This window comes from Sceloporus occidentalis, unplaced genomic scaffold (assembly GCF_023333645.1).
Source record: "Sceloporus occidentalis isolate IW3139 unplaced genomic scaffold, rSceOcc1.0.p SCAF_7, whole genome shotgun sequence".
NCBI classification, from domain to species: Eukaryota; Metazoa; Chordata; class Lepidosauria; order Squamata; family Phrynosomatidae; genus Sceloporus; species Sceloporus occidentalis.
In genome coordinates, this window is record NW_028316987.1 from 4972774 (window position 1) to 5034404 (window position 61631).

Consider the following 61631-nt stretch of genomic DNA (forward strand, 5'->3'; position numbering starts at 1 on the left):
AGGCAGAAATGAACTAGAACTGTTCTGTGGATTAGGTAGTTTCACGTTGTTGGGAATTCGTTTTTAACGCACAAGAACATAAAACTACCTGATTTACTCCAGTTTATTCGCCTCGACGTTTATGTCCCTTTGCTTCTTTGCTTTCATTTGTATAGATATAGATATAGATATATATAAACACTTTCTCCCTCCTGTTTCTCTCTTTCTCTCCTCTTCTGTATGTATGTGTTTTGACCGGAGTGGGCCATTCTTATGACTTCTAATTACATCCAGGGCTTACAAAAAGACTCCAAAGTGCTGTACAAATCCTATTTCATTCAGGGCTCCTGGGGGAAGCCATTGGAGAAAGATTGAATTTATAGTTCAGAGGACATCAAGGCAGCAAATCTGGAAGTAACAGGACTGACCAGTTGCAAGCCCTACACACACACACACACACACACACACACACACACACACACACACTCCTCTGCCCTGAGTCTATATTCACACCAGATGAAGTCACAAACTTATTTGCACAACCTAGAGGCTGGGGTCTTTTAGCAAGAGGGAGAGGGCGAGGGGAGTAACTAGAGGGGCCCAGCACATCCTCCCCAGGAACAGAAGCCCTGTGTTCCTCCGGAGCTCATGCTTCCCTGAGTCATAAAGCCCTGCAATACGCTAAAGGCACTAAAGCAAATTGGAGCAGGGACTTTTCCTGCCCCCAAGACTAACTGTGAAGTGCTTGTCTCCCAAACACCTGGGGAAAAGAAAGTTTCCCGGGTGTGTATGTGTACTACAACTCCCGGACCCCCGAACCAGAAGGCTGAAGAACCCGGGGAACCCAAAATTATAAATCCTACTACTAGAGAGTTTGGGGAAACTACCTGTGAGGGGTGGAGGACTACAACTTTCACATCCCCCCAACCATGAAGGCCAATTCTCACCAGAGATTATAAGAACTCAGTCTCACCAGAAATCTTAGGGAAATTGCTAGGGAAGGAACTCCAGCTCTCCCAGTCAGAAAGGCAGAGCAATTTGAAAACTATAATCCCCAAAGTTTAAATTTCCCAAACTCTGGGCTGCTCCCTTTTAGGTTTCTTGTGCAGAAGAACTTCCCACCAGGCTACATTCAGGGGTAGCTGTGTTGGCCATTTAACAAATACAGACAAAAATCCCATCAGTGATACCTTTATCGGCCAACCGAAATGCACAATATACTTGTTGCCGTTTGTAAAGTTGCCTATAGAGTTTTGTTTCAGGCCTCATCATCTTTTTATTTTTTAATGGAAAGCTTGTTTTTTTAATGGATACATTATGTGTAGATATAGCAGAAATTTTCGATGAGTTCCATAATCTGGAATAACTATGTACATCCCTAGATGCATTAGCATGGATTTGGTAGCACGTCTGAAACTCTGCTCAAAACCATAGCACCTCCCTATCCAGACTTTTCCCATCCCCAGAGAACATTTCCCAATTCCTCCCTTCTGCAGATCTGTTTCATGGTGGCTCCCAGACCTTGGGTTGTCATACCTCCCCCACCGGGGCAAAGATATCTAATCCATACATATGTGATACCTTCATAGAGATGCCCACCAAAACCGGCAGGAAAAGCTCTCCAGGACTAGCTGCTTGGTTTATATGGCGTTCTGATCTTTTTGGCAGGCCATGGTCCCATTTCACCAGACGCCGGAAGTCCTCTTTTTAAGGTTATTTGAGTCGTTTCCCTTCAGTTTATGGGAGTCTTTTGTTGGGCCGATTTATCTCCCGCCCGGCGCCCATGGGCACAATCCAGCAGGAAGGCTAAGCCTGATTGAAATGAATGGACAGGGCCAGCGGTCTTCTCCTGGGTTGCACAATAAGGCTGGATGAAAGGAGAACATCCCCCCCTGGATGCTCTGAATGCTTACCTTTTACGAGGCCGGGAGGGGCTGATCTAGAATAGCCCTCTTCACACTACATAAAACCCAGTTTAGCCTCTTCCAGGAGACTTAATGGGTTTGCTTGGACTTCTGGCTGTTCCACCATAAATCACTCCCTCTCCCTCCCATGGTTTCAGTGGAACTTAGCTCCAAGTAAGTAGAGTGTAGTGGAGTCTCCTTCTTTGGAGGTTTTAAATCAGAGGCTGGATGGCCATCTGTCGGGTACGCTTTGATTGAGAGTTCCTGCATGGCAGAATGGGGTTGGATTGGATGGCCCTTGTGGTCTCTTCCAACTGTGATTCTAAGTAATCCATGCCTTAGATTTCAACTCTAACTTCCTCCTCTTCCTCCTCCTCCATTCAACACACAACTTTGAAGTCTCTTCAGTGCCACTAGTTCCGAGGTTGACGGTTTTATTTTAACACTAAAGACATGCACGTGATCCAGGGTGACCAGGTGTCCTCCTTTTTTCCAGCACACGTCCTACATTTCAACCTTCTGTCCAGGAGGAATTCCAAAATGCCCTCCATTTTGAGCCTGACTAAGAAGCACAAGTTTATAATTACATTAGTGTTTTCAGCTGTTATTTCGTAATGCCCTACATCATCCCATGCCTTGCCCTCCTTTGCACTTGGGACATCAGGTCGCCCTGACCTGGTCTGGACTTTGCCAGCCATTGAGTCCAAAGCAACAGAAAAGATTCCAGCGAGATGGAAATAATGAGATCTATTGTAAGGTTAGAGTGTGTGGGTGTGTCTGCTTTTTAAAACAACAACAACAACAAAATAAGGACACAATTAGCCTGGATATTCTCCAGAGTTATACCTCTTTGGAAGGAAGAAGAGGTGACCAAGACCTCTGTTCTCCTGGGCAATAACAGTAACGGAGGTGCAGGAGAATTCCTCTGTGAGTTTTGTCCTCTGTGTTTGTGTATGTATATACTGGTGGGAAAATTAATTTCTCACAGATAGGAAAAGAGATCCATGCTGAAACTTTATATATATATATAAAATGAAGTACTTAGATGCTTTCTTTTAAAAAATAGTTATAATTTGCTGGTGATTTTTAAAGCAAGGATGCCAAATATAACCTTCAGTGGTATAGATTCTGTTTCTTAAGATCGCTTAAAGTGCTGGAGTTATTTGAACGTTGGACTAGGACTCTGGAGACTTAGCTTCAAATCCTGGCTGGACCATGTAAACCCATTGAGTGACCTTGGGCAAGTCACACTCTCTCAGCCTCAGAGAGTGGCAGTGGCAACCCCCCTCTGAAGAAACTTGCCAAGAGAACCCTGTGGTTCGCAGTCGGAAATGACTTGAAGGCACACAACAACACTGATTAAATCCATCCTACTCAAAGAGATGGTGGTCCCTGGACCAGGTCTGGTCCCGAAGCCATTGGCTGCTGGTCTCCGGAGAGTTTTCAGGAAAGGAAGAAACCACTGTAGTCAATGGGCACAAATAATTGCCAGTCCCCCCTCTCATATCTGATAGCCTGCAAAGAATTGCTTCTACAGTAGAAGCAACTACATAACTGGGAATGAGGAAAGCAATCAAGACAGAAAAGCATACTTTTGGGATTGCAAATTGAAAGTACTTTTACTTGAGACTCCCTTCATCGTTCCCATGGAGGGGGGGACATTCCTGCAAGTCTCCTCCAGAAAGATTGGAATACGATTCAAAACCACCCCCCTCTCCTATACACAGACACCGCTTCCTAACTGCAATATTTTCTACTTTGTGTTTGTTGGGCCACTTATTTATTTTCCTTAGGTCCGAAATTCACTCTTGCCATGGGCCATGAAACCCATTGGGTGACTTTGGATAAGTTACACTCTCTCAGCCTCAGGGGAAGGCAATGGAAAGCCTCCTCTGAACAAATCTTGCCAAGAAAACACCATGATAAGTTTGTCTTAGGGTCGCCATAAGTTTTTTTTTTTAAAAGACTTGAATGCACAGAACAGCGACAATACAATAACTTACCCTAGACATAGCTTAATTTTGGTCTAGAGGCCATTCCAAACTAGGTTTACAATGAGCTCAACTGGGAAAAGTTTGGCCATGGAACTGAACTGCATTTATCTACAATTACAGGTACATTTACGTATTTGTACCCCAGGACACACATGAACATATACACACACCTGGAAGGAAGGATCATTAAACACGGTCCCTTTGCACACATGTCACCACAACTATTCCCTACACAACTCTCTTCTGAGGGTCCCAGTTCTGGTTCAGAGCCAGCATAATTGTGAATGGTCAGTTTACCCTAACCCTTTTAACTGGAATTAAGTCCTGTTCTGAAAGGTTTGAGTGTGCTTTTGATTAAGGAAAGGTCTCTTACTCATCCCTCTAATAACTACGATGGGGCTTGTGTAAGACAATGTTCTGGTGAACTGAGAATTCAGGGAATCGGAACTAAGAGGTGCCGAAGTATAGCTTTCTCTGAAGCAAGTTCCATTGAAATAAACAGCACTTAATTCTAAAAACTGGGTTCCTAGGTTGTGAAGGTCTAAGAGTTACACCACCAGAAGGGAAGAGCCATGGACTGAGGAACTTGCTCATGACTGTCTTGTTCAACTAAATTTATCCAGGCAAAATGAGATCCATCCTTAGGTGTGACACATCTCTCTTTTAAACTGCTTTGAATTCTAAGACGGTTAGGGTCAGCTGTGGTTATAGATCATGGACATATTGATAGAGGTGAAGCTACAAATATCCCTCACATCGATACAGAATTAGGTGTCTCAGGAACTGCGACTCTGCTTTACATAGTGTCTAAACGATAGGAACAGATTCCAACATACCTCTGCATTTCAGAGATGTACCAATCAATGTCGAGGGATGATGGGAGTTGCAGTACAACATCTGGAGGGTCACATGTTGCCCAGCCGTGTTTTAAAGTACATGAAGGGCTTTTTGATACCTGACACTAAGGCAGCCTGGAATGTGTCTTTTGAGGTTCTGTTGGTTGACCCCCCAAATGGGTCTACAGTGCCAGAGTAAGGTCTGTATTAACTTAGGTCAAATGTCTTCAGTTCCTCTTCCAGTTAACTTCATTCATGCCTCCAAGGTTGGGTGTGAAAGAGCTCCAAAAGGGTATCTTGCATGACAGCATAGGTGCATCTATTGGCAGGTCTATTGGTGATCTGCCAGAATGTCCCGTTTCCCAGTTGTTTTAACAATAGCGACAAAAGGTAAGAGCGAGGCCCTAAATTAGACCACAAGAAGTGAGCAATGATTTTTCCATAGAAAAGCCTGCCACTAAAAACAAATTCCTAGCCACATCTGCTGCTGAACTTTTCATGCATGGCTGCTCCATACCCATCCCTACTCTGGGCCAGGGCTTTGGCTGTACTTCGGGGAAACAAAAATCAGGGGAAATCCCACAAAGCCTTGCATTCATTAGGATCCCAGCTTCTGGTGCTGTATCTTTTGAGGCCTTTTCTTTGCGCAGTGCCTCCAGCCAAAAGAAGAGATTTTGCAGAGGGAAACACACACCCCTGGAATTGCTTCCCCACTCTTCTTTTCACTTTTCCAAGGAAAGAAGTCCCATCTGATACCATAACTTTTACCAGGCGTCTTGTAAAACCCAGTTAACATGTATATCATCGCAGAAGGTTGTTGCAGTTGGGGCTTTATTGCTAATACAGTTGCTGACAAGATGCAAGAGGTGACTAGGGTTTTCAGAGGAAGAAAATAAGAAGGGTTTTACCCTCCCCTTGGAGGCTATATATCACCATCTCACCTGCTTGTAAGATCCACATTGGCGTCTAACTGACCACTGTGTTGGAGACAGAGGACTGGTAGGGACACCATTTAAATGTTCATGGAAGGTGGCCACACAAAGGAACTTTATGGTGGAGTAATATATATGGAGACGCACTATCCATGACGCTGCAGCCTTCTTCGAAAGCTCATGCTGAACGAGCCTCGAAGAGAAACGACAAAGCAGAAAGAACCGCAACCTGGAAACATCACCCAAGGAGACTTTCTAATGTGCTTTCTGCAACTGGACCTGTTTATCCCGAATTGGCCTTTTTAGTCACCAACGCGCTTGTACAAAGCTCGGGAGCAAAGCCAGATATATATATATATATATATATATATATATATATATATATATATATATATATGTATGTATGTATATATATATGTATGTATATGTATATGGAGTGTGTGTGTGTGTATATATATATATATTTGTGTGTGTGTGTTTTTAAAAGTTCTTAACCCTTCCTTCTGATATGTTCAAAATAAATGTTTACATTTTTAAGTAGCATTAACCCAAGACTGACTGTTTTAAGGGTGTTTATTGCAGTTATCTTTATATATCACTTAATAAATAATTAATATTAATATTAATATATAATATAATATAAATAAATAAACAATATTATTAATTGATTAATTAAAGTTTCTCTGCCTCTCTCTCTTATGTGTGCCTTCAAGTCACCTACCAACTTATCGGGACCCTGTGAATTTCATAGGGTTTTTTTTTTTATAAGCAAAGAATATTCAGAGTTGGTTTTCCATTACCTTCTTCTGAAATGTAGCCTATATCACCTGGTACTCCTTAGTGGAATCCCATCCAAGTACTAACCAGACCTGACCCTGGTATCTGATGCTGTAAGAGTATTTGGGGAAAAAATCACATTATTGAAGGAGAACCCCCCTCTTCCTTCTCAACAAGGGACTCCTGAGAGCTGGGCAGGTTTGCTTTGCTCTGATTCAATATAGCACTTCTTAAGTTTTTCACTAAATGCATAGGGCTGGGTTCAGTTTCATATTAACCATGCTTACAATACACCTGTTGGAATCAATTAAACAAGTTAGTCCTGACTTGCTTTTTCCATTGATTTCAGTGGTGGCATGATTAAGTCGGGTTTCAGCCCATTTATGTGAATGTTAATTCCATGGAGGTGTAATCTTATATCCGTTTCTCTGGAAATATGCTCCCTTATATTCCATGGGACTTATTTTTTTTAGTAAACAGACAAGGGAAAGTGCTGCCCACAACTTATTTGGAAGTCCATCCCATTCCAAATGCGTGAGGTTATCTTCCCTCCTAAATCTGTTATAGGTTAAGGAATACCTGCGTTTAATCAGGGCTTAGCTACAGAGAGGACAAAATGATGGCATGCTGCCCCTATTTAACTTTGCCTTCAGTTCCCAATTTCTAGAGTACTGGAATAACTTAAAACTTCAGTGTAGCAGTTAAAATTAAAAGTTTAAACACAGTAAGAAAAGGGGACAGGCAAAGCCTCCTAGGAAATGTGAGCAACCAAATATCAGAGTTCCAGATGTGAATGATTTTCAATGTCTCCCATTCTTTGCAAGATACTTGAAATTTGGGGACTGAAAGAAAATTTCTTAGGAAGGAGGGCAGAATTTTAATTTGCTCCCTCTTCTGTAGCTACACTTTTGCTTAGGCACCAAAAAGTAGAACTCTGTCTCTTAACTCTCTCTCTCTCTCATACACACACACACACACAAAAGACTACTTCTATATGACCCTTAACCACACAGTGACTTTCCCCATTCTGTATTTCTGAGCCTTATAATAAATGTATGTATGTTTTGCCAAAAAGAAGGGGGAAAAAGCAGTGAAGTGTGCCAAACACATATACTTTGGCAGCTGTTCCAGAATTAGAAGAAGGGAGGGGTGTTGAAAAGCAGGAATGTGCAAAATAAATATTTAAAACATTAACCCAAGCTTGCCTGTTTTGAGGGTGTTGAAATGTGTTGCTATTACCTTTATATGTCGCTTAATAACCGAAGATATAAGGTGCTCCTGAGAAATAGTCGCGTTCGCCTCCTTCTCCCTCAAGACCTGAGAGAAGCTTTGTCCTGATCCCATATAGCTGCTTTTAGGTTTCTTGCTGACACATTTGCGAGAAATTGTTATGCCTGATGCTGTTTCTTATAATAGGATCCGGAATACATGTCCTCCACCTCTTTTTATCTCAGTGATGAAATCTCCAAATCAAAACTTGGAGAGAAGTTACAGTAAAACAGGGCTATTCATTTGAAACTTAGTTAAAAAAAAGGACCTCCGGGCTATATAAGTAAGGAATAGTAGGAAGCTGAACATCAGTGGGATTCATTCCCCCCAAAACCCCTTCATGCTTAATATTGGGGTTATAAATCTATGAATGTGTATTGGCCGCAATTAACGTTTGACTCCGGAAGAGTCCAATTAGCTCCAGCAGGACTTTAAGGGAGAAGAGGACTCTGGATTGCCGCATTGACATTTGAATAACAACAGCAAACCTGCACATATCCCCTTTGCAGAGAGAGGAGTAAATAAACCCACCAGGTTTGGCACAGAGCAGGGTTCACCACAACTCAGTGGAACCAGGCCAGGTCGATTTGGGCAATTTGAATGCACTCTCATTTCCTAGCCACTTGGACACCACTGGTCCCAGTCCTTGGCTTCAGGGAAACTTGTTGTTTTCAAGTGGTGTAAGTAATCATGGTCACCAAAACTGGAGCTATATTATTATTTCAAAATAAGGGGGAAAGATGGTGGTGTTTTTTTTTAAAGGCCCATTAAGAGAGCTGGAAAGAAATCAAACCTGCCTTCGGAAAGGAGTAGTAATTTGCTGGTGGGAATTGTTGGACTGTCTTCTGTCCAATCTTTGGTTTCGGGCTGTCCCAGAATAAGAAAATGAGACGGGTCTTACCTGGAGCCGAGTCCTCCTTCGTCTTGGCCAATCGCAACAGAAAGGCAAAATGGAAATCAAGTAAGGAAAAGCAAAATACTGACACTTCGCACACCTCTTAGGTCTGAGGATCCCCACTTCTGTCGTTCTCCCTCCATAGGAATACATACCCCACACGAAAGACAATGAATAGCAACTTGGGCAAATCCAGTCTCTGAAATTCCCCCTTCCTTTCCCTTCCCCCCTCCTCCCTTTCCTCTACCTCTTCACTTTCTTTCTTTCTTTGGGGCTCGATGTTTCCATTCCTTCCCAACAAGGAGCTTACTTTTTCCTACCAACACGGAAAAGAACAGTCTGTCCCTCTTTTCCGTCCCCTTTGAAATAGTCAGATTTCCTTCCGCTGATTACAATGAAGCAATATTGCAGAAATCTAAATAGACACTATATGTGTCTTACCTCTATCTGTCTTTTGGGGTCACTTCGTGGAAGGCCTTTCTTCTTGGCTGGAAAAAAGGCTCTATTTCTCCCCAAATTCTGCCTCTTTCCTTGACAGTAGATTTCACGGATTTCTAATACTTTACTCTTACTGTGCGTATGGGGTGGAGTAGGGACAGAGGTCTAACTAGGGGGAGAATGAAGGCATTGCCCCCCAAATGTACCCCATGACATTTTCCTTCGGTTCCCCAAATTTCTAACACTTCAGAGAATATGAGACATTGACAATTTTTCACACTTAGAGCATTGGCCATATCCACATTTCTTTGGGAACTTTGCCTGATCTTTTTTACTTACATTATATTTCCAGTTGCTCAAGTGAAGTTTTAAATTAGACAAAGATATATATATAGAAGAGAGAGAGAAAGAGAACTGGGGAATGGAGGGCTGTTGATCCGACTCCTTACACAACAAGGCTAGAATTGTGTTGGTCCATCCTAGTGAAGAGTGTAGCGGAGAGTCAACACCTAGGTAAATCCCACTGATTTAATGAGATTACTTTAGTCAGGATCAACTTTAGGATTTAGCTCAAAGTTTGGAAAGCAATTCCTAGTTGATTACAGTTACGTTTTTATTCCAGTCTATTTCGCATTCCCCACAGCCATGTGCATTTCTGCTCCTCCAGTCTATCAGCTTACAGCTCTTGCCTTAGGTCACTAACCAAACTTTGCTTTCAAGTTACCTTCTCTTACTGTGCAACCTTATACTGTGAGATAGGTCACATTTGAGGTCTATGAATCTTACTTCCAGGTAAGCTTTATAGGGCTGCAGTCTTCAGATCTTCTGCCTACATGACTTTCCATTGACTTAAGGTACTCAAGCTACTTTGAATTAAACTAGCTGATTAAATAATAAGCATGGTTACTTTTTCTCCTCTATTAGTACTTTTTTTATTATCGCTGCTTCTGTTCTACAAATAATAGAGCTATTGATTAGAGATATTGGACACCTTTCCCCAGCTCATTAACGGGGGGAGGGGGAGTCTCACCTCCGGTTTGGGCAGAAGTTACATTAACTTTATGGACAGAGTTCCCCTGAGGTTTGCACAGGAGCAGCTTCTGCTGGTTTGCACTTTTAAATCAGGGTATGTACATGAACGGTTTAAGTAGGGCTATCTTGAAAGTAGGGCTATTTTGTTGGAGTCAGGGGCGTCTACCTGTAAGTAAATATGGGTAAAGTTACCCTGTGAGTGCTCTGGGGAGCAAAAATAAGAATTTATTAACTCTTAGGTAGACACAGAATTAGAGGAACCTTGTTATCAGTATCGGGTTTGTAGGTAGGTTTACTTTCCTTACTACTTTGTGGAAAGTAGCTCTCCATGACTGAATAATCCCCATTCTCCCACAACTTCTGTGGATTTCCTGGACAGTAGGTTTCAGGGGTTTCCAATAGTTTACTCCTAATGTGTGGAGGAACAGAAGTGTAACTTTAAAAAAATGAGGATTTTATCCCCTCTCCAAATTTGCTCCCTAATGAGTTATTCTTCCATTGCCCAAATTTCTAGCATTTCAAAGGGACACTGAAAAAAGGTTCACACCTAACAGTCTTACATTTTGTGTGTTCACTTTCCCTTGGTAACTTTGCCTTCCTCTTTTCTTTGGATACCTAAAGTATGTTTCTAAACACTTCACTGAAGTTGGAAATTACTGCAAAGGTAGACATTTGAAGAATGGAGAGTTTCATGAGTAAGTAGAATTCTTACTGGAGGGGGCAATATCCTCATTTTTGAGGACAGAAGGAGGACAGGCTCTTTGGAGGACAGAAAGACTAAAGTAGCATCCTATGGAATCCTTTTGGGACTCTATCCAAAATACTATATTCTCTCTAGCAACCTTTTTATAGGGGGTACCACCAATCTAGTGGTGTGAATATTTAAAGAGCTGGTTTGTAATACATCTCAGTTTCTGATCTGGAGAATGTTCAGTTGTCTTGTGGCTCAGCCCTGCTACTCAGAAGCAGGTTTCTTTGCTTACAAGGGGACTTATTTCCAGGTTGCTGTATACATATAGACTTGCAACTTAACCCTAAACATGAACACACAACCAAAATTGACCAAAAGCCCATGCAGGCTTACTCAGGAGTAAATTCCACTGAATCAATGGAGATTACTGCAATATCAGTATGTCTAGCCTCACATCTTAAATATGTGTCCCCCTCCTCCTCCAACCATTCCTTGGATTTTGGTTACTCAGTTTTGCCTCTGGAAACTCACCCAGGCCTCTGACTTTACAAGGGATCTCTAACTGCTTTATTAACTGCTAAGACGATAAAACCTCACTTGGAACAGTGTTTTGAAAACGCAGGTCTAGTTTCAGCTCCTGGAGCATTGCCCACATGTGTAAATTGCTTTGCTTCCTTTCAGAGAAGGAATTTTCTCCTTTTCTCGTGTTTCTCTCCCCTTCCCTCCACTTACTTAAACAAAAAAACAAAACTCCCAACAACACTACTTAAACACAAACACACAAAGAGTAGCACTGAAAATCCCCAACTAACACAGGAAATGGAGAAAGGTAGTTTTCATCTTTACTGACTTTTAACTTTTTTTAAAAAAGTAGATTACCCAAACGTACTTTATTTCAAATAAAAATAGTATTGCATGACTTCCCTTCTTCCTCAGAAGTGGAGTTCTTTTCATGACCCAAAGCACCAAGGATTAGCTTCTGACTCCAGATCTCTCCATCATCCCCAACCAACCCTCATCTGTTTCATTTGGGGGTCTGTTTCCTGACACATTTCTTTTTTTAAAAAAATTAATAAAGAGAGAAAGTGTGGGGGAAGCTTAACCTTAAAATGAACAACAGCAAATGGTCGGAGCTGGAGGGATCCTGAAGGACAGATCTGAGGCTACGGCAGGGCAGACTCCTGTTAAGTTTATGACATCCCTTTAAACCTTTTAATGGTCCAGACCCATAACCCAGTTCCACAAATCTAATTGGACTTAATGCAAGGACCCTAACTTATGCACCTTTTTTTCTGTTGTAAGTGAAGAGAACACACTCTACTCAAGTAAAATGTCTGTAGGAAGTGCCTTGATAGTTTCAGATCCTGTTCTCTAACCTCCTTGGAAAGAAGCCACAGGCATTTCGGTGGTGCTTTAATAGAAAAACAGTAATCGCATTTACATTTCTATACCGCTTTAAAGTATAGCTGAGCACTGGCTAAAGCGCAGCTGGAAATCGACATCCACACTGGAGAAATAGCCCGCTTTAATTGGCCTGACTCTTTGCTATGGAATTCTGGGAGTTAGAGTTTATTGTGGGGCCCAGAGCGGAGCTCCCAGAATTCCATAGCCTTGAGCAGGCCAGTTAAAGCGGTGCCAAACCGGGTTATTTCTCCAATGTGGATGCAGCCTATATAGCCTGGAGTTCCAAAAGAGGCCTTAGCTAACCAATGTGCTTACTTCATTTAACATGAAATTCAAACCTATTGCAAACAAAGGGTCTTAGCTTCTAGTCAGAGGTATATATACAAAATTGTTGGTTTCACTTAAAGCCGTGTGAAGTTAATCCCGGATCCGATTTCAGATTTCAGCCGGGTGTGCAACACTGGAATATCCTGAAAGCAATTTAAAGTCCCATTGTGGACTCTGCAGTAAAAGCCTGAAGGTGCAAAAGCCCCCAGCCACCTCCCAAAATTAGAGCTGGACAACTTACAAAGAAGTCAATGGGTCTGTTCTAGAGCAAGAGCCTTGAAGCCTCTTTGAGAGGTGGAAAGAATGGGACAGAAGGCGAGAAATGCCTTTGAAGGGGGTACCTTGATCAGCGAAGCTGGATTTCTGCAATAAATGAAAATAGGGGGCTGAGGAAGGTGAGAAAGCCTCTATGTATATTAGGGAGGCCTTACTCAGTCTCTCTCAATCTCTCTCTCCTCATTCTTTTCTCTGTTGTTTCCTATAGCTTGCATTCTTTGAAACATAAAATAGCACTTGTTGTTTGTCTGCTATGAAGGAAACAATGGAGTGTAGGGTGTGGACCCCACAGACACACACTTTGTAGGGATCCTGAGAAATAATGTCTGGATGTGAAAACTGAAAACTCACACCCAAGTTTTGCCCTACAGATTATAAAGCAATACTTGCAAAATAAGGAGGGGGGGTAGAGAAATACTTTTAGGAGGAGTTGCTTTACTTTAATTAAAGCTACTGGACATTTTAAAAGAGCTGTTTTCTACATGAACAAATCCTCCCCCCTCCAAAAAAAAAATAAAATCCCAGAAAGCAAGTATGTGAAGGGGAAAAATTAAGTTGTAAATTTCTGTTTTAGAAAACCCTCTTTGAACATTTTCCCCAAATGTCAAAAACAATAGGGGAATGTGATGGTTTTTTTAAAAACAGTGCACTGTTGTTGTTGTTTTTGTGGAAATATTTCAAAATCGCTATATTCAGGGGAGAAAACACACTACTTTCTTGGCTGCAGAAGTTCCGCTTGTATTGTAGTCATGCCCCAGATTTTAAAAGCTATATAAGAGAAGAATCAGAATGTCTGGTTCTGTCCTTGAAATCTAATATGATTTCTTCGAAGGTGCCAGCCAGAGATGCTGGCAAACCAGTAAAAGTAAACTGCCCTTAAAAATATTTAGGGTCCGATGGAAATCTTTCCCTTTTGTATGTATTGGGAAAAGCTTGGATTTTCATCTACCAAAGGGAAAACTGCCCTCCAAGCATGGATAATATATTGAAAACTCTTTTAATCGTGTAATATATTTAATTCTTTTTTAAAGGGGGTGGGTGGGTTGTCATTTAATGTACAATATTGTATATGGATGTTTTAGTTGGTAGCCGCTTTGATTGTCTTGCTACAGAAAAGCGGGATAGAAATAAAAGTTTAATTAATTAATTAATTAATTATAAGAGAGAGAGAGAGGGAGGGAAAAAAGAGATTATAATCTGTAAAAACCGAGGTCTACTCTCTTTAAGGAACCCCATCCCTAAACTGAACACACATAAAAAAGGATTTCCTCCTGGAAGATAAAATGCGCAAGTAATATTGAGTAATACGAGTCTTCCGTAAAGGATACAGAGGATGACCCGCATGGCAGTACACTTTTCTTTTTCCAAAGGAGAAGGAATGAAAATTAATACATCCCTGGATAAATCTCCAGCGCAGAGAAGGCAAATGGCTTTTGCAGGTCTTCATGTGTGGCTCTTCGCTGGGGAATCCCTCAAAGCCCTGGGTTCTACTTCAGGGTTATTCTCCCGAAGTCATTTCGCTATGAATTTATACACTCCAGAAAATTATATACTCTGGCTGCTGACATGCCTCATAATTATTTATAGGGGGATGCCTGAGGATTTTCCGGGGATATATTTATTACAGGTAAAACACGGACAGTTTATCTTGCAAAACACCGAACAGGTGTTTCCTTTCAATTAATGTTCAGTACATTTCATAGCTACTTAATTTTTTAAAACTCCCCTCCACAACAACCACACCAAATGCCTATTTATCCATCACTTATCTCAAAACCCTGCCAATCAACAAGCTTGTTCTTTCCTTTTCTACCAGGCTTTTAAATCATCTCTCTTATATTTTTTGACATCAGAGACCAGGTGGATGCATCCCTATCAGAGGGATTTTCTTTTCAAAGACATCAGTGATTTCTAGAATGCCACAAAAACAAGGCACATGCTGTATTTTCGGTTTCGATTCCCTAAGAAAGTCATTCTAATTTTTTGGTATCTCTTATTTTAGAAGAGGGGAAGGTCAGCACACTGATTTCAGTGGCACATGGTTCAGGGGGGGAAATGTGTGCTATACTGACCCTATTTTAAACACTGCTATTATTTAAAATGAGTTCTTCTTCTTCTTCTTTAAAGATTACTCTAGAAGTAAATCAGTCAGGTCAGCTTAATACTACAGGGCCCTGAAAGTTCAAGCAGGAGAGGTTTAACTTTCTAAATGTGTGGCTATAAAGAAGCTGGGAGATTCTCGAAGTCTGAAACAATTCTGCAACAGACCTCAAATTATTTTGCATAGCAAGCTTCTATTTTTCTTGAGAAGGCATTGATTCAGCCAATTTAATTTAAACACATTTCGACTGCAGTGTTATTTATACTTACCTGAGAACTGCCACCAAACTCAGTTTTGAGTGGATACACCAGCTCCCAGGGTTATAATCTTACATCCCAGGGCCGATTTAACTCAATGGGTCTTACTTTTAAGTAAATATCTATAAGGCCTGAACCGTAAATCTTTTAAGTTCAGTGTGGAAGTTGGACATTAGCTTAACTTGCCCGTTGACAGAAGCTCTTACTCAGAGGTAAACTTCATTTACCTTCCTACTTGGGCTCATTGTAGAACCAACAAACAGGGCATATTTTATGCCCAGGGTATTTTAAGGGCGGTAAAATATGCTAGGAATAAATTGACTTTCCTTCCTTTTGTAGTGACACTGTTGAAAGAAAACATATCTGGAGGGAAGGAGGCAGGTTTTAGGGATTGTTTGCAGGTGATACTTGGATTCACCAACTTCAGTTTGTCTGATCATCTGTCAGTACTTGCACCAATTCCAAGTAGATTTTGACTTCTTCTTCCCTCCCCAGCCTTCAGACCCAATCTACTGAATTTTTAGCAATGGCCGGAACCTTGTTTACTATTTACCACCTTATTTACTATTCACCAAACAAAACGTAGTCCTTTTCAAGTAACATATGGTTGGAGGTAGAAACCTCAAATGTCCCAGTCCCTTTAAAATTTCTTATAGCTGCAGTTTCTCTTATTAGTTTATTGGCGGTTGCCAGAAAAATAATGTAAACTTCCTCCCCTCCTATATTGGTTTATCAGTCTGTATTTTCTAGTTGCCTAGTTCCCTTTTTCATCCATCGATATATTCACATACATACATAATGTACATCCCTTTATCTGATTTCTTCCTTACTAACCACTTCCATGCCTTTGTCTGCAATGAAGAGGGAGAAAGAGGCACATCAGGTCCTGAGGCATAGGAGAAAAATACTTGGGGGAGAGAGTAATTTTCTTTTCCATGGGGTGCATTGGGCTTAATCTCTTCCTGCTTGTAGAATTACAACAAGCATGAGTAGAGTGTACTCAAAAAGATGAATTGGCCAGTAGAAATCTGGCTATGGAAAGTTTTTGCACTGCCATACATAGGATTTTCAGAGGATTTACATAGCATACCTTTCCAGGAGCGTTAGAGTACCGAAAGCTTTGGACAGCCCTTATTGGGGGCATTGGAGGTCTCTCTCCTCTTCTTTCCCCAATACTGGAAAAGTTGAAGGCTGCCTCCAGTCTAAACCTCCTTCAAACTCTTCCCTGGACAAAAAATGGAACCCACCTCCAGGTTGCAAAAGACGAGTTTGCAACCTGGTATTATTGACAGAAGCAGGCAATTCTCTTTAAAAGAAGGTTAAGCCGAAGCACAAGGCCAGGAATCAGTTTTGCCCCTTTTCCTCGGGGTCCTAGACAGATTTACTCGGAGGTAAACCCCAGTAAAAGTTGGGAGGCAGGACATAAACTTACATACACACGCATTTAGGATCTGGGCTGTCAAGTCCGTACTTCACAGCCGTTGAGTTGAATGGGACTCCTCTGGAGCAAATGCTCGGTGAGGGTTTTATTATTATGTTTTACTTAACTGGATCGGATCTGGTTTAACAAAAAAGAGGAAGGAGGAGGGAGAAGGGACCCGGGAGTCAGATGTACTCCGAAGTGTTCAAGGCACCCCCTGGCTGCTGGTGTTGCTGCCGCTGCTTTTTCCCCTCTGAAAACCACCCTCCTTTTCCACAGGCAGTAAATTCAAGGCTATAAAAATCAAAGAAAGCTAATGTAAGTTTTATTCAACTCTTTAACCGTCTCAAGTCTAACGCCTTCTGTAAGAAAACAAAGAGGATCAGTACCGGATTGGACATTTTACAAGGGTAGTAAAATTAAAGTGCGTGTATATGGCGGGGAGGGGAAGAAGGAAGGAGAGAGAGAGACAGAGAGAGAGAGAGAGAATGAGGGTTTTAGTATTGCACCCCCACCATCTCCATGGCTTTCAAAACAAACTGGGCTATGGAAGGAGGAAACCCAGCAGACGGACGATCTATATCTAAAAATCGGCCGGCAATATACCCTTGTTGTCGAGGAAAAGGAACAATATTGTACGCTGAAACCTACTGAGTTTTTAAAAATATAAGCATCTATGTATAGACACACACCTATATGCATTCGTACATATGGAAGGACAATGCATGCATACATGTATACAGGGGTTTGTGTGTACAGACGCACACATACACACAAGGAGGACCATAGCTTGTAATTAATTATATGTTTATCCTGGTTTTCACTAGAGGCGGTAGCTATATCACCCAGGGATACATAATGCCAGTTGGCACACACTCCCACACAAAACATATAGAAAAAGGAATGCGATGGTGTTGGATATATTAATATCCAGACAGGTATTACTATATATACCGACCCCTAACAGATCATGTTTAAGGAACGGAAGGAAGGAGACAAGATCAGGAAATCTTCCTATACTACTAAGAAGAGTCCATTTACGATCCGTGGCTTCCCCATCCTCCGTGGGTAACAATCATCCTATTCTTATATGGACATTAAATATATAGTATATGCATGCCCACACATGCACTCCTTGGTTAACAATCTACCCATACATATATATATATATATATATTAAATATATAGTATATGAATGCCCACAAACATTAAGAACATACAATTAAAACCCGAAGGCTTTCATGGCCGACATACATAGTTTTTTGTGGTTTTTTCTGGGCTATGTTAATCTAGAAGAAAGTCAGGAAGAAACTCTTCTAGAACATGGCCACTTAGCCCGAAAAACCCACCAAAACCCCCTATACACCTAAAAGCCGTCCCTTGTAACCCCTGCGAGATATTCATTCCCCCCACCCCTTCCAGCCACCCTCTTTCAGAAAACTTTAGAGGAAACCAAGGGCAATTTATATATTGCGTTTTCTCTCAGCTAAGTAGCCTTGGCAGACTGGGGAGGAAGAGCTAGAGAGAGTCTAGGGTTGCACTTTATAGATCGGGTGGCGAGATGGCGGGGGATGAGGAATCCCCAGCAGAGAGCATTAGTGGTGGCAAAGAGAGGGCAAAACTCAGCATTTCTCTTTTATGTTTCAGCAGCTAAAAAAGAGGAGCAAAGAAATCTATAAAGACACACACAGGGGGCGGCTTCAGCCCCCTCCCTCGACGTAACCTCTCCTCCTCCTTGGTCTCTCTCCCCCCGTTTGAACTGTACGTTTCGCGCTTTTCTGAACCCTCTCTCCGTTTTGCAACATCGCATCGACACATAACCCAATCCATCCTTGATATGGAATGCAGAGGGCGGTTTGACAGCCCCGCGCGGCCCCCCCTTCCCTCCCCTCCGCCCGGATTGATTTACGCCGGCCCTGACGCTTTATCAGCCTCACGAAAAAAGTTTGACCAATCATTTTGCTGGAAGCTCCCAACCCGGCAGTCCCGACTGTACTTTTTCTTGGCTAGGAAGTTGACGCTGGAGGAGGAGGAGGAGGAGGAGGAGGAGGAGGAAGAGAAGGGGGTTAAGCCAGAGTGTCGCCTGTGTTGATTTTCTTGTTTTTTCCAAAACCTCTTTTCCCCCACCATCATCCACCCGTCCCCACTTATATACCTTAATACCTATACAGCCAGCTTAACTAGAGATCTACTCCTTTTTTATTCATTTTATTTTTTATTGCTTTCTTTCCTGCTCGCTTGCTCGCTCGCTTTCCCCTTCATTGAACCGTGGGGCTCTCGTATGATGTCCAAGAATGTCCATTACTGGAACTCTTAGCAATTATTATGTCGACTCCATTATAAGTCATGACAGCGAAGAATCGCCTGCCGCCAAATTCTCCTCCGGGCAGTACTCAAACTCCAGGCAAAGTAGCCACACTGAGCACCTCGAGTTCCCCTCTTGTAGCTTTCAGCCCAAATCGTCCGTTTTCAGCGCCTCCTGGACGCCTCTGACGCCACACAGTGCTGCTAGCCTTCCTTCGGTCTACCATCCCTACATCCAGCACCAAAACCTCCCTGCCTCCGATAGCAGCAGGTACCTACGGAGCTGGCTGGACCCAGTGCCCAGAACAGAAAACATAGCCGGGCAGGGACCCGTTAAAACAGAACCGCTGCTGGGACCTCACCCGGGGGAGATCCGTAAGCAGGGAGCGCAGGAGTACCATGTAGACGCTGCTGCGGCTGGAAGGGAAGGGATCGCTAGTTCCAACCAAAGGCCCAGCTTCGAGGACAATAAAGTTTGTGAAGGAAGCGAGGACAAAAGCAGGCCAGATCAAAGTAAGTTATAAAAAGTGAGGAAGTAAACAGCATTTCAGGAAGAAGGGGGAGAGAGAGAGAGAGAAAAGAAAAAGAAGAAGCAACAACCCAACATTCCTCCTCCCCCCCTCAAAAAAAAGCCTAAGAGAGGGGGGTCATAAAATGGCACAATGGGCGAGGAGGGAAGGGGGTCTTCTGTTTTGTAAAGCTGGTCTTCTTAAAAGAGAATTCTCCCTCCTCCTTGTCTTCATTCTCCCTTTCCCCAAAAGGAAAGCCCACTTGTGATAGTAATCTCAGGGTTGTGAGGTGTGCGAGGGGGAGATAGCATCCTTCGCTTTGTTGATTTAGACTTTTTAAGTATATATACACACAATGTAATGTGAACGGGTTTGGGACTCGACTTTCCTCCTTAGCTTGAAAAAAAAAAGACCTACTTAATTATTTTAACTCCGTTTGCCTTTATCCTTTTGACAGGGAAAGGGAGAGGGAAGCATCCAAATGGGATTGTGTTTCTCAATGTGTGTCCGGGTTGGGTTGTGGGGAAGAAGGGTTGCGACGTGGGGAAAGTATTTGTGTTGTTGTTGCTGTTGCTGCTGTTGTTGATATTTTTCAAAGGACGGGAAGAAGTTCACGTGGAGAAGGAAAGTAAAGAGGTGTGTGTGTGTGTGTTTATTTGTGTGTGTGTGTGTGTGTGTGTGTTTGTGGCTCCCCGTGTCTTTGTTTACCTTGAAAGGACCCCCGGTTTCCTCCGCTGCGCTTTCCCTGTCACTCTGCCTTCTGGGTTGATGATCGTTGTTTGTTTATGAAATGCACCCGACGTGCCTATGAATATTTCAGAGCCAAAGCCGCCCTCCTACACACACACACACACACACACACACACAAGCTTTATTATTTAAAAAAAGGGGGAAACGATCTTAATTGGTTCGTTATATTTTATTTTATTTGCTACGGGGAACATCAGCCTGGCAAACTCTTAAAACTTAATCGTGTGCTTCTTCCTGCAACCTGGCGGTGGGTGGTTGCTATCGCCTCTCCTTCCCACCCCCCTTTAGAGGAAAAATAGATAGGAGAAAAGGATTTAGTGGCGGGGAGGGGTGGGGGAGTTGGGTGGAGGGGCAATAAAATATACTAATAATCTTTGCCTCTTAAATATTTTGCTCCGCGAAGGCGAAACGGGGCTCGATGCCTTTCTCTCCATGGCCTTTGCCTAACCGAGGAGGTTTCAGACTACTTGGGTTCAGTATTTTGGTTGTGTGTGTGTGTTGGTGTGTGCGTGTGTGTGTTAAAAAAATGGTTTCATGCCAGTTTGATGCTGTCGCAGTGCCTCTGCTTTGACCAAGGCGACCAAGGTTCCCTAAGCCATGGAAGAAGAAAAAAATCTTCACAGTTTCTATCAATGGGTTTATTGGAAGTATTGCATCGATGTATATATTCATGGCTAGCCTTCCCTTAATCTCAGGTCCGAAACGATAGAGTGGAAAGGGCCACTCTGACTGAGCATGTTGTCCCTGTCTGCAATTCAAAAAGCGAATGGGGGGCGGTTGCGGGAGGCGGAAAGGAGCGTTTTGTGTTGGGGTCTTGGCAGGAATCAGCGACTGAGGAGACCCACTGAGAAGAAGTGAAAGATTTACCATTTTGTCAAACAAAGTTAAAAAGCTTATCTGCCCCCCCCCCTTCTACTCTCCTCCCCCTCATCTTTCTCCCCAGCCCCGGATTTGAAGATAGATAAAAATCTTGCCCAAGAAAACCGCTCGGTTCCAGAGGGACAGGGTGCCGGTGGGCGTCCTGTACATTCTAGCTTAGAAGGTATGTTTGGTCGGGGATGGAGAGAATGGGGAAAGGAAGAAAAAGAGGTGGGGGAGAGGGAGGGGAAAGGCTGCCCAAAGGCAGAGAGGTTGGGCGCCGGTGCTTTCCGTCCCGTTTCTAAGCCTCTTTGTAGATTCAGAAGCCCTCATCCCCCTCCGAAAACTGTTTTACTTGTACATAGAAATGTACTTGGGGTGGTCATGGCGGTTTGGCTCCTAAGAGTAGCGTGCTAGTAGCTGACTATTCCTCAAAAAAAAAATTGACTTCCTGTTTGGGGAATAGTGTGTGAAATGAGAGATAAACGTGTTTTCCTGTGGCGGACGTCATGTTTCCTTGAAATGCCAAGAAATCACACACACATAAACACAAACACACACACACACACAACCGAAAAGAGGGTCATTGGTGGAGATCTCATCCAAACGCCATTAAAAGATAGGTAGCTGTATTAATTATTAACAGCCATGCGTCTTCTTTAATATTTAATTCCTCGTATTAGAGCGAGTCACTTCTGTTGAGGAAAAGGGCTGGGAGGATTTGTAGGCGAAAAAGGAGAGCTAAATTAATTTCAAATACACACACAGATGAAAATGGGGGGGGGGGGGGGGGAGAAGAGATGCATTTACTCAGAGGAAAATGCTTCCTGAATCCTTTCCTTCTCAATAAGAACTCAGTTTGTAGGGTCTGCTTTTTTAAACTCCGGAACCCTCTGGGAAGTCAGACAGTTTAGCTCTCTTTCTCCAACACTTCCGTTTTATGCCTTTTGAGAAGTCTTCCCTGTTGTGAGAGAAACAAGACGACAAAAGAAACCCACTGGATTCCTCTGAGTGGATTTGTGTGTTTTAGACCGGTGTCACTCAAAATGGTGACCCACAGCACAAACAGTCCTTTGTGAAAGATCACATCGCAAGGATTCCCTACTAAGTAGATCCCATGCCTGTGACTATCACAGGATCGCAACCACAACCTTGTCTCTCCTTCGCCCCAACACATTCCACCACGAAGCCTTCATACATCCAAATGTTTCTTAAATTACTATCAGGACCAACAGAGTAACTGTGGTCCATTGGGTCACCAGCTTGCGCAGGAGAACCTCCAGAGGAAAAGTTCTCCCGCGACATTTTACCTTCCCCCCTTTTTTTTCTCTCCTGTAAGACGTGGCAATGTTAGGCGAACCTCCATGTAGTTGCCTCCCCCCCACCACTACACTAACAAACTACAGCAGGCAATTTGTTTCACAGTAGGTAGGCGTATAGGAGTGTTCCTCAGGATTTTTAGAAGAAGAAAAAACGAGGGGGGGAGATGACAAAACAGTACAGACAAGAGAAGGAGTGCTCAATAATTCATAGTTTTGTATGAATTTGTCTCTATGTATGACACTGGACTAAGTAGGCAGTAAGCACAGCCATCCTTTAAAGATGTCTGTGGAAGATATATATTCCTGTAATAATACTGTGGAAAGAAAACCTACCTACCTTCTTTCCTCCCTTTCTGCATAAACTGCTTTTTCTCCCTCATATATCTAAATCTGAATATCTTCCTTCCTTCCTTCCTTCCTTCCTTCCTTCCTTCCTTCCTTTCTTCCTTCCTCCCTCCCTTCCCTTCCCTTCTTCTCTCCCTCCCTCCTACATCTAAAACTGAATATATCCTTTCCTTCCTTCCTTCCTTCCTTCCTTCCTTCCTTCCTTCCTTTCCCTTCCCTTCCTCTTTCAAAGTTCCTTACCCCTATTCTGTCATCTATATCTCAAATTGAACCTACTCCTTTCTTCTTTCCTTCCAGCCTTCCCTCCTTCAGCTGCATAAACTTGCAAGAGTTCCTACCCAGCTCCCAGTTAAGGCAGGGAAAAGGCCTGCATTAACTTGTCCTCCTAGTATCAGCCTCATAAAGGTCTGCGTAGTTACATCCAAGTACCACCCGAAGAGTAGGTGTGCTTTCTTTGCGAAGCTTTCCCCTTACACTCCGTAGAATCTCTCTTGGCATGTGGCTCTACCAGTTCAAAACCCCAACACTGAGGGACCCAAGGGCTATGGCTGTCTCTCTCTCTCTTTCTCTCTCTTTCTCACAAAGGTCTCTCTCTGCTGTTCTCCTTGCAGGTAACCCCGCAGCCAACTGGTTGCATGCTCGCTCTTCCAGGAAGAAACGATGCCCTTACACCAAGTACCAGACCTTGGAACTGGAGAAGGAGTTTCTGTTCAATATGTACCTCACCAGGGACCGTAGACACGAAGTGGCCAGGCTGCTCAACCTGAGCGAAAGACAAGTCAAAATCTGGTTTCAGAACCGAAGGATGAAGATGAAGAAAATGAATAAGGAGCAGGGCAAAGAATGAAGATGCCCCGTCCTTTCCCCGCAGCCACCATCGCCACTAGCCGCCCCACTCCCTCTCTCCCTCCCTCTCCTCTCTCCCAATTTTGGTCCTGTCTCCAAGCTAATGTTATATTTATGGGCAGCGGCTTCCCCAGCGGTGCTCCAAAACTACAGCAAAAACCAAGCCAGAACTCTTGGTCGGCATGCCAGGAATATATAATGAATGCACCTGCTTGTTTGCATTTCGGGTCCTCCGACGAACCCCTCAATGTCTAAAGACAGTGAAGAAATAAGGCCGATTTGGAGCACCTTTGGCTTTTGATCCCCTCCTTCCCACCCCAAATTAACTTATAGCAAGATCATTGATGGCAGTGCTATGTCATCTTTGCATGGCTTTCATTAAGCCACTCCATTGCCCTGTCCCATTGGAAGGACATCACTCCACCTGGAACTTCATCCTCTGAGACAACTGCTTGGAAATCAACCCAGTGGAGGCTTCCAGGTGGATTGTGGCCCAGATCTTTCCCCACCAGCTTACTTTCCTCTCCTCTAATGGAAAGGACCAGGCCATTTGAGGGATCTAGAGAAGAGGCGATGTTGGTGGAAGCATACTTGGAAAAGCATGCATCCCACCAAGTTCTGGGGTGGGTGGGTCTCACTTTCTTGAACATTTAAATCCTCCTCCAACTGTGTTGAACTACAGCCCTCATAATCCTCAACCAGTGATGGGAATTGTAATCCAGTGTAAGTACACCTGCTTGAGAAAAGCTACATGAAACAGGCTTGCTTGTTCTGGATAATTCTCTTTTCTAACACAATTCACACACACACACACACACACACAAGCAAAGAGAGTAATGGCACAATCTGTTGGCCAGCTCCCTAATCTTTCCAAAGGGGCATGAAAAGGAAATCTTCCCAGCAGGCCTGATATTCTGATCCGTTCCCACCAAATTGATCCCAACCTTTAAGGGACAAGAGATGGGTTCGAGAAGGTTGATAATTTAAAATAAAATTGTGGGGCAATGATGGGGAACAACTTGGCTTTGCAAAAGTGCTTTTGTGTCCCGGCTATTCATAATTTATTGTGAACATGGAGACTGAGAAAACCACTCAAGGGCCAAGGCTGGTGTAAGGCTGGTGGGCATGGGGTGAGTTTCCTTCCTTTTCCTTCATCCAAGTTTGTGCTGAGAAGTCTTAATACTTGAATGTCCTGGGAGACTTTGTCCTCTGCTCCTGGAGGACAAACCCATCTCTCATCTTCACATGAAAACCAACTTTTGAGTGGCATTGAATTGACGTGGTGGCTTTCTGGGATGGGAGGTGTTCTCTTTCTTTTGAGTTACTTTTTCATTGTTTACACAAAATAATAATAATAATAATAATTGCCATTTCATACTTTTTTAAAAAAGGGAGGGAGGGGAGTCTCTCATTCCTAAAAGTCTGACCCTCCTAGCCTTGGTGGGAATCTAAGGAAAAGGGGAAGGAGGGGACAAGGACCCTTGTGGCACCTTTAAGACTGGTTCAGTTTTAAATCCGTTATAGCAGTAGTAAGCCTTAAAGGGGCCACTAGAGTCCTCTCTCTGCCTCCTCCTCCTCCTCCCTACTTTCCTCTTTTCTACTCAAACAGACTAACACTGCTTTACTTTTTGAAAAGTTACACGGGACTCTGGTTCCCTTACAACTAACTAAATTAGTTTCTCTCTCCAATCCCCCTCAATTTGGTGGGGCTTAGGGAGGGCGAAGTAGGTAGGTAGGTAAGTAACTTTAGTACAAGATGGTTATATATGGTGTGTGAGGATTTGAGGGATTAATATTATTATTATTATTTGGTCTTTTGTTTTTATAAAAGGGGGAAGGGGGGGAAATGTGTTCGTGACTGTGATTTTGTGAATGTTCGGCTTGTTTTTCCCTGTGGCTTTTAGGAGTATAAAATGGAGTCTGTACATAGTAGTTTCAGAACTGGAGAGGAATTTACATATGCAAACACACTCTTTCTGCTCTTCTTCTTCTTCATCATCCTTTCATTCGGATTTACCACTTTTTTCTCTTTTAAGGAATAATAATAGTGCCATTGGGTGGCAGAAAGTTGAAGGGTGGGAGGAACCGATGTCTATCTTTCAGGATCGTTCCAGACAAAACAGTTGCAGCGGAGAAATCTAATTTCGTAGAGCGTTGTATAGGATTTTTTATACCGTTTTTGCCTGCTGACCAGCGGCTGTCCTTTAGAAATTTGATAGGGATATTTTAATCTTTCCAAGGAGCATGGCCTGGTTTGGAGGATTTTCTTGAAAATTGGAAGAAAATACGTCTTTTAAGGGGGCTTAGATTGGTATTTTTTAAAAAGCTGCATATTAAAAAAGAAAGGGTTCGTGGGATTTTAAAACGCATTCCCCTCCAAAACCCTTGAAATAGGTCCTAAATAGCTGTGTTTGTTTTCTATACAAGGAGGGGAGTTAACAGGGGTAACCTCTTTTAAGGTAAAAGACAAGCGCAATCCTTTTTATAGCTTAAAAAACCCCCGAACTTTATGAAATGTTCCCTCTCTTTGTTTTTTTCCTCCTAGTAAAAATAATATTGGAGTTTAGTTTGAAATTAGATTATTATTGTTAGGATGTCTGTTGGGCTTAGGAAGGTTTGACAGCATTCTCTGGTTTGTCCATGTTTTTTCCCCTGGTGTTTCAAATGGCCCTCAAAAGAAAAAGAGAGATGGACACATGGACCATCTTTGGGGGGGGGGGGAAATATCACCCTGAATCACTTTCAGGGTTAATATTAGCATTTTATAAAGAGAGCCATCTCCACGTATCTATTAGCATATTCATCCCTAGACCTTATTAGTGAAGAACAAGATTTTTTTTGTTGTTTTTAATGCATTTTTTTGCAAAAGCATGGGTTAAATATTAAAAGGAACTAGCTGCTTTCGTTAGAGAAACTTCTGTCTTAAGAGGGAGGAAATGGTCGGAAAAGCATTGCTTCCTCTGTTCCGTATTTTTTTCCACACTTGTTTAATGCCTCGGAATAAAAATCGATATTTTGGGGGGGAGGGAAGGTGGGGGGACTTCCTATATCTCATTGTGTTATACGGCTTCTTCTAGAAACTTAATATTTGCAACTGTGTTGGCTTTGTTTTTCCTTCTTCGCCATGTATTCTGAAAACCTGGTGTTTTGTTTTTGTTTGGTCAGATAGTTCTTCTATGTTTTGTTTTGTTTTCCATGATCGCTTTAGGAAAGCTGATATGAATTCATTTTCAATGTATTCGCGTTTCCTTCCGTGTTTAAGCGGGCTGCATCTCTAAACCCGTTGTTCAGCGAAACAAAAATAAAGGGGTTCTTTTTCTTTCCATTCGTGGCGAAAAGTGTCATTATTATTACTTTTCAGCTAAGAAGAAGCAAGGAGGAATGAATGAATGAATCAATGAATGAATGAACCAGGAGTGAATATACAGTACTCACATATGGAATAATGGTGTATCCAGGATAGTAAAGCAAAGGTCCCTTGTTTCAGTATAATTGTGTGTGTGTGTGTGTTTTTGTGTGTCCAAAATGGCTTCATCAAGTTTCCTTTTTTAAAAATAACAAACACAATAGAAACCTGAAGGCATATTTTGCTTAAAAAGGCCTCCCAATAGGAAGCTTTTTGTTTTGTGATATCACTCCCCAAAAGTCATTTCAAGCAGCACTTTCAGACAGAACCACAGGAAGGATATTTGTGTCTTGTTTTGTCTTCGTTTTTTCCAATTACGGTCTCCCCAAACTCAAGCAAACACGGTTTTCTTTAACCTCATCTTTGCATCAATACTGTATGCACTTGTTAAAAGGGAAACATACAATCGTCATCACATTCTGTTTTCATTATATATATATATATATATCTCGAGTGTGTGTATAGTTAAAATACATATACAGTATATATGTGTGCATGTGTTTGTCTGTATATATGTGTCTATTTCCTTTGCAAACTCTGGGAAGAGAGGGAAAAGATCGCTGGATCTTCCTGGGTTTAGAAGCCAGAGAAACTTGTCATAAAAGAGAGAGGAAAACTCCGCTGCGCAGTAGGCTGCCATAAAAGAATATGACCGCCATAAAACTTTATAGGGTATAAATTTCTGAAGGTTAAGGAACTAAGCAACTGTAAAGCAAACAAGAGTAGAAAACTTTCAGAAGCTCCTAAATTACTAGAAGGTCTTGAGAAAGTGGGGGGGGGGGGGGACAGAGAGAGAGAGAGAGAGAGAGAGAGAGAGGAGGGAGGGGGAAACTGAAAAGGAACAAAAAAGGCACCCAGTTTTGTCTAGTTCAGGGGGGAGGGAAATAAGAAAGGATTTGAAATGAAAGAGTTGCGGGGGGGGGGGAGGGAGAGAAAGAGAGTGAGAAAGAAAGAAAGAAAGAAAGAAAGAAAGAAAGAGGAAGACAACCTTTGTGACTTTTATTTCCCTCTTGTGGATTCTGCGCCACTCCAGCTTTCTGGATTGCTTCACCCTTTTGTCTAGTGCTTCTTATCACTTCCAAGCTGCCAGCATCCTGGATCATAAACCCCCAGCCACAACCACCATCCCTTCAAACACACCATCCCCAATATATAAAGACACATCCCAGAAGTTCTGGCCAGACGTCTGCGTTTGGGAAGGCTTTCTTTGCCCTTAAAAGAAAGAAAAGAAGAAGAAGAAGACCCTCTCTACAACTAAATCCTCTCTACAACCCCCCCTCCTTTTCCAGAGCAGAATACGTCCATTGTTTAGTCTCGGGGCTTTGAAACAACGGTATGTGGTTGTTGTTGTTTTTCAAATGCTAAGTCTCAACCTCCTGCTTTTATTGCTTTGAAAACGACCGGATGGACCCTATAGAGCTATATATGACCAAGCCAGAGACATCTGAAAAGGCCTTCCTTTCCAGGCTCACATTCATATGCCAGATCTTATAATTTCACAAAGGATTTGTCGTATGCAACAATGCTTGGAAAAGCACACAAAGGAGAAAAAAAGAAGGGGAGTGCTATAAAAGCACACACACACACTACACACACAAGCAAATCTTTCTCTCTAACCCATCTTTGTTGATTGGCCCTATGTTTTTTAAAGGATGTCTTACTCCCAACGGCCGTTAGATGGTGCTGTTGCTCCACGTTTAGAAAGAAGCGATCCTCTTCTGCTTCTTGGGTTTCTTCCCCTCTAGAGTCCACACAACACCTTGATTTCATTAGGAACAATAAACTGAATGGTTGCTCAAAACCAGGGTGAATAATTCCTCCTCCACCCCCTGCATAAAATATAGAAATAATAATGGCGACGACGTCTTTTCCACTTTTGGAGGTACAGGCATTAAGGCATTTAGATGAGCATCCAAAATAAAGAGGTAAAAAATTGGAGGCAAAAAAAGGAGTCAGGAGATTCTCCTGCACAAGCCCCTCTTTGCAAGGAAAAGGCATCGAGGAAGAGCTCCAGCACAACTCTCATTTATTTTCATCCAACTTGAGCAGGCAATTTTCCTGCTGTGTTTGTGTCCGAGGTATCCAAGGCCTGGAATGTGTGTGTTGTGCATGTGTAAACAAACCCTCGTTTGATAGTGTAGCCTTATAGAGTCTTTGATTTGTTACTGTGCTCCCTCCCTTTCTTTTGTGGTGTCAAAAGGTTATGACGTCTATATTACAGTCTTCAAAATCTAGGACTTAGATGGAGAAAAGAGGACAAGTTAGAAATTTGGGGAGAGGGCATTGATGTCCCCACTATACTTTGACCCTACATAGACCTTGTCAAAGAACAGCCCTAAGTGTCTCTAAACAGCTTCCAGCATTGTCCAACTTCTGCTTTTCTCTAATGTTCTTTTCTCTAATGTTTTGACCTGCTTTGAAAAGCAACCGTCATATAATGTCCTCACACTCCCATGTGTTTCTCTCTGTATGGCCTGTTTGCAAACATACAAATGGAAAAGTGGGGAGAAACAGTCAAACTGAATCGAAAACAGAGACAAATTTTCCTTCTCCCACCTGGAGATGTTTGACAATAGTCCTTTAGGTCCAAAAGGCAATGACTACCAGCAAGTTTACCTTCCAGATTATCCTTTAAAAACAGCAGCAACAACAACGGCCTTTTCTTGTTACTCTCTTCAAACCATGGCAAATGAGAGGAGAAAAATAAATAAATAACAGGACCAGAAAAATAAAAGAGGTTTAGAAATGGATTCTTTGTTTAATGAAGATGCTCTCTTGAAAGCTTACAGGTTCTTGGAAGCAAGTATGTAAGAAACCGGTGACATTCAATGCTCGATTTGGTTCAGTGGCACAGAACCGATTTTACAGGAGTACAAAAACCAGAAATAGGTCGTGGGTTGGGAAAGGAGGAAGAGATTATAAGAACGTGAAAGAAAAAGGAAAGAAAACCTTCCCCCAGAGATACATTTCTGAGCTGCAAAATCCCCAATTCCGCTCTGAAAGGCCAATTTCAGCAACTCTTAAACGGTATAAAAGAGGCAATCTTTTAAGCAGAAGTACCTTGTGCAAATTCATAGCAAGTCCTAGCCTCCTTTTTTGAATATATATATATATATATACACACACACACACACACAAAGCAGCAGTAGCAACAACAATTCATGAGGCTATAAAGTAATAAGAAGTTACAGTTTACCAAGTGATGTATTTGGGGGGAGGAGGGAAAGGGAGATTTCCTGATAAATCTTTCCTCCTCTGGGTATTTGTAAATTATAGTCCCACTTTCTCTAGTGGTTTCTCTCCCTTCTCCCCCCCTTTCCCAGCTTAATAACAGAAACATTTTCCTTTCATCAGAGGGCCCCCAGTACAGTATGCCAATGATTTAAAGCCAGCGGCTGGTTCTTGATCCGCGGTGGACTCTTTCTTTCTTTGTCGGGCGTTGATCCTGCGTTGATCTGATGGTAAAAAATGTTAAACTTTCAAGACAACTTAGTCCTTCTCTGTTGGTCCCCTTAACCTCAGGAAACATGTGCTCCCAAATCCCCACCTCCATCTGGAGAAGTAGCTCTTTTCCGAGAGAATTGACTTGTCTGTGGACCAAATGCTTATGCGACTTCAATGTGCCTCCCATTTATTTCAATGAAACCAAAAAAAGAAAATCCCATCCCTAGCAAATATTATGCAACCGAGAAATGGTTGCAGATGTGTACAAACACATTCATCCGTCAGCAAGGCTAGGGAAGGAAATGGTTCTCTGAAAATGGATAAGTAAGTACTGGAAACTTTGGGGCAGGAGTCCGAAAGGCGATGCTTAAACAGCCTCCTTGGGTTGGGTTTTAAGTCAGCCTTGTTGAAACTGGCGAAGTAAATCGTTTAGACCTGTGAAGACCTGCAAGGGGGAAAGGATCTTGTTCCGTTATTTGGTAAATTTATAGGCAATCATATGTTTTTGGGCTTCCTTCCTTCCTTCCTTCCTTCCTTCCTTCCTTCCTTCCTTCCTTCCTTCCTTCAAGCAAAGCAACCCGCTTGGTCTTTTCTTTTTTTAATGCTGCCTAGCGGATTGTAAAAAGGGAACATAAAAATACAAGTTTAGCGCTTTTCCCCCTTTTAAAACAGAAAAGCTCTCATTTAAGGCATCTCGAGTAGTAAAAACGTGTTTAATTGCAGGGGATTAAGGATTTAGATTTTAAAAATCATCTCTTGCAAAATAAAAACCAGAATGGCTTTTACTTTTCAAAGAAGTTAGCCTCCATAACCTTATAGGGTTGCTTTCCTCCTTCCTTCCTCACTGTCTCTCTCCCCCCTCTCTTTTCCTTCTTTCTCTCCTTTCCCTCCTTCCTTAGTTCCTTCTCTTCTTTCTTCCTTCTTTTCCAGCTAGGTAGGTACCCTAGCAGAAAATGTTCTTTTAAATGAGAGCTCTTGATCTTTGGGGTCATGGAGGGCGGTGGGGGGGAGGGAAGAAAGTCTGCTTTTGGGCACTTTTCATTTCGAGGGGGTCCTTTGGTTTCACAGTTGAGTTTTGCAGCCCCCAAAGTGGGTTTCTGTTGGGATGATAAGGGAAAGCTAAGTGTCTGTCTAAATGGACCCATTAAAGAATCCCACTGAAAAAAAGGGGGGATCAAAGGCTCCAAGAAGTGTCTTTTCAGTCTAATGGTGTTGCAGAAAAGGCACATAAAAGGGAGATATGGGGGGGGGGGGAGGGAAAGAGAGATAAGAAGAAGCTTATGGAGACCCTCATATTTGTCGGATTGATCGTGGTTAAGACTGTGATATTTTTTCCCAAGCCTTTTTGGGGGGTGGGGGTGGAGGAAGGCAGAAAGCTCCAAAGTCTCATGATTTGAGGACGCCGTCTTCATAATAGTTGCTGACTGCGTTAAAGGGCTGCTAGGATTCACCCCCTGTGTGCTTAAATCGAGGAAAATTGTCGAGTTGGCATGTTAAAAGCCGAACGCAACTCCGACAAACGTCGGTAAAATAGAGAGAAGGGGTGAGTGAGAGTAGCCCCCATCGACTCCCCCCTTCATTCCTGCCCCCCTTCCCCCCCAAATATCCCCTCTCTCCCAGCATTAAAAGCACCTTGTGGTTGGGAGTTTTCTGGGGTGGCGAGGATGGGGCTGAGAATGGGTGGGTTTTGAATGCTCAGTTAATAATAGCCATAAATGTGGCGTTTTGGAGGTGATAAAAGAGAGGCGGCATCGCATCTTCTTCTCCTATAAGGTTGTGGGGGGGGGGGGTTGAGGAGGGGGAGAGAACAGGAGAGAGATCCGAAAAGTCAATGTTATATATGAAAAACTATAATCATTTTAATTCAGTATTGACACCCCCAACATCTTGCAATAATGGAGTTTAGGCGTCAATCGAAGCCTGGGGTTTTTATAGCAGGAGGGGAAAAAAAAGGAACTCGTAAAAACCCTTTAACAGCTTTTTATGTAGTGCGATATAACCAGCAAGAACATCTCTTGGTGTGTGTTTTTATTTATTTAATTATTTATTTAGTTGCGGAGGCGGTGTTTATTGTTTTTTAAATTTTTATTTTTTATTTTATTGCGCTTTATAGTTTGTTAAACAGTTTATGGTCCTCCTCTTTTTTTGGGGGGGGGGGCTGCCATGAGTGGGAGCCCATTACAAATGGGCCATTTCTTTTCTTCTTTTCCTTCTTTCCCCTCTTCTCCTCGCTGATAGTTAAACCTTTATCAATAATAAGGGAAATTGATCATTAAAATGTTAAATCTGACTACCTCGTTTGTTTTAAAATATGTTGAGGCTACAGGACGCCGTAGGATTTGATAACTTGGTATTAAAATACCAATTACATTTATAGGAGGCTTTTAGGAAAGAAGGGGAAGGGAGGAAAAAAAACGGGTAGCAATTAAACCCGGCCTCTCTCTCTCTCTCTTTTTTTACAGTTTTCCAAAGCAACTCTGACATTTTCCAAAGGCTAAAACTGCCTCGTTAAAATATAAGAGAGAGAGAGAGAGGGAGAGAGAGAGGGAGAGAGAGAAAATAATTTAAAAAATGGAAATTAACGACGAGAGCAAAAAGCCTCTCTTTAATTTTTGCAGCCCTCCCCCAAATATCAATCTTTGGGGTGGGCTTAGGTGATGATTTGTCGAGAGGCGAGAGATATCTCATTAACGTAGATAGTTTAGCATATTTAATCTCTATATTTACCCCTCCCCAACCCCCCTCCCCTTCTCCCTCGCTCGCTCTCCTTCTCTCTCTCTCTCTCTCTCTCTTGCTCTCTCTCTCTCTCCCCCAATCTCTCTCTCTCTCTCTCTCTTTCCTCCTCTGTCTCACACTCACTCTCCTTTCTGCTCGCAGGCTGCTCAGAGTCCGTGTGGAGTACGTGGAAACCAATAGGATGAGGGTTCCGTAATAGATGCAAATGATCCAGAAAAGACACTGCGAAATATGAACAAACTCATTTGCTCCGAAGTAAATCACGGAAAACTGTTTATGAACTGGCACCTCTCCTTGGAAATGTAAAGCGAGGAACTCTTTTCTTCTTCTTCTTCTTCTTTTTCTTCTTCTTCTTTTTTCTTTCTTTTTTCTTTTTTTTAAAAAAAGCGCCGATGTTTTCTTTTTTAAGGGGGGGCTGAAGAAGAAGGAGGGAGGGGGGGAGAGAAAAGAAGAAAAAGGAGAAGAGAGAGACAGACAGACAGAGAGGGCGAGAGAAAGGAATAATAATCACAACAACAACAATCACAACAACAACAATTTAAACAACAACAACAACAACAACAACAACAACCGAGGAATCCGATACCATGTATTGTGGCAAAGTGTTTTGACTCAGTCCTCTGGAATTTTTCTTTTTTCTTTTTAATCTATGTATATCTGTATATATTCCTGGAAATCTCCAAGACTGGTGGTTTAGCTTCTCAGCGCTTTCATCTCCTTTCGTGGCTAATTGCCGGTGGGCTTTGGATAGATCTACCCTACCTTCCATCTCTCTCTCTCTCTCTCTCTCTCTCTCTCTCTCTCTCTTATTCTCTCTTGAAACCTCTCTCTTGAAACCTCTCTCTGTGTCTGTCTCTTGAAATCTCTCGCTCTCTCTTGAAATTTCTCTCTGTCTCTTGAAATCTCTCTCTCTCTTATTCTCTCTTGAAACCCCTCTCTCTTGAAATCTCCCTCTCTTATTCTCTCTTGAAATCTCTCTCTTGAAATCTCCATCTCTACCTCTTGAAATCTCTCTCTGTCTCTCTCTTAAAATCTCTCCCCCTCTCTCTTATTCCCTCTCCCTCCCTCTCTCTCTCTGTCCATCTCCTTCTCCCGGCTCTTCCTATGACCATGAGCTCCTACTTCGTCAACTCCCTCTTCTCCAAGTACAAAGCCGGGGACTCCTTGCGCCCCAACTTCTACGACTGCGGCTTCGCCCAAGAGCTGGGGGGCAGACCCACGGTGGTGTACGGCCCGAGCACGGGGGGCACCTTTCAGCACCCGACCTCAGATCCAGGACTTCTACCACGGCGCCTCCTCGCTCTCCAGCGCCCCTTACCAGCAGAACCCCTGCGCCGTCGCCTGTCACGGAGACCCGGGCAACTTCTACGGCTATGACCCCTTGCAGCGGCAAAGCCTCTTCAGCGCCCAGGAGTCCGACCTGGTCCAGTACCCCGACTGCAAGCTGGCCTCCAGCGGCCTGGGCGAAGACGCCGACAACTCGGAGCAGAGCCCTTCTCCCACGCAGCTCTTCCCTTGGATGAGGCCGCAAGGTGAGGACGGAGGGACCGCGCTCCCTTCCTTCCAGGAGGGCAGAGGATAACTTGGGGGGGGGAGGCCAGCCTGGCCGAGCCACCGCCACCGCATTTCCTGAACCCATAAAACAAACTCGCCCTCCTTTTCTCCCACCTCTTCTTCCACTATCTTTCTTCTCTCCCCCCCTCACCCACCACCTCCTCCTCCGACCCTCCGTTACTTCTCCCTTTCTCTCTCTTTTTGTTTTACGAGCCTAAACTTTTGCACCTCTCCATGCCTTTATCGCTTAATTACCCTGAAAGGGACCCTTTTTCCTCCTGAATGGGGGGAAAGAACTGGACTTCTCTTTCTCTTCCCGCCCCCCCCCACCGACACCCACCCCTCTTTTCAATGCCAGAAGCTTCCCCCTAAAGTTTATGGTACTTTTACAACCTCCGAGACCCCCTTTTTGTGTGTATGTCTTTCCTTCGCCTCCTCCTCCTCCTCCTCTTCCCTCCTCCCCTGTTTTAGGTATTATCTTTTAACCCTGTGGAGATGGGACGGTGGACGGAGCCTGGAGTTGGTGGTGGTTTGCGGGGGGGGGGGGGACAGAGAAGATCAAGAGGTGGAGGAGGCTTTTTTAGGGTCTTGGGAAAGAAGGGAGGTGGGTGGCTTCTCTCAAGACACCGGGAGGGGGCATACTTTGTTATTTTCTTTCTCCCAGCCCAAAAGAGGAGTAAGGGTTTGTGGAGTAGGGACTGTAGGGGGTGGGATGGGGGTTCATTTCAAGAAAGTAGGGTGGGATTGAAAGGCAGAAATGGGGGGTGCTGTGATGTGCATAAGTCTTCCTCTTCGCTTCTCTCTCCCTTCAGACATTATAAAACACACACTCCGGTTTGAAAACGTTATGGAAGGGCCATTTTGCCCCTGGCTCTGTGTGAGAGTGTGTATTTGTGAGGCTGTGCATGTAGGCATGGTGTGTGGTGTGTCACACTCTCTCTATTTCCCCTTCTTGCTCCTGAAGCTGTTTGATGCGTCTTCTCAACCTCCTTTCTTTCTCTCTCTCTCTCTCTCTCTCACCCTTCCTGTCTCCCTCCTTCCTTCCTCCCTTCCCTCCCACCTTCCCCTCCCTGCAACACCCCAGCAGCCGCCGGACGGAGGAGAGGCAGGCAGACGGTACAGCCGCTACCAGACCCTGGAGCTGGAGAAAGAGTTCCTTTTTAATCCTTCACTTGACCCGCAAGCGGCGGATCGAGGTCTCGCACGCCCTGGGACTGACCGAAAGGCAAGTGAAAATCTGGTTTCAGAACAGGAGGATGAAGTGGAAAAAGGAGAACAACAAAGATAAGTTCCGAGCAGCAAATGCGAACAGGAAGAGCTGGAGAAACAGAAAATGGAAAGGGCTCAGGAGGTGGAAGAGGGCGGAGAGGCACAGGCCGGGGACAAGAAGTAGGAGCTGGAAGACTGGACAAGAAGGCAAGCCCGCCCCGGCAAAGCCTCCCTCGCCCTTCCCTTCTTCGGGCCACTTCGCGGGAGAGGTGGCTTGGTGGCGTGGTTGCTGGTTGGTACTGGTGGTGGTGGTAGGGGGATCGACACTACTTAGGGGATTTGGGGGGGGGGGGATACACACCCTCCCCTTTTATTGCTGTAAAACAATATAGCTGTGAGCGTCTTCTTCTCCTGATTGTCCTTTGATACATATGATGAACTATATCTATATTTAAAATGGGGGGGACGGGGGGGGGAAAGAAGAGAGATCTTGGGGTCTTTTTAGCCTTGTTGTTCTTTTTTTTATTTCCTCGCCAGTAAAAATAAATAAATAAATAGTAATAGTGTAATGCAATAGCTTCTGTTAACCATGACTGTGAAAAATTCTCCCTCTCTCTCAATCCCTCTTTCCCTCTTCCTCCTTCTTTGGTCCTTCCCCCCCTTGGCACTCTTCTCCCTCCCCTCCCTTTAATCTGGGATGAGGCTCTCAGTGCTGTAGAAATTATGTAAAAATAACATTTCTGCACTTTGTAGGGATCCCCTCCCCTTCTTTTCTCCTCTCTTTCTCATATAAATATATATAGACAAGATGTGAAGATGATACCTAGTGCACTTTTGAAACCCACCGCCCCCCTCCTCTTTCCTCTCTTTCCTTGTTGTGGTTAAACTCTTCCGGAGGTAGCTCTGAAAACAAAAAAACACACACCCGACAACATGAAACTGCCTATTTATGCTGTAGTTGTCTCCACTTTTTTTGGGTTGTTGTTGCTGTTGTTAAGTTCCTTCCCACCTTGTGCGGGGTTCCGTTTTGATTTCCTTAATGCTTTTGTCTTTCTGTGTGTATCTCTATCTTTAAAAAGCAAGGGAGAAAATAAAAAAGAAAAGGGTTCTCTCTCCCTCTTTTCTCTTTCTCTACTTTAGATTAGCATGCGCACAGTGGAAGAAGTTGTAAAAATAAAAGTGTTTCTTTCCTTCAGCCCCCCTTCCTGGGTTTTTGGGTTCTTTTCCCCCTCCCCCTTTAGGTTTACTGTGAAAACAATAATAAAAGAGAATGTATACTGTATACGTGAATTACTTTATGGGGCAGGCGGGGAAACTAACGCTATATTTTGTTCTTTCTTCACTTTGTTCTATTGTCGAAGCTGGAAGCGGTGGAAGAAAGGAGTTACAATAAAGTTTACAAGCCACAATTCCCCCCCCCCCCCCCCACACACACACACTGTCCTTTCTTCACCCAGCTCCACATCTTGGAAAGAAGACCCCCTCCAAAAACAAAACAAAACCCCCTTCCCCAGCTAAGCATCCCTATAGTAACCCAAGGGAAGTTTTGCAAAGATCCCAAAGAAGCCTTTGGGTTTGGGTGCAAAGTGTTAAGGGAGAACAAGAACCGGGGTGAGAGAGTATGTTGTGTGTATGTGTGTGTGCGAAAGTGTTGCAAGCATTTACTTCTGGTCCCACATTAGGAGACTGGATGAGTGTCCTTCATTTCAAGAAAAAGGGAAGAAGTCCTGGTTCTGCCTGTGTACATAGTTATGGGTTTGTGTCACTGACAAATTCCAAGCTCCTTCTTCTCCTCCTCCCAAATCTCCCCGTCTGTGGAAGATTGTCAATTTTGCTCCCTCTCCCAGTTTAACTATGATGTATCCACTCTCCCTATCCCCCCCCCCCCGTGGGTTTTTCTTTTTCCTTTTGGCGACTTAACCTTGAAAAGAGGGACTTCTGCCAATATCTTTACTGCAAGGCCATCTTTATTCTTATATGTCATAAGCGAGCTTTGATAAGTTTCAATGAAACGTGTGCCTTTCCATTTCTCCCTCCCTCCGCCTTCTCTCTCTCTCTCTTTCACTCTCTCCCTCCTTCTCCTTCAATTCCAATTCCTTTTCTTCTTTTTTTTTGAAACCTTCCTTGCTTCCCCAGCAGAAAGCGGAGGAACCAGCTGGTCACATTTTCCTTCTCAGTGTAATTGAGTCCAGCAGAAGAGCTGACACGCTTAAATAGAGATCTGTTGTAATCTTTTCCTCCTCCTCCTCCTCTCCCCCTTTCTCCCCCTTCCGCCAGTCTTTTTAAAAAAAGGAAAAGCAAAGCCAGCTCTCAGACCCAACGCCTGTGGCAGTGGAATAAATTACACATAGAACTGAATGGCCTATAGAAGGGGAGATATTGAAGCGGGGCGAGGAGGCTGAAAGTGAAATATTAACTACCGGCTAGGGCAGATTGTGTGTGTGTGTGTGTGTGTGTGTGTTTGGGGGGGAGCCGGAAGATATGACTCCCTTTTTCAGGGGAGAGGGGAGGCAGCCAGTGCCCGAGGAATGTCAGTACAGACACTCGCCCCAGGCCCAAGGATAGGGCGGGTTTAGATAGGACATGCTGCCTTCTTCCCACTCGTTTGGGGAACAAAAATATTCTAGGGGTTCAGAGTCTGATCCTGAGAGCCCATGAAGCGTTGCCTCCCCTACTTTTTCCTATGTGTTTCTGGAAGGCAGCCAAAGCCAAAGTGGCCACCACCCAGCTGGAAATTGTTCGCAGGGATTTTTTGCACCCACCGATTTGACCCAGTGGTTTGAGTGTTGGACTAGGACTGTAGAGACCAGGATTCGAATCCCTGCTCCTCCATGAAACCCACTGGTTGGGTAAGCCGCACACTCTCAGCCTCTGAGGAAAGAAAGCAAAGCCCCTCTGAAGATACTTGCCAGGAAAACCCCATGATGGGTTGGTCGCCTTAGGGTCCCCATAAGTAGCAAACGACTTGAAGGCATACAACAACAACGAAGTGGGTCTTTCCTTCCCACCCACTTCTTCTCTGTTTGATTCCCATTTTCCTTCTTTATTTGCTGCCTCCTTCTCTTTTCTTCTCCATCCGCCTTAAGCCAGGATCATGACCGCTAGTCCCCCTCCCTTCTTTTTTGATTTCCCTTGTCCTCCTCCCGGCCACTTTCCTTGCTTCTCTTGCTGGGGAGAAACTAATACCACCGGTGGGCTTATTGACTAGCCTGCACATTTCGGCTCCTTCCCGCTTCTTGCCTTTGGGAGGGTTGGCATCCTTATCATCAATAATGCATCCCTCTTGTCTAAATCCCAAGCAGGACTCCATACATACACATACACACACACACACACAGAGCATCTTTCCCCCCTTTTCCGTATTACAAGGGGGACAGCTTGGGAGGTGGGGGGAGAGAGAGTTGGGAGGGGGAGGGAGGAAGCCAGGCTGTGATTGGCGGCGCCAGAGTCACGTGGGCCGGAGTCACATGGCCAGGGAGGAAAAAGGGGGTCCTTTTTGGTGTAAATCTGGAGTCTAATTCCGTAATATATCACGGTACCTCGTAAAACCGACAGTAAAACGTCCCGGCCTACAAATCACCCGGCCAGATTATGAGTTCATTGTATTATGCGAATGCTTTATTTTCTAAATATCAGGCAGCAAATTCGGTTTTCCCCTCCGGAGTGTTTCCTGAGCAAACTTCTTGCGCCTTCGCTTCCAATGCCCAGCGCACCGGCTATGGCTCCGGCGCCTCGGCCTCCTTCGCCGCCTCCATGCCGGGCTTGTACCCCAACGCGGGAGGCATGCACCCCCAAACCCCTGGCATGTACCCCGGCAGCTACGGCCTGGAGGCCGGCTCCTTCAACATGCACTGTTCCCCTTTCGAGCAAAACCTCTCCATGATGTGTCCCGCCGGCGGAGACGCCTCCAAGCCCAACGGCAACAAAAGCGAGCAGAGGGACGCGGAGCTGAGGCACGAGAGCAACTTGCGGATATATCCCTGGATGCGGAGCACAGGTGAGGTGGAGGAGGAGGAGGAGGAGGAGGAGAGGAGGCAAGTGGGGCCAGAAGCAGAGGGGAATGAGGGGGAAGGGAGGGGAAGATGTGTTGTTTGGAGCGGGGGGAGGAGGAGGAGTGGGGGGAGGATGGTCCTCAACTCCTTTTATGACGTTTGCCTCAAAATGAATCTCTCTCCCCCCCTCTCTTGTTTCTTCCCCCCTCCCCCGACTCTGAGACCCCTCTAGAAAGTAAAGCTTAAACAAAGTAACTGTGTTTTTAAAATATTTATTAGTTCGGGTCTTCTTGTAGTGTGTGTCTTGGGAAAGGAGAGGGGAGCACAGGGGAGGAAGGACTCCCTCAGCAGCAGCAACAGCAGCAGCAGCAACAGCAGCAGCAGCAGCAGCAGCAGCCCCATCTCTCTCTGCGTCTCTATAACTAGAGTTGGGAGCAAGTTTGCTCCGGGTGTTGAAAAAACGCTTTGTTTTTCACATCGCTAGGGATATTTACTATTTCTAGAATGACACCGGGGAGAGAAATACCAGAGGAAGGGACAGTTGGGGGGGGATGCGAGAAGAGGGCAGGACCAAACAAGGAGTATATCTTTTGTCGTAATAATAGCCGCTTTTGATTCCTTGGACTCCCCGCCGCAAAGGCATTCCTTGGGAATTGGGAGTTTCATGCAGTCCCAAAGTCCTGTTTCTCTTTCTGTGTCTCCCCTCCTAAGCCGCAATTTTCGTCAGGAGTCGCAGATTCCACATGCAATTCCAATCCCTAACTGGAGAGGAAGTCGGAAGGTAGCAGAAGGAATATATATATATATATATACTAGCCTTCTGCTCCCTACCGACTTCCTCTTCCAATTATATATAATATAATTCCCGCCAATCTATTCAACGTGTTGTTTAAGAAAAATGCATAGCAACTGCGGTTGAGGCGCCTCAGGATTATGTAACAATGGGGCAGATCCAGCGAGCTTGTTCATTTCAGCCTCTTGCCTTGTCCCAATTTCGTGTGAGCCTGGTGTGTGTTAGCAAGGCACCCCTGTTTTATCTGCTGATCCGTCAGATTTTGCCTGCAGTTGCTTTAAAGACAGCGTAAGATATTTGCTTCCCCTCTAACTTTGCCAGGACATCTGTCAAAACAGAAAGGAGAGACAGAGGAACCCACCAAAGATTGACCTTTCATGTCACGAATCACCCTGGCCCCTTCTATTATATGCCCATAAACCTATCCAATGCCACTGTCCTCTTGTAGGAGCCACGGACACGTCGGGATCTTCTTAGTGGGGCTTTCTTTATCCAACCCCCTCCCCACAAAACAGACCCATTACAACAGGGCCAGTTGAAGAAGGCATATTGTTGGGACCAACGACTTCTAGCCATGATGTGTGAGAGCTTTCAAATTTGATAGAAGGCTTCATCGGACCTGGTGATCACAGGAAGTGGAAAATCACTGCAGGTTGTAACGCAATGCATACTTACCTTAAGAGGAAGTTCCACAGAAGTCCATTTTTGAATAGGCAGGCATATGAAGCCACTGCAAAAGTCCTGTGTTCATGCATATGTATGTGTTTGTGTGGGCCAGCCTGAAGTTTCCTATACCCTTCTCTGTAGACTTCTCAGGAAATAATAGGTGAGGGTATGCTGGGGTAAAACCAAGAAAGATATGAGTGCCCTGGATATGTATATGCTCCTTTCTCTTTCCCCACAGATTGACTTGGGCAGAATTATAGCAGTATGGTCTCTGCAACTGTAATTTTTCACATTATTTCTCTGTGTATGGGATACCCAACAGGCACCAGATCCAGTATGATATTGGAAGCTAAGTAGGGTCAACCCTACTTCATGGGATGGGAGACCGCCAACAAATACCAGGTGCTGTAGGCTATATTTCAGAGGAAGGAACTGGCCAAACCACCTCTGAGTATTCTTTGCCTAAGAAAACCCTATGGAATTCATGTGGTCACCATAAGCTGACAGAAGACTTGAACATACATACACACACAAACACAAGATGGGTGCTGTTCTGGTCATGGAAGCACCTTGGTGCTGGAAGACTTCTTGGCTACCAAGTCCTTCATGGCATTTGTTCCCCTTGCCCTCAAGTTGACAACACAGGGTTATATCAGGTGGTGATGAGAAAACACTGAGAGGGATGGCTCATGGAAATACCCCACCACTCCCACCCAGACATTATTATCTGCTTATCAAAAGGCTTTTATGGGGAGCACTTTCATTCCAGTTAGTCCTGGATTAATCCTGGCGAAGTCCAGTCTGTTGACAACCCACACCAAGAGGTAAATAGGTGAGAGGATAGACTGACACACTGATACACTGATCTCTCACTGCCAATAAAACTTAGGCCTAGGCTATTGGAAGGCAAAAAGTATCATTTTAGGAATCTTCAACCCAAGGACCCCCCCCCTTTTTTTAAAGGCATATCTTCTGCAGCATAGATCTTCCTCTTGGGGGGTCGGCAGAGAGGAAGAGTGAGAACAGAATCCTAGGCCTAGATCTCTATGCAAATAGCAGAAAAGCAGACCTGGGGAATTTGGGGAGGGGGGGGGGAGAACAAGAAGCAGGGAAGCATGGCAAAGAGGTGAGAGGCACCAGACCCCAGTTCTTAAAAACCTCAGTTCTCATAGGTCTTCCTTCTGACTGCACTTTACTGATAATATATACCCAAGTCTTATTTGTGTGCGTTGTCAGGAGTCCCCCCCCCCTCACTTCTTTTGAAGCAACAGCTACTGTTTTTTGGGAGGGGGTCTGGGGTGAGGATGGAGTCAAAATGCTAGCTTCTGGAAGAGATTCCGACATTTAGACTGGAAACGACCCCCCCCCCCCTCTCTCATTTTCTATGTGACTTCTTTGCCAGTTCTCAGAACTTCAAATCAACCTTCAATCCATTTAAGGATTTTCTTTTGCTTCTTTCTTTCTTTCTTTCTCCCCCCCCCCCCTCCAGTCTTCCACACATTGACGTCTTTCTTGTCTGCTCTTTGGGCTGGATGTGGGAGATTCCGTTGACTGTGTCTTGGTTGCCCCATTCAAGAGAACTTTATGGCGCTCCCTTCAACCAGATTTTACAACCCACATTCCACAGACATCTCACCCAACTCCCCCCTATATACTCCCCCCTATATACGGACACACACCCTTTACAGCCTGCCCGGCTATTCCTTTCTTGAAGAGAAAGACCATGGCTTCCCTAACCCCACCACTCCATTTATTTATTTATTGGTAAACAGCAAACACCCTAAAATCTCCCAGGAGGTTTCAGATGAACAGTGCAGAAATAGTTTAGCTGGTGCAGGAGATGAAGGGAAGACTTAAAAAACACACACACAAACATCCCAACCAGGAACATCGCCTCCACTTTAAGGGACCGTTCCCACAAGCGGACTTAAGCAATGACAGGAAAATTGATCCCTGGTTTTGAATCCAGATTCTTTGGACGCCAGAGTAAATAGTTGTGGTCAGCAAGAGGGCTCTTGCTTTGAGGAATTCCCATGTCGACTAACTTTGTCGACCAGCTTCCGAATTCCTCAGTAAGGGGAGGGGAAGAGAGAAAGAGAAGCAAACCCAAATATCAATTTTTCTAGACTCGGAGATGGAGGGAATAACAACACATTATGTGGAATAGGAAGGAAGTAACATTACCCGCACATTAACATCACACCGGCCTGGAGAAGCAGTTCGCCAGATGTGGCAATTCGTACAAGTTGGTATTTGGAATTAACACCATTCCGAGTTTTATTTTTGCAAGACGGGACTACATGGCTAAGCCTTACGCAGGCAGGAAAGGAGAAGCAACTCACCCTGCCGTAAAATTAGATCTAGACATTTAGGTTTTTTTAAAAAAAATAAGATCCATTTGAAACTCCTTGGACAAAACTGGAAGCACCTTGTTTTAAATCCTTCCAACTGCTAATAGTAAGCCTATGAAACAACCTCATGAAACTTACTTCCGAGAGGCACAGGCCATACATTTAATTCGCTGGGACATATTTTGAGGCTGAAAATTAAATTACTGGAGAAAGCAGATGAAAATGTCACTCAAGTAGGAGAATAAATTCAAGCTACATACAGCTTCCATCCTTCCTTCCTTCCTTCCTTCCTTCCTTCCTTCCTTCCTTCCCTCCGTTACACAATCCTATAGCTATCTATCCAGAAATAAGTCCTACTAAGTTAAGTGGTGCTTACTCCCAAGTAAGTGTATATACGATTACAGCCTCTATTTATTTATTTTACATTTATATCTGTGTATTCCCCGAACCCAAACACAGTAAATGTAAACCAATACTGGGATGAGTGTGTTGGTGTGGCCCACTTTTTATTAAAACAGGATACATTTGGTTTAATTTGAGGCGCAATAGAAGAGCCAGGGAATGGAGTGGTAACTCTAATGAGGAGGAAAGACCTAAAAGAAAAGGGGGGCAAAGCTGAAGGGAACTTACGGGCTTCTCGTTTATTGATTTTTCAGGGACTGACAGAAAACGAGGCCGCCAGACTTACACCAGGTACCAAACTCTGGAACTGGAGAAGGAATTCCATTACAACCGTTACTTGACCAGAAGGCGACGCATCGAGATAGCCCACGCTTTGTGTCTTACGGAGAGACAGATCAAAATCTGGTTCCAGAACAGGCGCATGAAGTGGAAAAAAGAGAACAAACCCGCAGGCCCGGGTTCAAACGGCCAGGAAAAACCAGAGGCGGAGGAAGACGAGGAAGAGTGAAGGAGGGAAGAGTGGGAGAAGGTGGGGAAAGGGAGGGAAAGGATGAAAGTGAAGGGAAGAGAGAGAACGAGAGAATGTGTGAGAGATGGCCGTCTTGAGCGGGAGGGAGAAAACCTGACCATACTGTCCAGAAAATGAAAGAAAGAACCAGAAATTGATAACACAAATACCAATAAAGACTATACATTAAACAAGGAAGGAAATGTCTCAGCCAGCTGAAAAGATGGTTTCTTCTTTTTTTTTTCTCTCGACACTTGGAAAACTACCTATAGATTAACATTTCTCTCCTCTTTTTGTTTTTGTACAACAACAAAAAAACGGATATTAAACCTACCTATTAAATCTCTACCTATTAGATCTCTTTAGAATAAAATAGATGTTTTGTTTCCTTATGTGGGTCTTCATATATATATATATATATATATAGTCAAGTATTTGTACATTTTCTTGTTTTTTAAAAAAGGGAGTCCTTTTTTTCTTTGCGTAATTTAAAAATAAATGAATAAATGAAGTGAAAAATGTGGACGTGGTTAGCACTTTTGCTTAGGAAAACGTGGGGTCCAAATGTATGAAGGGAACACAAGGCTTAGCTGAGATTAATGTTGTACATAATTCTGTGAGATTCCTATCTTTCTCTTCTCCTCCCCTCTTCGTCTGTTTATTGGTGCTGTATTTTTTGTTGTTGTTGTTAATTTTTGCTCGTTTATTTTTTCCCTTTTTGTTGGTGTATATTTTTAGATGTTCGACAATGGACCACTTCCTTTATTGCTGTCACTAGAGCATCTGAAATTAATATTGTATTGAGTAAACAAAAAAAACAAAAACAAACAACGTTGTATATGATAGATAGCAAATAATTTAATCCTTCTGCCGAGCCTTTTTTTATTTGTAATTTCTGTGATTATTATGCGTAGAGAGAGGGAAAAGAACAATTAAAAATAATCTTACTGAATAATCTGAAATCGTGTCCAGTCCTTGATTTTTTCTTTGGTTTACCTTTTGATTTTCTAGTTGTCTGGTTTATTGATGTTCTAGTTCTCTATTGTGGGCAAGATGCATCGAAAAGTCTCCTTTCAGAAGTCCTTTCTGTGGAGTAGACCTTCATTTTGTTAGCCTGGAGAATATAAAAAGAGTTGGGCCTTGATCATGTAGGTTTAATTTTAAAAATATTAATATTAATAATAATAATAATAATAATAATAACAACATTTATTTATTTATACCCGCTCTTCAGCCAAAAGGCCAACAGAGCAGCATACAAATTGTTAATTGACTATTTTAAAATATCTTCCAATCTCTGGCTTCATTTTCCATTCACTACTCTACTAAAAAAATAAAATAAATAAATAAAAAAGGACTAGTAAGGGGGGGAAAAACAACACCTAGTTTGATGGAAACCTATCCTAATAATGTATAACTTGAGTTGGCGATATAAAGTTAAAATAGCTGAAGGAATGGGGTGGGAAAAAACCCGACTTGGCTAAGAAAATTGAGTTATATTTGCATTTTACAACCAACCGGAGATCCTTCCTGCTTTGGTCATTCCACTTCCCGCAAGAAGATACAATGAGTTGAAATAGTAATAATAATAATAATAATAATAATAATAATAATAATAATAATAATAATACACACTCCTCAATTTGGAGGGTTAATCTTATCTTATATTTGGGTCTCTAAAACCCCACTTCAGTGGTTTTATGGCAGAAACTCTCTTTCCCGTTAGTGACCACAAAAGCTGGACATTAAAACAAATGTAATATTAATGGGAACAACTGAATACGGAAAAATAAACCACCTTAAACCAGTTTCGATATATTCTCTGATATATGCTTCTATTTAATGCTTTTCACTCCCTCTGATCTGAATAATATAATTTTCCAGAATTTAGGTCCTGAGGGGGAGATTTTGGGCAAAGCTCTATTTAATACTGATTCTTTTAATTTGATTTTTTGAATATATATATTCTGCTTTTGTAGCCATAACACTCCGGGGGGCTAACAACCAGAATACAAGAACGTAAGAAAATGTACACGGGGTTCCTACATATCGATAGAAGAGCTGATAAGAGACTGCCCTCTACAAAAACAATTCAAAATACAAATAGAGGCAAAACGGATTGGGTTCGCTGCCTTCTTTCTGCCTTTCTCCACAAATTAAAATCTGAAGTCTTGAATTAAACGGTCGCCTTTGAAATAAAATCTTCCCTCAAAAATAAAATAATAATCAGGACTCCATTACCGTTTCAAATGATAAGGAAAGCTTCTGCTTTCAAAAAAACCCAATGGTTTCTAATGATATGTCCAGAAACGAATATATTCAGTTCCAAATTAACTTGGGGAGATTAGAAATGTAATGCAGGGAAATTGTATGTAACACACATACATGAAAGAACATGCTGCTTACACAAAGACACACACGACTTGTTTCTATATGTCTGCATGTTTAATATACACGCAGATAGAAACACACACATACAGGGAATTAATAGTTAAGGTACACCATGCACATAAAGAATTTCGTGATAACACACGAAACCAACAATTGGTGTACGCCATGGATGGATAAATGCAAAGACTGGATTTGGGCCATCCTACACAAAGGTGTGTTTCTCTGTGTGTAACTAGATGTGCTTTTTGATGTACCCATCCACCCACAACGTGATCATGGTGGCGGTTGCTGTATGGAAAAGCCGCCCTTTAAAGAAAAGGGTTAGGTCCGAAAGACCCAATGAGCGGAAAGGCATATTTGCTTGCCTTTGGAATATCTATCTATGTGAGTATATATAAATATGAGAGACTGCCCTATATATTCCCTTAGGAATACACACACACACACACACACTGTATATATTCCCTTAGGGAAAATACATACACAAACACACAAACACACAATAGAGACTGCCTACATATTCCTTTAGGATCATATATACATGAGAGACTGCTCTATATATTCCCTTAGGAATATATACATATATACATACACACACTGTATACACACACACATACATGATAGAGACTGTCCTACATATACCTTTAGGAATATATATATATATATATATGTGTGTGTGTGTGTGTGTGAGAGAGAGAGAGACTGTTCTATATATTCCCTTATATATGAGAGAGACTGCCCATACATACACACACACACACATACACACAAGACTGCCCTACATATTCCTTTAGGGGTGTGTGTGTGTGTGTGTATATATATATATATATATGAGAGACTTCTCTATATATTCCCTTAGGATGTGTATGTGATTATATATGCACAGAGATACCTACATTGTGTATAATAGTAATAATAACTATACACAATAAAATTTTCATAGACACCCTTTAGGAGGCGGAAACTGAATTCCAGAACAGTCCTACCGCTGCTCACCTAGCCCAGTTTTGCTGCATTGGACCACTACTATTGTTTCCGTGGCATGTACCACTGCGGTAGTAGTGTACGCTTGGAAAGCCCTAGTGCGCCTGTGCGGTAGGTATATATGTCTGCCTTGGTCCTTCTGTCTGTCCTTCCTTCTTTCCATCTTCCTTCCTATGTATATCTTTGTGCATACATGTATGTACAGGCACCGCCCAAGCCCACAAATCCATAAAATACATGCGGTAGGTGTGTGCTTGGAAAGTGTTGCACTTGTTCTCATGCAGGTCTGTATCTTCCGAAAACCTTACTCTTTAATGGCATTGAAATGGGGAGGAAAAGGGGGTGCGGATGGGGAGAAAATTCATTTGGGGGCGAATTTCCGAAATGAAACCCGCCTTTCCTTAGAGAAACCAATATATGATATTAGAAAAAAAATTAGATAAAACAATAGACTTTCACATTTCGCCTTAACAAAACACACACCCTAAAAAGAAAACCTTTTACGAAATAATATGGCGTCCCACCCGCAACACACTCGTGGCAATTAACGATTCCAGGTATAAAAACGCATCCGCGAATGGTGAGCCGCAAAATGTCCTTGCAAATCTTTCCCTTTATAAAAGTAGGCTCTTTTAACCTTTAAGCAGATAAGAGGGGGCTGATCAAGGCCCCCCATTGGGAAGAAATAGAAAAGAGGGGTGGGGATGGAAGTGGGGGGGGGCTGCGCAGGATCTTTGCATATTCTTCTTCTCTTTGGGTTTTCTGAAAGAAAAAAAAAGAAAAGAAAAAGATGGCGGCGGAGAAAAAGACTGCTGTTAAAGCAGTCATGAAGAAATGCAATAAATTCCTTGTTGTTTTATGAAAATTTACAACTTTGTGATAGAACTTTATGAGTGGCTGGGTTCTGCGATTGGCCAGACCTGGTCATGTGGACTGCTAACCGTGAACATGAACTTTTTATGATTTCCCATGTGGTTATTCTACCATTCTTTTGGCCGCTGTACCTTGGGTCGGATCACTGTCCTCTGTAGGACTGTCGCCTCTTTTAACCAATTTTTTTTAAGTTCCATGTATAGGGCTAAAAATAGAGGAGGAGAAGGGCAATCTCTCTCTCACACACACTTACACACACACGCAGGCACACACACACACACACACACACACACACACAGAGAGAGATCTAGGAGTGAGTTTTAGATTGCTAATCTACCGATTTCCCCGCCCTTTCCTTTCTTAATTCTCTAGATTCAATTTCCACATTTGATTTTGGGGTCCTCTGTCTAATGATGGAGAGGGAGGATCTGCACCGGAGGCTTTTGCCATTTTTCAAAAGAGGGAAGTTACTCCATTTTCTGTGCAAAAGGACTCGGCAAAAAGAGGAGGAAAAAAAATCTCCCAGAAGTCGCAATGGACGGCTATCAGGTTGGGACAATATTTGTCAGCTTATACATAATAGCAAACGCAATTCGACACCCCCCTCCTCCTCTACCACCTCCTCTTCTTCTTCCTCCTCCACCGCTAATCCTCAGAGCTTCCAAAGGTAAGGAAACCTATTTATATTTTATTTGAGTCAGCCTTTTTTAATTTTAATTTTAGAAGCCTATTTTCCATTTCTTAAAAGGTATAGAAAAATAAAGAGATGTGTGGGGGGGGGGGAGGAGGAGAGGAGCCTACTGTATTGAAAAATATCTTGGTAAATATGTATTTCGATAAGTAAAGAGAAATCTAAGGAAGGAAGGAAGGAAGGAAGGAGGATGAAAGGAAGGGGTGTGTACCACAAAATCTTACAATATTCCTATCACCTGGCCATAGATTCTAAAGAGAATTCCTTCAGCATCGAATTGAAGGTAGCTGTATATATATATATAATTATATATAATATATATAATATATATAATATCAGCTTTCGTGGGTTCCTTTTGAATCTTTCCGTCCCACCCCAAACCTCTTCCCCACCCCAGGAAAAACCGATCTGGCCAGCTTTGCTTGGCATCGGGGGAATCCAGTCATTTTGGGAAGTTTTGTACCATAGACAGTTGGATTTGGATGCTTTTTCCTCCAAGGTCCTGAAGGGATGAGTCGAGTCTTCCGAAAAGCTCTTCGCCTTGTAAGGATGCCTAGATGGTGGGAAGAAGGGGGGAAAGAAGGAGAAGAAAAATTAACAAAGGAAAATAATAATAATAATAATAATAATAACAATAATGCATGGAATAATGCGTCCCCGGTTTTAAAAGCAAGCGTCGGTAGATCTGAAAATGATCCCATGAATTATGGCAAGGGAAAGAGGACTCATTAAAATGGCAGATGGATTGCGATCCATTGACTGTAAAAAGCCTTTGTAAAAAGGGAAGGTGTAGGCAATTCTTTAAAATATACGTATTTGCTTCTATGTGTAGACACATTTCATTTGGTGTTTGAATCTCTTCCTTTTGTGTGTGTGTGTGTTTTAGGGGAGAACGTGTTAGGGTTAAAACAATAAGTATTTCCCCATAGATTTCTGCTTTTTAAGGGTGGGGCAGGGCAAGGAGATCTTTCAAATGTTTTATATTTTTAAACTCTTTCATGGCTGACTTGCTTACTGCTCTGCGATTGCTGCTAGCGCGTTTCCCTCGTGTGCTTTAAAAAGAATGGACTGATATTTGAAAAAATGAATTTACCGGTAAATTGAGTTTGTTTGTTTGTTATAAAAATAAAATCCTATAGGTTTCCTGTTTTTTTGTTTAAACCTTGTTTTCTTGTTTCTGCAAATTCTCTGAAAGTATATAGTGGAGGAAGGGGGAGTGGGAGAAGATTGGGAAACTTGGTAAAAAATTGTCCTGCATTTTCATGTGTAATTTTTGACTGCTCCTTATTCATTTGCCATGGCCTTTCTTTCAAGCTTTCGGTGCTCTTTCTTTCTATTTACGGAAAAGATGAGAAAAACACAAATCAAACTGCTTTTTTTGCTGTTGAAAAAAAAAAGCTATCTATCTCTCTATCTCTCTATATATTCACCTCTAAATCATCTGCCTATTTTCTAAGTTAATTCAAAATTCAATGGCTGTTTCATAGGGCTAGATATTGTGTGTCTGTTTTGTACAAAAGGAGCTTGTTGGTTGGTTGTGCTCTTTTAAATGAGGGGATTAATTAAAGAATTCATATCAGTTAAACACTACCAAGTTGTTTGTCTCTCTCCCCCCCCCCCCCCCCATTTCTCTCTGTTTTGCAAGGACTTCTTTGCCTTTACAATTTCTCCACTTGTTCATTCTATGCTGTTTGCTGCCATCTACTGTCGAAAAGAGGAACTCTCCGGTTTTGTTGCTTCCAGACTTTACATTGTAAAGTTTACAGTGATTAATTTCCCATGAAAACAAGTTTAACCAGATCAAGATTTTTCATTTTCTACACATAATATATATATTTTGGTCATGTAATGGATTCAGCATGGCTTACATGTTCTGGAAACGGAGCTAAAGGGAATTTCCATCCATCTGTCTTTTCGGGTTTAGAGTTTTGCTTTGCTTTATTTTATTTCATTTTAAAAACACAACAACAACAGTACAGTCACCAAAGTAGAGCCTTGTTTCCATTTTCTAGTCCGTGAAATATTCGCACAGCTCTCCGGTTTTTGCATTAACGTTGGGAGCTGAGTTGTTGGAGTTGTCTCCCATGTGTTAAAAGGAGACCTTTGTGTGAAAAGAAGATATGGGTGTTTAATTTGGTAAGTGGCTAATGCCAGGCACTATCCATCCCCCCTTCAATGTGTGAAACTGTATCCTCATGTCGAAGTTGTTGTCTGGGACCATTTCTTGGTTGGAATATGATATCTATCTGTCTTTACTTTACTTTACTGGCGTGATAAAAACTCTAATGGCATGAAGCTGTGAATGGAGAAAGTGTCCTTTATAATATGAGTTCGTGAATCATGAGAAATTACAGTGGATTTAGAAGAAGAAAAATGCAATTACTCTCCTTCTCTCCCTCCCTTACAGATACACAAACCAAACTTATACGATCAGAAAAACCAAGCAAACCTGATTTCAGGCCTTCAGTAACTGCTCATCTCCTCTTACATGGGATGGATGCACAGTCCCATTAAAATTGTAGGAAAGGCATAGGGTTTTTGAGGAAAGGAGGAAAACTTCCTATGGGATCGTGCCCTTGTTCCTTTAATTCAAAAACATCTCTATTCCAGCCCAGCCAACGAAATTCCCACATCCCTGTTTTGCTTTGTTGCCTTTAAACCCCCCCCCCCCCCAAATCTGTGCTTAAAAACCCATTCATATTATAAAGACTCTTTTCCCATATCCTTCTGTACTTTCCTTTCCGGCCACACAAATAAAGCAATATAGAGACAGTTAAAAGAAAGAAAGTAAGAAAAGCAGCCTTACCCCTAAAGGCTCATTTCCCCCTTTTTGGTTAATTATTAGCTAAACCCTTTGATAAAATAATAAAAGGGTGGTTTTCCTCCCTGTTTTCCTTTCCCTCCTGTAACCCCATTAACGGGATTATTATACACTGCAGGGGAAGCCAGGTAAATTAAAACGCAAATGGCTGGAAATTAAGTTTCAAATGGTTATGTGTTTGAGAAGAGGGGGAGAGGGAGAAGGACGTGTGTGTTTGTGTGTGTGTTGTAGTGCAGAATTCACTTATGAGCCTCCTTTATTGTCTTATACATGCCAACAATGTAGGGAGGGAAATCACTTAGGTAGAGTTGTGGTTATGCAGACGACAAAAGCAGCTCCATCCCTTGTGAATAGCTGTAGCATCCTAAGCAAAGTCCCACTCTCTTTCTCTCTCTGTGTGTGTGTGTCCTGCGATGTATTTAAAGCCCAGTGTTGTTTTGTTGTTACAGTTTATGGGACCAATTTGAGTCTCCTTTTGACCAAACGCCCTGCTGGTTTCACACTCCTCCGTGCTTCTCCATTCCAAATCCCACTTTTATTTACAATCCGGAATTCTTTTCTTTCTATCTTTCTATCTTTCTTTCATCCCATTTTTTTTAATTCTGGATTGCCTCAACTTTAACTTTCTCCCCCTTCCCTCCTCTTTCTTCTTGCCACCAAGCAATTCCTTGGCCTAGCAGCGTCGGCCCAGAGAAATATTTGGGTGTTGCTTTTAATCCCGTCATTTATCTCACTCTTCTCTTCCACCCCCCCCCAAAAAAAAACCCTCAATCGCCTCTCCTTCTCTCTCCTTTTCCTTTGTAAAGTTTAGCTTGTGTTAAGCGGAAAAGGCAGGAATGAGTGAAGATGAAGGGGTGGGTTGGGGGGGACCTGGAGTACTTTCCCCATCTACAAAGCCTAGGCTACACACGTTGTAAATAAATCCGTTTAATCTTTATTTATTCCCTGCCATTTGAGGTATGCCACACACTGGCCAAGACAGATTCCCGAAGGTAGAGGAAGGCTTCATAGAGGGGAGGTTGTTCCTCCAACAGATTGTAGGCAAAAATGAAGGGGGGAAAAAGAAAGGGGGGTATTTTTGCCTAATATAAGTGGCTAGGAGATCGTTTCCAGATAACAGAAACTGGAGGCCCAGTATAGAAATATGTCAAGGGCAGTGGGAGAGGGACTACAAATATTTTCACAGCCATCACAGCAATAGCAACAACACCTTGCGTAAGGGCTCCACTTGGACCGCATCCTACAAAAGGAAGGTTGGCACGCAGGAACCGAAATGTATGGCCCATATTTCAGAAACGTCCACGGTCAAAGTAAACAAAAACATATAAATTATCTTTGTGTTTATCCCTGCCAGAAACACTTTCGAGACATGCTGCTACAGGCAAGAGGAGAACACCAATAGGTTCTGCTTCATATAAACAGCCTTCTAAAAGGACTACAAATCCCACATTTCGTCTTGGCCCCACAAAACTTGAGGCAAATTAAGTTAGATCCGAGTCTACCTTCCTCTTTCAAACTCATTTTTAAGATAATTATTAAAAAATACCACACACATTAATAACTCTCCAATTAACGTCAATCGATAAGATTGAAAATTCCTTGCCACTGTCGACAAGGTGGGGCAGATTCTTAAAGGAGTATTTGGATGATGGATAATTATCAGCTGGTAAATTTCAATTAGTCACTGTTTTTAAAGGGGGGAAAATGACAGAGGGTTAGAACTGCCTGAGTTTGAAAGAGAAAAGTTTTCAGGAGTTCACAGATATGGGTGAAAAGAGCCGGATTACATTGTTTGTTTTTCATTCCACAATCCTTCTTCCAGCACAAATATACAAGCACTCCCACACATCCAGACACACACACATTGTTTCTGCATTTCCAACAGCCCTTTTAAACTAACACAAGTACAAAAAAACAAACCCCAAAACAAGTAGCACAGTTACTTATCTAACCACCGAGCAGACAGCCCTTAAGCCTTAATCCAGATACTCTTGTTCACATGTGATATGTCAAAGTTTCTAAACAAGAGTCTGAAAGGTTGTGTCGTTTTCAAATAACTCATTCTGGAGGGTGTCTCTCTCTCTCTCTCTCTCTGTGTGTGTGTGTGTGTTGGAGTTAGCTCCATTTCCCTCCTCCTCCTGTCCTTCCTCCCAGTTCCTTCTGTCTTTGCAAACCAGTAAAGCAGAGCTATTTAAAGTTTGGATGTATTCTGCACACAAAGGGGGAGGGAAGATAAAATCTAGAGGAACCTGTGTCACACAGACCAGAAATGGGAGAGGTGTGCACTGTGTGTGTGTGTGTATAAAGGAGATTTTTTCCCCTTATAAAAACACCCTACTTCCTTTGCCTGTTATTTCCTTCCTTTCTAAATTCATGGCAGCATTGAAACCGTGAAGGCTTCCTTGTCATTAAAACTGAGCTCTGTAAAACATTAAATCGTAATCTTGTACAATTTCATGACTCTTTAATCCTCCACAGCGTGGAGTCATGGCGGGTGTGTGTGTGTGTGTGTTTGTGTGTCACGTTGCCATGTGCATCCGATCAGGGAGTCATGGAGTGTATATGTATAGAGGATCCTTCCTATGAGGAGATTACAGCCTCAGTAATGGACGGATGACAGATTGGAAGATTGGATTACAACTTCATTTGTCCAGATTTGCAGCGGTGTCCCTCTACATTCTGACAATCAAAAACTGGGGATAAATCGGAGGTATTTTTACTTAACTTTCCAGTGATGTCCAAACTGGTGAGAGGAACATTTGATGGTTAGGGAGACTTAAATGTTTTGTAGATAGAAATGAGACATAGAGAGAATGAATTTGGGGACAACAGAGAGAAGAAGAAGGAGGAGAAGGAGAAGGAGAGATAGAGGGTGCAAAAGTGAAAGGCGCAGGCCATTAAATCTACGATTTAAAGTGAGTTGGGCCATTTCGGAAAGATTTATTGAAAGTACAGGATAATCCCCGAAACAAAATAGAACTAGGAGGGTTGCAGAGAAGAAACATTTGAGATGCTTTAGAGCGGCCCAAATCTGGAAGGAGAGTTGATTAGTGATTCGTGCCAGAGAACTCCTGGGATAATCTGGAAGCCAACCGCACTGCAAACTTTCTAGCCCTTTTGTCCTTCTTCTTTATTTTTTAAAGAAACGTATTTCACCGAACTCTTTGATTTCCGACCCGGTTTAAACCTGTTCCGACTTTTGCACCCAAAACCAAGCCCACCCGCCTCCAAGTCAAGTCAAAGAAACTCCTTCCGCAGAGCTCACCTTATTATATCGACAGTAGGGATATCTACCAGATGACCAATCGCTGCCGCTTTACCTATTTTGTTTCGATGCTGGGTGATCAATAAAAAGGAGCACTCTCGGTTGCCAGACCAGCCGCTCTCCTTAACTCTAAACTGTCCAAAGCCCCCGCCGCAAGCGCAAAAAACGCAAGAGGGCACAGTTGTGGGAAGACATACGGACCCGCCTTGGAGCTCTGTCCGCACCACAGAAACTTAAAAAGTCAAGGTTTTTTTTTAATTAGGCCAGTTCGGAAGGGATCAAAGAGGTACGTGAATGTACCATTTCAACTCATTAGAGGTTAATTTAATGACCAAAATCAGGTGGAATGAGGAGAGCAGATCTTGGCTGAAAAAGGGTTCTCCTTCATCCTTCACCAGGATCTGGATTCAAGTTCTTTTTAGGATACTCCATATAGGATACCCCCCCCCCGCATGCCCAAACCAGAAGAGTGGGTCGAACTTTTTTTCTTCCTCCAAAGACTGTCGCTTCCTCTTTCTTCTCCTACTTGTGTGTCTAGATTTCCCCCTTTCTCTTGCCCTCTCTGAAACCCCTTAAGGAAAAGCTCCCATCAAAGTCCCTACAAACACGCGGGAAATGACTAAACTTTTCCAAAGGAAAAGAATTCACCTTTTCCCTCCCCCTTTTTCTCCACCTTAGCAGCAATGCTTGGATCCTCTCTCATTTGTGCTTCCACACTTTCCTCTTCCTTCTTGTTCCTCCTCCTGGTCTCTTTATTTATTTATCTTCTAAGGAAAAAAGAAGAAGAAGAAGAAGAGGAAACTCCAAAACCGGTTCAAGGATTGGTCTTTCCTCCTAAATAATTACTATGTGGCTAAAGGTGGTGGTGGTTGGGGGGCAGTTGTGGGTTTGTGTATCTGAGGTTGAGAGAAGGTGGGTGGGGGCCTGCATGGTGTGTGTGTGTGTTTTCTCTCTTTTCCCTCCTCCTCCTCCTCTCTGTTGTTTAAAAGTGATGGTTGTTGGTGGCAGAGATGCTTTCGCTGGTTTGTTCTAGGGGGGTCCCCTGTGCAAAGCTAACCCCTCTGGGGTGCGATTTCGCCCGTCTTCGGCTCCTGCGATTGGTCAGCGCCTGATCAGATGGTTTGCTTTCCTTATGTCCCTGGTTGGCACGCGGCCATCCCCCTTCAGCTAAAACCCAATCTCCCATATACTGCTAATAGCTAAACCGCTTGGACTATAAAACGCAACAAATCATAAAGACCCAGGGAAAGAGCAGGGGCTGCTCTTCTGCATTATTATCATTATTATTATTATCATCATCACCATCATTATTATTATTTCCAATGAGTTCTTATTTTGTCAACTCTACTTTCCCGGTGAGCTTAGCCGGGGGTCAAGAGCCGTTCCTGGGACAGCTGCCCTTATATTCCACGGGATACGCGGACCCTTTAAGGCACTATCCGGCCACGTATGGACCTGGGGCTGGCGGGGTCCAAGAGAAGGGTTACCCCGGAGCACCTTACTACCAGCAAGCCAACGGAGCTTACAACCGGAGCCCAGCTTGCGATTACGGGACAGCTGGGTTTTACAGGGAGAAAGAGACAGCTTGCTCCCTTTCCAGTCTAGAGGACCCGGTTCAGTTCGGCCCGGAGCAGGTCCGAAAGTCCGACTGCTCCCAGAGCAAACACGTTTTCGGAGACAGCGAGGACCAGAAGTGTTCGACCCCGGTGTACCCCTGGATGCAAAGGATGAACTCCTGCAACAGTAAGTTCCTCTGGACTCTTGACTTTTTTGGGGGAAGCTAGAGGACAGAGGGAGACATGGAGGGGCAGTTGGGTGACAGACAGCAAACAGAGACAGACAGATATCTTTCCACACCATTTCTTTCTGGAAAGATTTTTTCCCTTTCAGTTTTCAGCTTCCAGACAGTGGCTTGGGGGAAAAGGAAAAAAACTTTCTCCAAACTTTTATCCTACTTTAGCTCGTTTCTGTGTCACGAACGCTGCTGGGTCTTTATGTCGGTTTTGAAAGGGCGAGGAGGGAAAGACCCAAACAAAACACAAAACCCCGGTGTTTCCCTATCACTTGGTCCGTTTCTTTAGCCAACTTTCTGCGTCCACTGTTTTTGGACACTATTGATTGAGCGATTCTGGTCTTGTAGAAAGCCAGGGCTAGCTGTCACTCAGCAGCAGTGATTTAAAGGACCTGTCTGCGGTAGTTTTTACACATAGACACACATATAGAGGATGGGATCCTTATTACCCCGAGGGGGTCCCCCCTCGCATTATTTTCATGAACCTGGTTTTTACCACTTTTATCCCCTCCACACCTATATGCCCTTTCCCTGCCCAGCCAGTGAGTGCATGCTATAATCCCAGCCGCTTGAATAATGTCAGGAGGGTTTAAATATTTGAAGGGAGAGAGCTACATTTTTAATGAAACTCAGGCATAATGAAATGCCTGTCTGAAGAGGAGTTGCTTAGAGTTTCTCTTTCACTCACTCACTCAGCCCTCCCCTTTCAAATTCCGCACCTTCTTCTGTGATCGACGGTTCCCTCCAGCTGTCATATTATTTTCCATGGAAATCATTTTTTAAAAAATGATCAAGATCTACAACAGCTCGTCCTCCTCCTCCTACTACTATTCCTGGGTAGTATATGCTGTCACGTTTTAAAATTCCTGACGGGTGTGTGTGTGTGGGGGTGGTTTTTAGAAAGGATCGATACACTTCCTATTGCATCAATTCCCCAATCTATTACAGTTACTGATAAAAGGGTGGGGGGCGCAGAGAAATAAAAGGGAGAGGAGGTGAGACACAGCTCACAGCGTTTTCCATATCGGGAAGGCACAGGCTGCCCAGAAAGAGAGTGATATGCGGGTAAAGAGGAAGCTGAGGACTTATAGAGCCTTCATCTTTTCCGGATGCAGGAGAGCAGAAAGAGGTCTGTGGGCTAAAAAGGAGAGTGCTTTAGGGACTCTCTCCCAGGACGAAACCCTACAAGACTTCCAACGAGACCCTAAAAAACACATCAGTCAGGAAGCAATCTCATTGATTTCTACACGCCATTCGATTTACACCAAAGCAAGCCCAACTGGTTATCTATCTCCAGTGGGCTTTTCTTGGTTCAACCCGATTTCAGTAGTGTGCATTCCTCAGCCAATATTACACTGAGTCCACACGGGGTTTACTCCCAAATCAGGACTGGTAGGACTGAAGGGTTGGGAGCCCACCAACTTCACTCAGGGGAGGGGGCTTCTAGAGTCCTCAAGGCAGGAAGAGACGGATAGGCCTTTCCTTGCAGCAGCAAAGTGGCTCCCCAACAGAATTCGCAAGCTTTCCCTGTCCCACAGAACTGTTCCTCAGAGGTTCCCCCCCCCCCCACCTTCCCCTTAACTTTAAACTTTAAAGGAGAAAGGAAACAAACCAATAGAAGTTGGATGGTGAGGCTGGGCGCTTTCAAGGAGAGACTGCTGGGGGCACAGTGGGACTATGATTCCAGAGGATCATAGTCTGGGATATGATGGTGGTGACTGGCTGGGACTACCCCCCCCTCCAGGCATGTTTTGGCTTTGAAAAGTACCAAGTGAAAGAGAGCCCATCTGAGGTTTTGTTTTGTTCTGCTTGGGGCAAATGTTTTTTTTCCCCATTTGCATTTCCCATTTGCTGGTTTTATACCCAGTTTCGGGGTAGGAACTAGTGTTTTGGAGGAGGGGGGCTGGAGGATTAAACTGAGGTGGGGGTCACAGGAAGAAGAAGAAGAAGGGGAAGGATTGGAGGTTTGGGGGGACACCTCCCCTCTCTCTTTACACACACACACACGTACACATAAAGTAGCTATTGTCATGCCTATGTGAAACTCCAGTAAATGTCGCAGTGTCCCACCCGCCCTGCCTTGCTTTTCCTCCCCTCCCCAGGTTCTTCGTTTGGGCCGAGTGGCAGGCGAGGGAGGCAGACCTACACCCGTTACCAGACCCTGGAACTGGAGAAGGAATTCCACTTTAACCGTTACCTAACCAGGCGCCGCAGGATCGAGATCGCCCACGCGCTGTGCCTGACGGAGCGCCAGATCAAGATCTGGTTCCAGAACCGAAGGATGAAATGGAAAAAGGAGAACAAGCTCCTCAATTCCACCCAGCTGAGCCCCGAGGAAGAAGAGGAGAAAACGACGGAATGAGGCAGCCGTGGAAGGAGGAGAGAGAGGAAAGAGAGAGAATGGAGGAGGAAGAAAAGAACAGCAACAAAAAATGCCAACAGTTGTGGGAGCTCCCTCCCCAAAATAAAAGGGAGAAGGGTGGGCAGGCACAACCCAGACATCATGTTTTCTTTTTGTAAAATAACCCAAGACTGTGTGGAAATGTTGGCCCAGCTTCCTTTTGCACCCTCATCTAGTAATCTGTCATGTCATAAACCAGATTTTAGTCCAGTTTTTTATTTTCTCAACCTTTCTCTTCAGCCTTTCCCCTCCCCTCCCGCCACAAAGCAAATTGGTTTTTTAAAAAAAGGAAAAGAAAAGAGGGGAAAAAAAAAACTTTGGGTGTCCTTAGGATTCTTGCTAACTCTTGTATTTAAGTGGAGGTGCTGCAATATATGTGTCAGGTTTTGGGGAGTGTTGGTTGTCTTCATTTTTGTAAAACAAAAGTCTCATGCACGATTTTACTTATGTGTTGTTGGGTTTTTGAGGTTTTCTTTTTTTAAAGTTAATCAAACCCTAGGTTCTTTGCCATTCAAGGGGGTTTTGGTTTGGTTTTTAAAGGGGGAAAAGTCTATTGAAAAAAGGAACAATGACTACCTAAAAATAAACAAAGGGGTGTCAGTTTTTTTGTTTTGTTTTGTTTTGTTTTATTACAGTTTTGTACAGTGTTGTGTTTGTAGTTTGTGTTAGCTATGGAGATTTTAAATCCTCAAATAAATAAATAATAAAAAAGAGAACCCAAACATGTTGAGAAAACCACTTGCCACATTCATATTTTGGGGCTGTGTGTATTTATCTCTCCACCTTCCTTTCTTTTCTGTAAAATGTATATCTATCCACACTGTTGAAAGCAAGAAAGATAAAGGGAAAAGGGAAAAGGCCCAATGCTTGATAGAAATACTTTCCTTAATCTGAACAGTTGTTTAAGCCTTCCAGAAGTTAACGCTAAAATATAGATTTGACATCTTTCCTCCACTCCCAATTCAACAGCCTAAACTTAAAGGAAAGACCTTTTCACCAGTAATATCTTGGAACTGACATTTAACTTTAGTGCAGATATTATTATTATTATTATTATTATTATTATTATCATTGTCACACTACAAAAGAGTTATGCACAGTGAAGAGGAAAGCTCACAGTGTATGCAATAAATTAAAAACACACACACAGACCAAGGTATCAGCATGGCTCCCATGGCACATCTGCTCAAAGATATCTTACGTTTCTATAGCCCTTTCCAAACACATCTTCTAAGTTCTTTAAAAACAGGCAACCCACCTAACTAGTGTTTACATAGGATCCTAAATTAAATGAAACTTGGACTCACAAGGAGGTCACTTTTTCTGTGCAGTGCTGAAAGGGCTATTCCAGCAAGGAAGTAAACGAACAATTGAAATACTAGTCTCCTTCAAATACTATTTTCTAGAAGGATCTCACACCTCTTTTCAGCCCCTTCCTATATGCTGCTTTTTCTCCCTGCTGCTGCTCTTGTGATAATGGAAATATACATTTCCAGGTTTAGACAAGCTTTCAGAGAATTCCTCTGGAGAAAAAAAAAATCCCTCAAAGAAAGTGAAATATATGGTACTGTTCAGCAATCTTCCTTATCTCTTTCTTTGAAAGCAAGTGGTCTGCAGCTGATTCTGGCTTTCTGTTCTTTTGCATTTCCCAAATGGTTTTAAAGGAAAGGCAAGAGAATTGAGCACATTCTGAAATACCTTAAATGCACAGGTAGACAGGCATTGTCCCCCAGCAGATTACAATAATAATAATAATAATAATAATAATGAAACAAATCTGGCAATGAACAGGCATTTAAACCACCAATTCTTGCAGAAGCCTCGCAGCTGCAGGACACTTATTCTTATTGCTTCTCTTTTCATTTGGCCCCTAATTATTATAATTA

General features: G+C 43.1%; 4 protein-coding genes across 5 annotated transcripts; all 4 read left to right on the forward strand.

Moving 5' to 3' along the window:
- Nucleotides 1–18826: 18826 nt before the first annotated feature.
- LOC149309065 (homeobox protein Hox-B9-like) lies at nt 18827–23467 on the forward strand. 2 transcript variants are annotated; one of them, XM_089531155.1, is made up of 3 exons: nt 18827–19349; nt 21039–21137; nt 23232–23467. In XM_089531155.1, exons 1-3 carry the CDS (start codon nt 18827–18829, stop codon nt 23465–23467), a joined length of 858 nt encoding a protein of 285 aa, XP_089387281.1. The 2 variants fall into 2 exon arrangements, with proteins under 2 accessions (XP_089387281.1, XP_089387282.1); XM_089531156.1 differs by lacking the exon at nt 21039–21137.
- A 10621-nt stretch (nt 23468–34088) lies between these two features.
- Nucleotides 34089–36074, forward strand: LOC149309066 (homeobox protein Hox-B8-like). Its single transcript, XM_089531735.1, is given in 6 exon segments — nt 34089–34318; nt 34320–34584; nt 35691–35722; nt 35724–35774; nt 35776–35893; nt 35896–36074. Coding segments are annotated over 6 exon segments (732 nt in total). The 5' UTR covers nt 34089–34156; the 3' UTR covers nt 36000–36074.
- Nucleotides 36075–39406: 3332 nt separating this feature from the next.
- Nucleotides 39407–44911, forward strand: LOC149309067 (homeobox protein Hox-B7-A-like). The gene is made up of 2 exons (XM_089531737.1): nt 39407–39812; nt 44274–44911. The coding sequence occupies exons 1-2, from the start codon at nt 39407–39409 to the stop codon at nt 44525–44527; spliced, it is 660 nt and encodes a 219-aa protein (XP_089387863.1). The 3' UTR covers nt 44528–44911.
- An 11515-nt stretch (nt 44912–56426) lies between these two features.
- LOC149309068 (homeobox protein Hox-B6-like) lies at nt 56427–60449 on the forward strand. Its single transcript, XM_089531736.1, has 2 exons — nt 56427–57295; nt 59447–60449. The coding sequence occupies exons 1-2, from the start codon at nt 56875–56877 to the stop codon at nt 59704–59706; spliced, it is 681 nt and encodes a 226-aa protein (XP_089387862.1). The 5' UTR covers nt 56427–56874; the 3' UTR covers nt 59707–60449.
- The last annotated feature ends 1182 nt before the right edge of the window (nt 60450–61631 follow it).

Bases quoted from the DNA above. Each gene is read 5' to 3' on its own strand.
- LOC149309068 (XM_089531736.1), top strand. From the start codon at position 56,875: ATGAGTTCTTATTTTGTCAACTCTACTTTCCCGGTGAGCTTAGCCGGG. The intron at 57,296-59,446 runs GTAAGTTCCTCT...TCCCCTCCCCAG, and splicing joins AAGGATGAACTCCTGCAACA to GTTCTTCGTTTGGGCCGAGT.
- LOC149309065 (XM_089531155.1), top strand. From the start codon at position 18,827: ATGTCCATTACTGGAACTCTTAGCAATTATTATGTCGACTCCATTATA. The intron at 19,350-21,038 runs GTAAGTTATAAA...CTTTCTCCCCAG, and splicing joins CAAAAGCAGGCCAGATCAAA to CCCCGGATTTGAAGATAGAT. The intron at 21,138-23,231 runs GTATGTTTGGTC...TTCTCCTTGCAG, and splicing joins TGTACATTCTAGCTTAGAAG to GTAACCCCGCAGCCAACTGG.
- LOC149309067 (XM_089531737.1), top strand. From the start codon at position 39,407: ATGAGTTCATTGTATTATGCGAATGCTTTATTTTCTAAATATCAGGCA. The intron at 39,813-44,273 runs GTGAGGTGGAGG...TTGATTTTTCAG, and splicing joins TCCCTGGATGCGGAGCACAG to GGACTGACAGAAAACGAGGC.